This window comes from Mesoplodon densirostris, chromosome 13 (assembly GCF_025265405.1).
Source record: "Mesoplodon densirostris isolate mMesDen1 chromosome 13, mMesDen1 primary haplotype, whole genome shotgun sequence".
NCBI classification, from domain to species: Eukaryota; Metazoa; Chordata; class Mammalia; order Artiodactyla; family Ziphiidae; genus Mesoplodon; species Mesoplodon densirostris.
This window is the reverse complement of record NC_082673.1, coordinates 9,624,677-9,696,765: the sequence shown is the minus strand read 5'-3', so window position 1 is coordinate 9,696,765 and position 72,089 is coordinate 9,624,677. Positions and strand designations below refer to the sequence as shown.

At 39.5% G+C, this 72,089-nt stretch overlaps 1 protein-coding gene across 5 annotated transcripts; it reads right to left on the bottom strand.

Annotated features, from left to right (window-relative positions):
• Positions 1-15,618: 15,618 nt before the first annotated feature.
• On the bottom strand, positions 15,619-59,643 carry YTHDF3 (YTH N6-methyladenosine RNA binding protein F3). 5 transcript variants are annotated; one of them, XM_060115506.1, is made up of 6 exons: positions 59,334-59,643; positions 58,817-58,841; positions 58,632-58,686; positions 52,986-53,071; positions 42,928-44,523; positions 15,619-16,151 (listed from the first exon to the last, which is right to left on the bottom strand). In XM_060115506.1, the coding sequence occupies exons 5-6, from the start codon at positions 44,503-44,505 to the stop codon at positions 16,029-16,031; spliced, it is 1,701 nt and encodes a 566-aa protein (XP_059971489.1). In that variant the 5' UTR covers positions 44,506-44,523; positions 52,986-53,071; positions 58,632-58,686; positions 58,817-58,841; positions 59,334-59,643; the 3' UTR covers positions 15,619-16,028. The 5 variants fall into 5 exon arrangements, with proteins under 5 accessions (XP_059971489.1, XP_059971485.1, XP_059971487.1 ...); XM_060115502.1 differs by lacking the exon at positions 58,632-58,686 and adding an exon at positions 55,362-55,507; XM_060115505.1 differs by lacking the exons at positions 15,619-16,151; positions 58,632-58,686 and adding exons at positions 28,681-29,416; positions 55,362-55,507.
• Positions 59,644-72,089: the final 12,446 nt, after the last annotated feature.

Here is a 72,089-nt window from a genome sequence, read left to right as displayed (position 1 = left end):
GAATAGTCTCTGTAAAGGCCTCTTCATGTTCTTTTTTTTAGCATAATATAGAGTTTTTAACAGCTCATGGGGTTTTGAGTTCTATTGCCATAGATTCAAACTGTACCAGGTACTGCTACTTATTAGCTAAGTGACTTTTGGTAAATGACATAGTTGCTCTATACGCTCTGTACCTCATTTTCTCATCTGCAAAATGGGGACAATTGTATTTATCTTTCAGTTTTGTTGTGCGGATTCACTATGGATATTATAAGCAAGTAATTAATGGTAGCAATTACTAGCATTTCTGTCCTAAATGGCAACACAGACGAGACTCAAGGAGAAAGCAGACTTCTTGTTTGGACTCTAACCCTAAATTTTCAGTCAGTTTCTACCTAAAGTGCAAACCGATCGCCAGCTTTCTACCCTTCCCGTGTAAACACTTAGGAGGAGTTTCTTCGTAACTGCTCCTTGTACTGTGACTCTGGCCTCTTGAAAGGCAAATATTTCATGGTATTCTCAAATAGCCAAGACTATAAGGAATCCACACTCAAACATGGGGAAAACGGGAAACAGCCACTGAATTCAACCTACACTTTTAAACTACTTCCTTAAAGGGCAGAGTTCTCAGCTGAAGGTACTGCTCCCCATGACCAGCGTAGAGGGACGTTCTGATTCTGATAGTTCGCCACCTGTCTGAGCATCCTGAAGCAGAAGAGGGCACCATCTGGACATCCAGCTCTTACCCCTCTGCTATGCCCTCAAAGAGGTAATTTGCTGCCCCCTTCCCCCCACCAGGCCTCCCTGTTCTCCCAGAGCGAACATTGACTCATCAGATCTGGTTTCCGAAAGGACTTGACTCAGATGTTTAGCCTTAGGTTGTTATCTCTGTGTTAAGATGCTTTGGTAGCAGGAAAACAGCATGAGAGGTTTAATCGTATTGATGTAGCACAACCAGCAACTGCATAACCCCACCCAGGACCACCTGGCCAGGCTCAACCCTCCAGGCCCACACATCAACTTTCATTAAGTGTCATATGTATGCTTGTGTGGCTCATGGGCTGGGTGATAAAGATTGGTCAGAAATCGTTAAGTAAAGACATAATTTTTATTTTCAAGAAACATCGTGTCCACCCTGGAGAACCCAATAGTAATAAGGGAAATACTAAAAAAATGCCTTAATATAATGCAGAGAGTGCATGGTTCTTTGCAACAAGGAGAAGGAAGAGATCAGAGCACACCGACATGATTCTAATCTTTGAGTGTCTCTCACTCACAGTAAGCGTGATTATCAGACCTCAGCACCCTTCCATCCGCTATGTAGTTCATCCCGTAGTCTACCTGGCCCCCCAAAAAGTTAAATAGCTAAATCATTTAAAGAATCTTTTCTTGGGCTTCCCTGGTGACACAGTGGTTAAGAATCCGCCTGCCAATGCAAGGGACATGGGTTCGATCCCTGGTCTGGGAAGATCCCACATGCCTCGAAGCAACTAAGCCCGCGAGCCACAACTACTGAACCCGCGTGCCACAACTACTGAAGCTCGTGTGCCTAGAGCCCGTGCTCCTCAACAAGGGAAGCCACCACAGTGAGAAGCCCACACAGCACAACGAAGAGTAGCCCTCACTCGCTGCAACTAGAGAAAGCCCGTGCGCAGCAACAAAGACCCAACACAGCCCAAAAGAAATTAATTAATTAAGTAGGAAAAAATTTTAAAAAAAGAATCTTTCTTGATCAACAGTTACTATGTACATGGAGCCTCTGAAACAATCCAGCATCATATCCTTGTTCCAGAGGCGTGTAAACAGAAATTGCTTTATAAATTTCAGTTAATAAGCTTGAAAACAAACTAGAGAGGGATTAATGCACAATTCAGATTTGTCATAATCAACCCCTAGATGTGAGAGTCTAGACAGGCAATAATAAAGATTAACAATCTTATCAGGATGATGAGGCAGCGAATTATTGGAAAAGATATCTTTGATTTATTATAGTCATCAAAGGAATTATTTCAGAGCTGTAGAAAATGATGTAAGTCAAACTCCAGAAGAGACAGAGTCAATTGTTAACCACTAAAATGACTTGTTTCTCGGTATCTCAAAAATTACCTGAAAACACAACAAGGAAATTAATTTTGTCTATCTTGGAAAGAAGGATATGTAGCCAAGTTATCAGCACATATTTATAAGAGCCTGAGCTACATCAGACCACATCATGTCTTTTGACATAATTGAATGAGTACATAGGAGTACCAGAGTAATAATAATCTATTTACACCTTAACAAAGCACTCATGATGAAAATCCATGAAAGGTCTACAAATATATGGATAAAGGAACTAAAGATGACATAGTAATTAACAAATTGGTTTCTAGAAAAGCTCAGATAAATAACAGTACTGTTTCTTGTTACCTTTCTTCTTGAGTTCCAAATGGCCACACAAGGATTTTGGGTGCATCCCAACTTCATAAGCGAAAAGGTTTGTCTCAGAGCACCTACACTCTGAAAGCATGTGACATAGAAAAGAAAAGATGTCGCGGGGAAAGAGACGTGCACTGAGGGGGTAAATTGTGGAAAGCTCTGAACACAGCACAGAGAATTCAGGAAAGCCAGATTGTGAGGGAGACTCACTGTCCTAGTTGACTGTCACTTTGCCATATCCTGCAGGACACCACTAAGTCATATAAATACCCTGAGTTTGTTCCTACAGCCTATCATGCCACTCATTCTCAATGGTTGAGACCATATGCCCCACTTTGGTTACTATAAGCATTAGAATGTGAGTTCCATTAGGGCAGAGGTCTTGTATGTTTTATCAACCGCTCTATCCCTAGTGCTTAGAAAAGTGCTCAATACATAGCTGTTGAATGGATGGTAAATATGATCAATAAACTCACTGAAATAATCTGTCTGATGGGTCTAAGATAAATACTAACTCAGTAGCTTTTCTCTGCAGAAATAATAGCACTTACAAATACAAACTGAAAAAAATATTCCATTCACAGAAGTGACAAAAACTACAAAGCAATAACAATACAAGAACAGCAGAGATATGAAGAATAACAGTACAAATATTACTAAAGACATAAAACAAAATTGGAACAAACGCAAAGATATAGTTGCATAGGAAGCTAATAATAAAAATGTCAATTCTCCCAAAAGTAATAATGTAAATCAATGTAATTCTAAGTATCCCAAAAGAATCTTTTATTTCATTAGGATCATATTGAATTCCATATGGAAGAATAAATATCTGGAATAGCCAAGAAAACTATTTAAAAATCTAATGACAATGGGAGATGTACTGTAAAGCCACTGTAATAAAATCATTATGCTATTGACATGAAAATATATTAAAAATAATAAATCAGTGGAATAATATAGACAATCCAGAAATAGATCCCAGTGTATATGTCACAAAGGGATACATTAATTTCATGAGTAACGAACTGATTCATTTCAAAAGTGTAATGGCATAGCCAGTGCTCCATAAGGAGAATGTAAAAGTGGGTGGGCCTTTATTTACACTATATACAAAGTCATCTCCAGGTGTATACAAGAGTTATCTGTATAAATAAATAAGATAAATGAAAATGTTTGAAGAAAATGTAAGAGACTGCATATATAATCTAGGTATGGAGAAAATTTATTAACCAAGTGAGAAAAACTGAAATCTGAAAGAAAGAAACAGAAAAACTAGACAGGGAATGAGGAAGGGAGGAAAAGGAGATTTGACAATACAATTTTTTTCATTAGGGTGAAAGTGTCGTAAACAAAATCAATAGATGCACAGGCAAGCAGTGCTTTGTGGGGGGGGGAAGTCACAACTTTGAAGACTGACAAAGTGTTATCATCTGTAATGTGTGAAAAGTGCCTCCAAAACAACGTGCAATAACATGGGAAAAGATATAAAAATAGGCAGTTCGGGGCCTCCCTGGTGGCGCAGTGGTTGAGAGTCCGCCTGCCGATGCAGGGGATACGGGTTCGTGCCCCGGTCTGGGAGGATCCCATATGCCGCGGAGCGGCTGGGCCCGTGAGCCATGGCCGCTGAGCCTGCGCGTCCGGAGCCTGTGCTCCGCAATGGGAGAGGCCACAACGGTGAGAGGCCCGCATACCGCAAAAAAAAAAAAAAAAAAAAAAAAATAGGCAGTTCACAGAAAAGCAAATCTGAGTGACCAGCACACACACAAAACGATTTCAGATTCACTAGTAGTCAAGTAAATGCAAAAAAATAAAAACCTAAAATGTAACAATGAGATATCACATCCAGCAAAAATTAAAGTGCAATAAATGCCTACTACTGACAAGAATGTAGGGGGAAAGGAGACTCATACTACTAGGTGAAATGTCAATTTTATAGTCTTTCTGGAAAAAAAATCTGGCAACACCTAATAAAATTTAATAGACTTACCCCCTTTGATGGGAGCAATTCCACTGGTAATCTATCACATAAAAATAAAGGCACCTAAAAATATCCACAGCTATGTTTTTTGCAGTACTGTCGATATGGTCACAGACTACAAGCAAAGTGGCTGTCTATCAATCTGGGGGATGCTTGAATATATTAAGATAAACTGACATCATGAAATAATTTGCATCACTTAAAACAATGGTTAGGGGCCTCCCTGGTGGCGCAAGTGGTTGAGAGTCCGCCTGCCGATGCAGGGGATACGGGTTCGTGCCCCGGTCTGGGAGGATCCCATATGCCGCGGAGCGGCTGGGCCCGTGAGCCATGGCCACTGGGCCTGCACGTCTGGAGCCTGTGCTCCGCAACGGGAGAGGCCACGACAGTGAGAGGCCCGCATACCGCAAAAAAAAAAAAAAAACAATGGTTAGAATGATACTACATACTTGAAGTGAGTTCCTTGAAGTTTTCTTGAGTGAGAAAAAGAAAACACATAAAAGTAGGAATAATATAATGCCATTTTTAAAAAGAACTGAAAAATGGCCTTCTGTGTGTATACATGTGCGTACAGAAGTGTATCTATATGTAGCTTGTTTATAATTATAGAGCATGGAGTAAAACACATTCATAAGGGGTAAGGTCTGCCTGATTTAGGGAGGAGCAAAGGAGAGAAGCAAGAAGAGGCAAACAAAGGAGAAAAACATGTTACAGCCTCCCCAGATTATGATGTGATTCCATTTAAGCAGTTACATTAAATTATTTACATATATATATGTGTGTGCATACATATAAAGAAACATTACAGCCTCCCCAGATTATGATATGATTCCATTTAAGCAGTTACATTCAATTATATATATATGTATATATATGTGTGCATACATATAAAGAAAAACATTTAATTAAAAAAATTAAAAAGTGAGAAAGGGAAGGAGGAAGAGAGGAGAAGATGGGAGGGGTAGAGGAGGGGAGAAGGAGAGGGAGAGACGGGGAGACAGAAGAAATTGGCTTCGGTGACCAGCCTTTTCAGACTTACATCACATCAACTACTTCACTTACTAGTGACTTAAGACTCAACCTTGACTGCCTTCAACAATATCAGATATTTAAACAACTTAGTCCAAAATGGGAGTGCATTTTTAGTTTTTGTAATTTTTCTTTTCTTTATCCTTCCCTCCTCCACTTCTTCCTTTTTTAAAAACAAGAACAACCCATTGCCAATGTTGAACATCGCCTCCATGGCTCAGAATCTTACCTGACTACGTTGAAATCTTTTAAGCCAATGTGCCTACAGACTGATTTTCTAAGCTTTTTGTGGTATGTATGAAATCTCAGATAATCTATTGATGAGAGGCTTCTCCTAAAAGCAAAACTACCCAGCTCCAAGAAAAGCTCACTTCTGCAAAACAACAACAAAAGCTTCCATGTCTTCTGAGTTATAAAAGACAAGAGGCTATGTTTCCAACACAGAAGAAACAGTTTCTGAAACACCTTAATAAATCTCAGTAATTGTTAGCACACCATCAAGTCAAGCAGAAAACAAAGAAGGATATCAGTTTCTCAAAAGATCAAGGTCAATAAAATTGGTTCCAGCAACCATTCAACAATTTATAATGAGATCAAACTTGTCACCAAATATCTTGGGAAAGTAATTACAGTGGATGTACTTTGAGTCTATGGGTTAGCATAAGGCGTCACCCGAGGAATTAAGAATGATGAGAGTATTAAAGGTTTAGAGAACAATGGACGAGGAACACGAATACCAGGGAAGGAGGTTTTAACACAGACATCGAGTCTGCAGACGAAAATTAACTGGAATTCAGGTTCGTATCATTCAAATAATCTATGCCCATTAAAATTTTATATTCAGCCCTCATCTCATCATTCATTCAAGCTGCCTCCCTCATCTTTTCTCTGCTTTAGCAAGAGTTGAGGACTCGACTAATACTAACCCCAGCTTCTTTTTGTTGAGCCCCTCTTCTAATAGAATCACACTTCCTATCGTATCTCAGTTAAGCATACTTGCAAGTTTGTGAAATAGGTAGTTATTTCACCATGTTAAGATGAGGAGACGGACGCTTGGAGAGGTACAGAGAATATGATCAAGGTCAAACAGCTAGTAAGTGCCACAGCAGGGATTCACAGCCATGGCCAGCTTCAAAACCCGTGCTTTTTCTGCTCCACTGTCATGTGTCTCTTGTTAAGTAAATGTTGTCCTGGAGACAGCCTAACACAGAGAACCCACCATATTCACAGCCATACTCTAGCTTGGAGTCACTGACTCGGTATTATTCGTACAAGGTCATTGTGGCTGTTAACATCTGTGGGATGGATCTGAAGACGTAACTGCCCACCCCCATCAGTTCGTCTTCCTTAGACACTCATCTAGTAGGAAGACACTTGGTCCATCTGCCCCAGTCAGTGAATGGCACCCCACCCTTTCCCTACCAGCCACTGTCAATATCTCAGACTCCCAGGACTTATAGGCAAGTGACCTCAGGGAATTAGTCATGACCCAACTCCATATTATCTTTTCTTGGGGAAAAAAATATACATTTCCTCCTCCTAAGCTCAGAAAATTTCATGGGAAGAAGAATATTAAGGCTAATGGGTAATTAAAATAAGGTTATAGAATCTTATCCCAGAGAACATCGTGGACTGTGGAGTGCTCAGAGATTCTATGAGCTAGAGGTCTCCAGGCCAACATGCTCACTTTGCAGCTGAGGAAACAGGGCTCAAAGAGGTGACATTACAAAAGCTCCTCAGTGGTGCAGCCCTGCCTACCTTTCCAACCCTAGCCCACGCCCCTCTGCCATCCGTCACGTGCCAGTTAGAGCAAAGCAGCTAAGTGCAATGGACAGATTGCATGTTTCTCTTCCTCCATTTCCTCGTTTTCAAAACAGGGATAGTTCACCTTTTGGTCCTTCAACACATCCTTACTGAGATTCAACAATACTAAGAACTTTCTAGCCAACCTCACAGGGTTTATATGAGGATTACTTCATTAGAATTGATTAACGGGGCTTAAATTCCATGTACAATGTACAATTCTTAGCCTGGTGAGTGCTATATATATAGTAACTTCTCTGTAAGTTATTAGTGTTATTATTTCCTTATCTCACCACTACATCTTTGTACATGCTGCCCTGTCTGCTTGAAATGCCCTTCCCCAGCTTATTCAAAATATCAAAATATCACCTCCTCTGTAAAGCCTTTCTTTTTTACCAGAACAGTAACTGGTTTCCTTCTCCTCCTCTGGGCTCTCTTTGTGCACACATCAATTATAGAAATATTATAATACTTTGTCCCGTATCTGTCTTCCCCCATCTCCACTAGACACTGAGTTCCTTGAAGGCAAATGGGGATGGTGTCTTATTCATAGCAGAAGCACCAACATTTAGTGCAATAGCAAGGACAAAATCGCTTCTCTGTACACGGATGCTGAAGAAGTGAATGGACTGCCTGAACTTTTAGAGTCAGTTGGTCATAGAACCGGAGATCCTGGTCCCCGATCCTGCCGCTTGTGCTTGTCTCTCTACCATGCTGCTTCTCTGCATCACTGGGGAAAGGGGCCACAATATGCTGGTATCAAGGTACCACAGAGCAGCCAGTGCTTCTCAACAGGCCTATGTCAGTCTGGGTCCAATCAGGAGACAGAATCTACACAGCAATTTAAGCAGGGGAAGTTTAACATGAAATTTAACATAACTACACTATGACTTAAGAAAACTATATAAGACAGAGTACCCGAGGGAAGACAAACATAGGAGGCGGTCCCCTCCCCAAGGCTGGGGTCCAGATCTCAGTGGAGAAGGAAGAGTTTCAGGCCACTAGTTGGCAGACAGATTTGTGGGCCCACAATCACAGGGCAAACAGGAAGCAGCCTGTGTGACACAAGCAAGCTGTGGCTGGTGGGCATGCCCACGGGTGTGCAAGGGGAGAGGGGCACCAGTGCAGGTAAGAGGTCTGGAGTGCCTAACGTTTACATCAGGAGAGCTACAGGAGACAAACCAGAGACAGAGGGAGCAGGCACGCAGAGGGAGGTGGGGTGCCAGTGTGGGCAGAGGGCCTAGAGTGCAGTGTCTGTGATCATCAGTCCAGGCCAGGGATGCAGGATCGTCAGAGGACCATGCGTTCTGGGCTCATGGCTGGGGCACAGCACCAGTGGCGTTCTCACAGCCACACTGCTGACGGACAGGGTGGCACCAGAACCAACACAAAAGCCCATTCCTCCTGCAAACTCCTTCCGCTGCCCTCTATGAGAAAGCTTAATATGCTCGCTATAAAGGAAAAATGTTTAAAGTTGGCCTGTCCATTATGACAGAGTAGATATTGAAAGATGAATTTGGAGCTGACGGGCAATAAATTGATGACTGGCACAAAGCCTAAATGGAAAGTTCAGAGTGCAATAACTGCTTATGCTAACTTTTGGAAGTCCATGAAATTGCCAGTCAAAAGTGAACAACAGGTTGGAGCTGAGGAATAATGAGATAATACAGATAAAGGTGTAGCACAAAATATACCTTCAACTAATATTTTTACCTCATTCCCTTAATATTATTATAAAAGTTTGCTATATGAGTGATCTATTGCTGTGTATCAAATTATGCAGAAATTAGCAGCTTAAAACAACATGTACGCATTTGCTCATAGTTTCTGTGCATCAGGAATCTGGGCCCAGCCTGATATGGTCCTCTGTGTCAGAATCTCTCACAAGGCTTCAATCAAGGTGTCACCTTGGGCTGCGGTCTCATCTGAAGGCTCAACTGGGGAAGGTTTGCTTCCAAGCTCACTGCGATGGTTGTTGGCAGGACTTGTTCCTCAACAACTGTTGGACTGAGGGCCTCCGCTTTTTAAAGGTGATGGGCTTGAGGCTACCCTCAGCTGCTCCCCACATGGGTCTCTCCAGCTTGTTTCATCAAAGCAAGCCCATGAGAGGAGCCAAAGAGAGTGCAAGCAAGACAGAAGTCACAGTCTATTATAACCTCATTTTGGAAGTGATGCTCCTCACCTTTGCCATTTTCTGCTCATTAGGAGCAAGTATCAAGTCCAGCTCACACCTAAAGGGAGGCGCTCCCACAAGGACAGGAATACCAGGAGGTGGGGTAATTGCAAGCTCTGTCAGAAGTTGTCTGCCACATTGCCTTGTGCTTTTCACCTCGCACTGTTTTTCCTTAAGAATGTAAAATTAATACATGAAATTATATTGTTTAAAATCCCTATTAGAAATCTAACTATGTTCCTCTGATGGGATAACATATTTAAAAGATCTTTGGTAATGCAGGAAATGAACACAAAGTTTTTTAAAAAATGCTTTACGATTGAGGCGCTGGCTACCAATCACAAAATCTTCCTCAATTTAGACAAGTTCAGCCATTTGAAACCAATTTTGAAATGTTTCAAGATTAATCCCTAAATTAATACATTGTGCAGTCATACACACTTGTAAGTTCTTTCTCAAAAGTTTAATTAGACATTCTAATTTTATATTTATTGTATTCATAGCTACCCCAAATAATTGACTACAAAGCACAATTATCATAGTGAAAGAGTATTTGTTAAGCATTCAGTTTTGTCCACCAGTGTCCATATACACATGTAAGGGTCTTACGTTCTAACAGTTTACATTCTAGAGGATTTGACCCTGATGTGACTAAACATAGCTATGGCAGCGGTAACAGAATCTTATATTGCACTTTCTTAGCTATTCACAGCACTCTTGCAGGACCAAGACATCCTGCACTGATAGGACTTCCTCTGAAATGGGAAAGTTAAATGATCAATATATAAACAAGTAAGTGCTAAAAAGGAAATGTAATAACTGACAGAGGTTAGCTTATATAGAGTGGTCAAGAAAGCCCTTTTTGAGAAGGTGATCTTTAACCAAAGATGTAAAGAATGAGAATGAATTAGACTTCCAAAGAGCTGGAGAAAAGTGTTCCTGGCAGAAAAAATGTAAGTACAAAGACCCTCTGTAGCAAAGGGTATCTGCTTGGAAGCAGATTCTTTCCTAGCTGACCCTCCAGATGAGAGCCCAGCCCTGACCCACACCTTGACTGCTGTTTCATGAGAGAGCCTAGAGCAGAAGATGCAGCTAAGCCATGCCAGGCAGCTGATACAAAGAAACTATGACTAATAAATATGTATTATTTTAAGCTACCAAGTTTGTAGTAATTTGTTACCCAGAAATAGATAACTAATGTAGGGCCTGTCTGCATAATGCCATCATTGCAGTGACATTCAGTCCCCTGAAGGGAGAGAGATTTACTTCATGTCTCAGGTCACCTACTGGTGGCAAATAACTTGAGAATTCACATACTCCTCTTGTGGTACCATAAATGTCTACTGAAGCCCCAACCAGGTAAAGGCAATTGATCTTGATCTCCTTAGGCCAAAGGCATTTAAAGAAAGGAATCAGCAATATCCTAGATGACATTTCAGGTGCCACCAGTTTTGATATACAACGTCTGGGATAGCCAGGGCTATAACAACTGAATTCAGTGGCAATAATCCACCTGAAGTGTCCAGCCTCCATTAGCCTTTTCAATGGCCACACTGAACTGTTACAAAGAATTACATCTCTCAATACCTCTGTTGCCTTAAAGTCCTTAATCATGGCTTTGAGTATGTTTATTTCTAGATAGTACTTCTATATCACTTTTGTTGCATAACATGGATGGAACTGGAAGCCTAGTTAGTGCCTTCATCCCACTATCATCCTTTTACAAGCAATTCCTCTCCATTGGGAAAACCCTCTTATGCTTTATAAGCAATGAGAGCAACAATGGTGCCTCACAGGGGTGAGACAGCCCCATCCAGTTAATGACAGTGTTATTAAAAGACAGTCACTTCCTTTCCACATTTCACTCCTATTGTCAAATCCAGCCAATTGAATGAGTGGCACTCACCCCACAAAAGAACCTGAGAAGATAGACAAAAGAGCCATCAAAGTTTGTACCCCCAGCCCTTCCATTCTATCCCATTGTACCCTCAATGGAGTATAAGGTCTTCAGTTCCTTCTAGGGTCAGAGAGTTCCTAATACGGTCAGTTCCTTCTTGGTCTCACCCTTAGCCTACCTTTTCCTTATAGGCTGTTAAAGCAGGACACAGGAATGCAAGGTCAGGCAGCTCCCTGATCAGTTCTCTCCAGTAGCTGGAGGTCAAGTACCATGGAAGAATCTGGCTCTAAAGAGGCACTTTCTGTTTCAGTTAGGTGGACAGATGCCTCCTGGAACCCACTTCCCCCAGTTGCTATATGGGCCAAATTTCTCCAAAGCTCACCCCCTCCACCTCTCCTTGGGAAGCTCCTGTTAATCCATCACCATATTGCCTTATGGCTGGGTTCCTTTGAAGGGGGGTTGGTTTTAGTCCCATTCTTGGGTTTTGATTCAGATTACGGAGCCAGTGCTTCGTTTGGAGGGTGGGAAGGTCAGTCGTTGTCCTGGGCAGAGATCACAGCCTCCAGCATGGGGACTCCAATACCAGCAGCAAAACCAGTGGAGTTCTCCACACTGAGGGGCCGAGTTTGAGAACTCATCAACCATTCTGTAGGAACGGGGCTCGTTAGTCAAGGTGCCTTTTTTGTCCATTGTGCAGCTACTCGGGGAAACCTGTAGGTCTCGTGCTTTGAAGAGCTTACTCCATGGCATTTCCAGGGATTTATCAGCCTGGAGGAGGTCTCCCTGTGTTGGCCATGATGTAGTCACTGAAACAGAAATCCAAAGCCTTTCTGTGGAGCATGATTCTGTTCCAACTAAATCATTTGCATAATGGCTCAAGGCATTGGCCACGTGAGACAGCCTAGTTACTGCCAGTCATCCTCTTACAACAGAACCTTCCCTTTTCTCTTGTCAGACACACTGGCTGAGTTTCTAAGAGTTTCCTGCTAAGAAATATCTCCTTTAACTTCTCTCAAAAACTCAATAATTTCTTTCTTAGTTCCTCTTTCGCCACTGATACCTTTTCACTTACAGCTAAAAGAAACCCACTGGAACTTTTTATTCCGCCTGGCAATCCCCTTACCCAAAATGCGTTGTAAGTATGACTCTGCCACTTACCAGCTGTGTGATATGGGGCAAAGGTATTTCATCTCTTGTAGTTTGAATTTCCTCACCACAGTAATAAGGATATTGATGGCATCCTTGCAAAGATGTTGAGAGAGCTATAGTGAATGTATGCATTCAGCTCTAACCACAAGTTCATTAGGTGTATTTTCTATTTTCCATATTTTTCTTTTGGTCACACGGCTTGCAGGATCTTAGTCCCCCGACCAGGGATCAAACCTGGGCCCCCCTGCAGTGGAAGTGCAGAGTCCTAACCACTGGACTGCCAGGGAAGTCCCCTATTTTCCATACTTTTGCAGATGAAGAATGCGGCCTGCTAGATCAGTAAACAAAGGATGTTGCGGCCATCAAGCCATCAGCCATTGCAGCTCCCCTGACTGTGCACCCTGAAGGGATTCAGGATGGGTAGAAAGAGGATACTGGCCCTAGATGGCTAAGATGCAGATCAAAGGAATGATTTCAGCGAGCCCAGGCTCTTGCATCTTCCCGTACAGAGAAAAGCGCTAACTCATTAACTTGAGATGCCTGGGTTTCTTTAATAAACAGTCATCTTTTTTTTTTTTTTTTTTTTGCGGTACGCAGGCCTCTCACTGTTGCGGCCTCTCCCATTGCGGAGCACAGGCTCCGCGGCCATGGCTCACGGGCCCAGCCGCTCCGCGGCACGTAGGATCCTACCAGACCGGGGCACGAACCCGTGTCCCCTGCATCGGCAGGCGGACTCTCAACCACTGCGCCACCAGGGAAGCCCAACAGTCATCTTTTGATGTTCCGATTGCCTGGTTTTTTCTGCCCAAACTCCTTCATGTCCTGGCTCCTCCCTGACCTCTTTGGAGGAGTCTCTCAGAGCCATCTGAGAGGATGTCTTCCAGAAAGTCTGCTGAATAAAACATAATTTTCAACTTTTAGGTCGTACATTTTTTTTCAGTCGACACTATCAACTTTCTGCCAAGTTTTCAGCCACAGGTAACTTGGGTCACCTCTTCTCCAACCTCCAATGACAATTTTTCTCTCTGTCCTTCCAGGTCTCACTAACAATCCCCTTGAGTCCCTTCCAGATTCTACCCGTCCCAAAGCCAAATCCATAGGTCCTAAGTTTTTGTGATAGACTGTAATCAGGAGGAGAATGAGACTGAAATTATTTCGAGGTTTCCCTTGGACATTGGGATGGATTGGACTTTCTCTCCATGTAGTGTCATGTGGTCTCTCCAGGGTGGCCAGATTTTTTATATGGCAACTCAGGGCTCCCCAAAATGAAGCTTCCAGACCTTAATGCTTAGATCCACATAGGCAAGTGCCACTTGAGCTGCCTTCTGTTGGTGAAGCAGTCACAGGACAGGACAGATTCCAGGGAAGAGAAACTCTAACTCCCAATCAGGGGCATGACAAAGGAACTGTGGCCATTTTTTTTTCATCCCAAATAGACTTATTGAAGAGGTACTTTCGGAAGTATCCCCTCCCAGGTATATAACTTGGCATCTTGACTTGATTGGCAAAAGTTTTGGCCGTGGTGATCTGGGAGAATCATCTGACCTCTTTGCTGAGCTCCGGGCTCTTGCTAGAGCAATGCACTTCATTAAGAACAGATTTTGCTACTGCTATTTTATGCAGACACATTTTCACGGACTCATTTCCTGGGATAACAATCTTAGCTATCAAGAAAAAGAGACCTTTAATTTGTTCTTGGCATCGGGGGTGGGGAGGTCAGTTTAAAACAGATTAAAAACAGAAGATAACACAACACATCTCTTGTTGCTGATAAAAAGCAAAGTGTCAAAAGAAACAAAGCTGAAACCAAGCACACTTCCAGCTTGTTGCTGAAAGGAACTAAAGGAGACGGGCAGCACTGAATTTTTATAGGAGATATTTCTGACATGTATTTCACTCACCTGGATACATCACCTTATCACATTCATGCAGTACCATGTTCCAGAAACATCTTCTAAATAAGTGAACTCTGCCAGTAGCATTTCTATCTTTATGGAACAATCAAGTTGATCTGTGGTTCTTGCCACCTAAATGTTTCCCAAGAAGCAAAAGAAAATGTTTGATTATACCTCATTAAGCAAAATGACATAAAATTAGATGCTTGGGAAGATTATCAGACTTGGGCAAAAATCATGGATTCATTCATTCATTCAAACATTTGCATTGACAAGATGCTGCCGCAGGACAAATGCTACTTACAATTTCAAAAGAAGGCATCATAAAAAGCAGTATGGGCGAAGTGCCTTTAAAGACAGGTCACTCATAAGAGGGGGTGACACTGTTAAAATTGTGAAACCACCCACTATCCCTGATGCAGGCTGGTGCTGCCCTCAGGAGCAACTCAGCTTAACTGCTCTTCTCTGCTCCATGCCAGTCACACAAAACTCACACCATCGGTAGTAGAAACTACCTATATAGTTGAGTTGAGAATGCCAAATTTTCAGGCTGAGTTTCCTATAACTGTGCTCTTCCTAATATAGCGCCTGGATGTCACCACTGGATTCACCTTGGAGGTAAGCCACTAAAGGACCACGGGACACATGGCGGCAGGCTTTGGTATGAAGCCACAATCAAGACTGTCCATCCAAATAGCTAGCTGAGAGATAGCACAGCTTGAAGTGAATGAGACACAGCACAGGTAAAATTCGATACAGAAGTCTAGAGAATGATGTCATGCCACGGAAGAAAAACCTGTGTAAAAAGCATTACTACTTTTATTTGACAAAGTAGCAAGGCTATGAGAATGGAGAAAACAATCTCCATTCTCTAAAAATTCCCCGTTACCTGTTATCGGACACCTATATCTGCCTGTCATCAGATGAGCTTTCGCATAAATTCACTCTGCCCCTCACAACAATCTTGCAAAATGGCATCTATATTCCCACTTCTATGGTGAAGGAACTCAGGCTAAAGGAGGATAAATGTGTTGTCCAATATCACACGGCAGGTAAAGGTTGAGCCATGATTTTCCCCAGTTCTGCCTGACATCAGAACCCCTTCTGGTTCTAGTGTACGATCTACCCCAAGCAGAGAGGAGGACTCCAACTGGGTGACCGCAGAGGAACACCATCTAAAGCAGACCCAGGGGTACGTGAAAGGCTTCAGGGAGACACTGATGCTGTGATTCAATCTGGGAAGGTCAGGAGACTTACTTCATTTGTTTGTTTTTTAATTTTTATTTTATCTTGGAGTAGAGTTGATTAACAATGTTGTGTGAGTTTCAGGTGTACATCAAAGTGATTCAGTTATACATATTCATGTATCTATTCTTTTTCAAATTCTTCTCCCATTTAGGTTGTTACAGAATATTGAGTATAGTGCCCTGTGCTATACAGTAGGTCCTTGTTGGTTATCTATTTTAATGCTCTTTTTTTTTTTTACTAAATTTATTTATTTATTTTTGGCTGCATTGGGTCTTCGTTGCTGCATGCAGGCTTTCTCTAGTTGCGGCAAGCAGGGGGCTACTCTTCATTGCACTGTGCCGGCTTCTCGTTGCGGTGGCCTCTCTTGTTGTGGAGCATGGGCTCTAGGTGCGTGGGCTTCAGTAGTTGTAGCACGCGGGCTCAGTAGTTGTGGCTCATGACCTCTCGAGCGCAGGCTCAGTAGTTGTGGTGCACGGGCTTAGTTGCTCCACGGCATGTGGGATCTTCCCGGACCAGGGCTGGAACCCGTGTCCCCTGCATGGGCAGGCGGATTCTTAACCGCTGCATCACCAGGGAAGCCTGTTTTAAATATAGCGGTGTGTACATGTCAATCCCAAAATCCCAATCTGTCCCTCACCCCCCCTTCCCCTTTCATCTGCATTTAAATTATGTTCTTAATTACAAGTATAAGCTCTCGGTAGATAGTTCAAACCGAAGAAAGTTATAAGACAAAAAGCAAAGCCTCTCCTCCTTCCTTCTCCACACCCAGAAAGCCTAGCACCATGCTTCAGAAGTCGCCATTGTTATGAATGTCCTGTGTATATTTCAAAAAACTTCAGCTATAAAATCCTTTTAACATTGCTTAAATTATGTTTTAAAATTATATGTGAATCTTTTATTTCAATTAAAACTCATGGTACAAATCATATGTGCCATGAGTTTTTTTAATTTCAGAAAATTCATCACCATCTTCTCACATCAGCATTAACGGCTACCTAGTGTTTCATTGTTAGGAATTCCACCATTTACTCTTTAGACCAACAGACTTGCTTCCATTGTTTAATTTGCTATTACAAACAACACTGCAAGGAGTATCCCCACATCCCCACACCTTTTTTGGGACACTTATGCACAAAAGGAGAAATTCCTAGAGGAGGAATTCCAAGTTGTGTTGAAAAAATGAAGACGGTGGCTGAAGTGGGGAGGGTGGGCTAGGAGTGGGGAGAGCTCCGAAGCTGAGGGTCCAGTTAGGGGGCACAGGGCCAGCAGGTCGCAGGGCCATGGAGAGCAGGAGTAAATCATACACATGGGCATGACCTAAAGACGATTGTGGAGAAAGGCCTGAAACAAACTTTTCCCACCTCCCTCCCCGTCACCCATCCACACACTGCACATGCCACCCATGCATGCACACAGCGTGTCTCATCTAGGTCAACCGTGCCTCCTCATAAGGAGGGTGTTTCACAAATGCTGTAAATTTCAAGCCTTTCAGGTCTCATACCATACAAGCAATCCCTGTAAGACTTTGAGGCCCAACAGAAGTCTCCGGGAAGCCAGACAAAAACACAAGTTAGGACAGTGGCTTGTAGAACAGCTGATCCTGATGACCCAGATTTACACTAATGGAGTAGATTCATTTCTAAGATTACCACTGTAAAGTTACCATGACTTTTCTTATACCAATTACCTTTACAGGAGTTTGGGGAATGATCAAGAATGGAAGGGGGCCAGATGATAGAAAAAAACTCATTTTTTGCAATCCTCCAAAGTGCCTATGTATCCTCCAATATAATCAAACTTTTCCTGTCTGTTGACAATTGAGAAAATGTAAGTCAAAATATTATAGTTTAAAGAAAAACCTCAACCAGGGCAATGGAAAATGTAATCAAACCTCAATAGCTCCCTCTGCTGTCATTTTATGTAATTAAAAAAATTTTTTTTTATTTTGTAATTGCTCAATTACGAACCACATTAAGCTGGGCAGTACAGAAGTCAGTTGATAAAATCCTTACTACTTTATCTGAAATTGGAAGCATCACCCCTGTATCATGAATACGGATTCTCTTATGGTGGAACATTTTTCTATACGGTAGAGGTATTAGGGTAACTTAAAGACGTAGCTACATTTCTGAAGTGAAAAGTGATATATATGTTTCAATAACAAGGAAACATCAATCTCTAAAAATTAGACTCATTTTTTAAAACAAAACTTTTAACAATTCACTTGTCTAGACAGCGTTGGCCCTGTGAAAGCTGAAAAGCCCACCCATGGCTTTGAAAAGGGTGTGGAAGATCTACAGTTTGAATGCAGAGAAGGAGACAAGCACCAGGCCAATTAGGGGAAAAAACAGGTTCTTCTACTTGAGGAGCCAGCACGGCAGGAGAGAGGAGAGCAGGCAGCCAGTGCTGACGCACCCTGGAGGCTACAGGATGCCCCGCAACGCGCATTCTCACTGAAGGCCCCAAACGAGTCTGAGCAAGCATTTTTCTCACTTTACAAACAAGAAAACAGAGGCGTTTAATTGTTTGGTTGGTCAACAGCTATGGAGAAGGTGTGGGCACAGGTTTAGAAGCATTTGGCTTTGAAGTGGGAGCTAGAAACTCTGGGCTGGGAAGTCCTCCTTCTGTCATTCACTGGGACCCTGGGACCCTGGGAAAGTCGTAGCATCGCAGCCTGTCTCTTCCTCTATAAACTGAAAGATGTGAGTCAGTGGCCTCCCCGGTCCTTCCCAGAACTCTTAACCATCGCAGGGCCAGTCACACTCTATTCCCCCACTTTATCGGACCCAGACAAAATCCAGCGTAAATGACAATCAAAGGCAATTTTGGAAAAAAAGAAGGAAAGGAGGGAGGGAGGGAAGCTGGCGGATTTCAAAAGAGCAGCCAAGTAGAATACTTGAGATGGAATGGAGATATGCTCAGGCAGTCAACATGTCCCTTGGTAAGGAAAATGAGTCACACGGCTTTTTTTCAAACAATAATTAGCAGCAGCAACTTTTTCCTACTCTTTGCATCACCAGTTCATAGACTGACTTCTGGATCTCAAGCAACGAAGGCCACCATCGCAGATCAATAGCAAAGGCTCCATCCATCCCAATCCAGGAGCAGATGGGAGGCGTCAATGCCTCATTCAACCAGTAGCTACGGAGCAGCTTACATGCCAAAGCCCCTTCCCTCCGAATCTCACAGTTTACAAAGCCATACATAAGGGGCTTGCTTGGTGGCTCAGTGGTTTAGAATCCGCCTGTCAATGCAGGGGACACGGGTTCAAGCCCTAGTCCGGGAAGATCCCACATGCCGCGAAGCAACTAAGTCCGTGTGCCACAACTATTGAGCCCACGAGCCACAGCCACTGAAGCCCGCGCACCTAGAGCCCGTGCTCCGCAACAAGAGAAGCCACCGCAATGAGAAGCCCGCGCACCGCACGAAGAGTAGCCCCCGCTCGCCGCAACTAGAGAAAGCCCGCGCGCAGCAACGAAGACCCAACGCAGCCAAAACTAAATAAACTATTGCCTTAAAAAATTTTTTTTAATTTCAAAAACAAAAAAGCGATACACGAACACTTCTGGATGAGTGCTAGGAAGAGGGCAGAGGGTAAGAGAATGGAGTGGCAGAATAACTGATTCAGCTGTGGTGACCGGGGACGTCCTCTCTGAGGAGGTAAACCTAGCGGAGCCCCGTAGAAGAGAGCAAATATCTGATCCGGGCAGAGGACGGAAGAACTCGGAAGTGGGAATGAAACTGAAGTCTGTGGGAAGAACGCAAGCCAGTGTGGCTGGAGCACGGGGCCAGGGCAGAAAGAAGGAGCTGGGAGCTGAGGCCGGAGGGCAGTCCGGGCTGGTTAAGGACACGAGCAGGACGGCCGACCTGGACGGGAGAGAAACACAGCTGAGCAAAATGGGGCAGGGGAGCCCCTGCTCGCCTGCCGTTGTCCCTGCGTTTGTCACCACCGCCTCTGCTTGCAGCTTGGTAACTTAAAGCGGCGGTACGGAGAGAAGAGCAGAGGAAAAAGGAAGCGAGAGGATGCTGAGCGGGTCAGGACAGGCCAGGAGGACCAAGGATAAGAGCAAACGTTCCCCTGCAGATATCCCCACACAAACCCCTTACAAGTACAGATCAAAACTAATGTGAGCGTTGAACCACTCATGTTCTTATTTCTGTAGGCAATAAAGCAGCGGGTAGGGTAAGGAAATGATACGAAGTTACAGGAAAAAAGTTCAGCGTTAACTAAAAGCTATGAATCAATAGGTCCCTTGTAAAGAAGATGTTAACCGAGATGCGTGTTGGACTTTCTGTTAGTAGATCATGAAGGAAAAAGATTGGTGTGTGTCTGTAGGAAGGTGGGGGGCTGTGTACCCGTGAATGGTGGAGAGTTTCCCAACGGGACCCAAAAGATCTTAGGACAGCCATTCACACAGGGGACCACGAACACCATGCAGTCCACCAACAGTGTCCACAAAGCCGTGGTTCCCAGAGGGCGTCTGCAGTGACAAGTTTATACTCAGAATCATACCAGGACTTTTCACTCTCATTCTCTCCTGAGTGTTCAGTCCAGTTCTCCAGAGGATTACACACACAAGAAAGAGGAAACTCCAGCTGCTATTAAATAAAACAATAAGCGCTTCAAAAAATTTCAGTTTTAGTTTCCAGTATGGTAAATATCGATAAAACCCACATGAACAAAAGCTCTTTGGGTTACTCAATCATTTCAGGGTAACGGGGTCCTGAGACTAAAGAGTTTGGGACCTGCTGCCCAAGCTATTAATAAATTTGAGATTATTAATATTATATATTATTGTATTATAAACATGATGGAAATGTTACAAGTATGATATTGATTGGTGATAATTTTATTATTAATACATTAGGGGAGTTCCATTAAGACTAGATACCAGGACCATAGATCCAAGCATCAAAACCATCCAAGAACCACTGTGAGGCAGTAATGTGTCTAGCATTGGGCCTGTGCAACACTCCTGAATGATGTAAAAACAGATCTACATTGATGAAACATTGGAGGCTTTCCTTTAAAACAGTGAAAGTTGCGCTTTCATTGTGAATGGATGTTTCCTCACCAAACTAAACACAGGAACTGAAGGGGAAGAGGCTGTGTCTATATGTGAAAGAAACTCAGCATTAATGTCTTTTGTTATATCTGAACCTTTGTCAGAAAGCTGTTTAAAATGTCTTCTGTGAAATCTCTTTTTAATCTGGTTGAAAATAAATACAGATGCAAATAAGTAGTTTATTTCTACACACACACACACACACACACACTCACATACACACATATGCTACTAGTATTCATTCCTTTGGTTTTTCATTTGGTTTTAACACATGACCTTTCAACCATTGCCTGGAAAGCTGAAGAAATTTGAAAAATAAAAAGGAAGAACAAAAACAAAGAAACAAGCCAAGGCTACATAACTCTAAGACAGGTACTGAATATCTAACTTCCTCTTTCTCAGGCCTTTTTTTTTTCCCCTTATTAAAGGAGTAATGGCAGGGGTGGGAGGGGAGGACCATCCATTTACATAAGCTCTGTGCCTTTCCAAAAGAGGAATGGTTTGACTCAAGACTTGACATGGTTTCAGTTGGCTTTAAATTTAGATACAAGAAATTATTAGTGGGTACATTTCTTCTCTCCAACATTTCATACAGAAAACATTGCTCATAGTTTAGATATTTGAAATAAATATGTAAGTGCTGGCACATTATATTTTCCAAGTGGTATGAATACTTCTCTTTATTACATTTATTTGCAAAGATATCCTAGCAGCTTATTATTACACGTGGACACATGCAGTCATGTTAAGCTGTTTAATGCAGAAGGAAAAAAGTTTTGGGACTTTAAAAATAATTTAGGTTAAAACTTTAAAATAAAGTGTTAAATAATGAAAGAGATGTCAGTTAACAAGTAGATTCATAAGTGATACAAACAAACTTTGCACATTTTAATTTAAAACACAAATACTTCAGGAATTCCCTGGAGGTCCAGTGGTCAGAACTCTGCGCTTTCACTGCTGATGGCCCGGGGTTCGATCCCTGGTTGGGGAACTAGTATCCCACAAGGATTTGATTTAGGGCCAAGACTTCTCTGAATAAGAATCATGTCTTTCTTCTGTGAACCATACCTCACCTCTAAGGCACCATCTAACATTTCCCACTGGAGTGAGAACTGAAAATACACTTGCAAACTACACGCAAATTCTACATTTTAATGATTTTCCTGCCAAGTTTTTACTGTTTTCTGATCTATACCTAATTAGACAACTCACTTTTATCAGGTATTTCCGAAGAAGTCAATTTAGTTTTCATAGCAACTATCAATCACATTTTATCAGTTTATGTATTTAAATCTCGTAATAAAAGCAATAAGTACAACTGGAATAAACAAGCTTAGAAAGAACCACAGATGACACTGGTAAGCGTACATACATGGGCAAACTAGAAAACAGCTCTGAGATGCAAGTACTAACTGTGCTGTAAGCACTGGGTGATTTACAGAGGAAACAAAGTCAGTGACTGCAGCAAGCCCAAGCAGAACAAGCTTAATATACTGGAGCTTTAATATTAGCATGCAACCGTATTATGTTGAAGGTTTATTTGTAAACTTTTTACCTCGAAATATAATCTTGAATATATACTAGTTGGAACTACTGTCTGTCAAATACCTCTTCCTTGTAAAGTTGAAATATGGAGATAACACATCCATATAGTGTTTCCATTTTGAATTGTTACTAAATATTCATAGTGAGTTCTTATAACTTACTAATACACTTAAGTGGCATTAATATCAAGGGGCATTTGTAACAAGCAAAGCAAAAAAATTCTTGATCTAATTTTCATCTTTGGCTTAATTTTCTTCTATTTTTCATAGATTTTCTTGTTATTCTTCCTATTTGCTTTCCTTTTGGTCTAATTTGCCTTTGGTTTTGCCATCTGCTCAGCTCTAGTAGGATAAATTATGTCATTTGATTTTTTTAAAAATAAATTTTATTTTTGGCTGCATTGGGTCTTCGTTGCTGCGAGCGGGCTTTCTCTAGTTGCGGCGAGCGGGGGCTACTCTTGGTTGCGGTGCGTGGGCTTCTTATTGCGGTGGCTTCTCTTGTTGTGGAGCACGGGCTCTAGGCACAAGGGCTTCACAAGTGGTGGCACATGGGCTCAGTAATTGTGGTGCATGGACTTAATTGCTCCACGGCATGTGGGATCTTCCTGGACCAGGGCTCGAACCCGTGTCCCCTGCATTGGCAGGAGGATCCTTAACCACTGCACCACCAGGGAAGCCCCTCATCTGATTTTACGTACTTTGAAAAAGCATGGCTGACAGTCACTGAAAACCCCGGAAGTCAAAAGTTGCAAAAAACGAAGATAAATGATAATTTAACAAAGCTTTATTCAGGTAGTGCCTTTTCTCAGGATCTCAATCATATAATATGAACTGAAAGTAATCAACTTTCTACAACCTCTATATTGCATGTAAGCAGTAAAGATTACCGTAAGAAATATTCAATGGTAAACAATAAATTCTAAATTTTCCATAAGAAACAAAAGAGGAGAGCCAGTTAACAATCGGAAGGCTTGCCATAGGCTCAAGGTTTGTGCTCACCACTTCCTATTACTTCGTTTAATCCTTATAGGCGCCATTCTCATTCATCTTTTTTAACTGATGAAGAAATCTAGGCTTGGAGCCTAGTGGATCCAGATTCCATTACAGGTTTATCAGCCTCCAAAGTCCATGCTCCCGGCCAGAATATTATGCAGCAGCCTCAGAAGTATTTCAAAAGCATTCCATCAAAAAACAGAGGCACAGCTATTTAGATCACCTTTTAAAGGAATGCATCTTTCTAACCATAATATACTGTTTAACTCCTGTCTTTGGTTTTTCAATCCAGGCAAATTTGAATGACTATCTGTTCTTACCTATACTCGTTAAGATCAGGCTATCTGGCCATCATCTAAATTTTCTCTCCTGATAAACCTTCAATCCCTTTACTAAAATCTCCACACACAAATTAGAATCCATTCAGGGAGAGGGTATGAGTCTCTATTAGAATTCCTCCAAAATCCAACTAGTCCACTGAGAAATGAGGAAAGAGAGTGGGAAGGGAGGGAAGTTCTAAAGAGATAAAAGCAAAAAGGATGCACAAGCCTGCCAGGATGAGACTATGTTCTAGTAAAACAGATTCCTGTATCCCTCTTCACAAATACAAGGATAACGGAGAGCATAGTTGCCTACTCAAGTGTGTACTGTGACTTCCTTCCAAAGTACAGTGTGGAAAGGAGGGAAAAAGGGTGGCTTCATAATGGAGAAACGTGACACCACCAGAGCCAAGTGGTCAGTCAACATCAACAGGCATATGTTGGTGGTATGCATCCTTGACATGATGTGATGGAAACGGCAACTTTACCTATGTGGTCTTCCTCCCAAAAACTCACGACCCCATCTAATCATAAGATACAAGATAAATTCCAAAGGAGGAGTACTGTACAAAATATCTGACCACTACTCAATACTGTCAAGATCATCACAACCAAGTCTGAGAAACCATTGCAGCCAAGAGGAACCTCAGGAGACATGACAACTAAAAGTCACGTGAATCTATCCTTGACGGCGTCCTGAACCAGAATAAGGACAATTTGGTTAAAAAAAAAAAAAAATTCTGAAAAAAAAATAAGGGATCAATATTGGTCCATTAATTACAACATATGTACCAGACTAATGTGAGATGTTAAGAAGAGAGGAAGCTGGGTGCGAGGTATATGGGGACTCTCTGTACTTCCTTCCCGATCTTTCTCTACAACTGTTCTAAAAAAATAGTCTCTTTAGAAAAAAAAAAAGGATAATGTCAAACGGCAGTAGAATTAAAAAAACAAACAAACTTGGACTGGATTTTTTTGGGACACACATTCTCTTGATTCTTTTTACCAACACTGTGGAAAAGATGAAGATTTTGAACCACTAGACTTCAAAACTCACTAAAGGGAAGTAATGGTTATATTTTATCAGAGTCAATGAATAAAATACAATTGGAGGTATTCAGTACTTACATTCTGAAATAAACAAAGAATGACTATCACAAATTTCACTGGTTTCCAAACTTATTTTTAAAAGAACATTCATTATTGCTAGAATAAGCCTACAAAGCTATATACATCATAAAATTATAAAAATTCAGAACTGCAGAGAACCTAAGATGCATTCTATGCCAATCTCCTGAATTTACCAAGTGCGCTAACAACAAGGGAAGTGATCTGTTCAGTGTCAATCCACCAGTTAGAAGTAACTATGTAAGTCTGGTCTTTCCAACTCCCAATTCTAAGATCTTCCCCTATACAGTAATTCCATTCTGGTTACAGATGTGTCAGAAATAGCCAATGATGTTTTCAAATGACATTCAGATATTTAAACCTCTAAGTGTGTTCTATGTAAGGGGTATTCTTTGAAGCGGCCCGGGGTGGCAGGCCTGTGTTTCGGCCCCCAGTGTTTCCAACTCTGCACTCACATCTTCCTTGTACACTGACTTTTATAAAGACAGTTTTCAGTTACATTTAGTTCCAATGTTATACAAGTAACTCAAAATGTGGAGTAGAAAAGTTCTGAATTTAGTGCACAATTTATAAACAAAGTGTATTTAAACTGCCACTGCTACCTGTGGGTGATCTACAGGCGAGTTCTGCCCGTCACTGTCATTGCACCAAGAGAAATGAGGACAGAATACACATCAAGATTCCACAATGGCAAGTACAAGTGACCCTTGAAAAACACAGGGGTTTAGGGGTGCTGATCCTCCACGACATACAACTTAAAGTCGGCCCTACTCACACACGGTCCCTCCACATCCGAGGTTCCTCTGCATCCACGGAGTCAGTCAACCTCAGACTGTGCAGTACTGTGGTATTTACTACTGGAAAAAGTCTGTGTACAAGTGGACCCATGTAGTTCAAACCTGTGTTCACGGATCAACTGTTCTGTGATTAGAAAGCAAATGACCTTGAATTGCTCAGTTAACTTCTAACTGCAAGAATATTTTAGTTCCTAGACTACAATTACTAAATCTAATGTCACTAAGCAAGATAAAGCAAAGCCAGTAAGAATTAGGGTCCCAACTAAAAATGAGTAGCCTCAAATATAAGTACACTGAAGAGATGCAAACCCTCTTTAGGAGATGATGCTGCAATGTGGGACATCTGGGGTGCCTGTAAAACTGTGCCCTGATCGCAGGCTAACAGTGTTGTATGCAGCACAAAACTAAAACTCTTTGGTTTCCCCCACCTGAACGAGTGCCTTAGAGAGCCCAGCAATGATTATCAACGCACCATTCAGAGTCACCCCGATCCCATCTCCACAAGCTCTATCCAGCCCAAAGGATAACGTACACACTATTAAAAAGCATTCCTTGGTACCAAGAATGGGGGATTACGGTTATGAGACAGCTGGTGCCAAGACTTCCTCCTATTAAATAAGCCTCTTTCTCTTTTGCTGTAAGTTTAGCGTTAAGAGCATGTAATTCAATGAGCTCACTGGAGTGGATAAAGATTAGGATAAACTGTGATCCTTCCTCTCTCTAACTTACCCACTTAATTTCAAATGGCCAACTAAATCGAATGACATAATCTATTTGTACTTGAAAGGTATGTCAATCAGGAAATTCATAACAGAGTTGACAAGAATGGTACGTTTTCTGGAAGGCAATCTGTATTTATAAAGATAAAATGGAAAGAACACAGATATGAGTGAACAATTTTTATTGAAACCCTCAAAGATTAAAGAGGACCAAATGGTGAGTTTGGGTACCATAACAGAAAATCTCACCTAACTGTACCATCATTCACAGGAATGAACAAACCCAAACACGACAAAATTTAAATTCTCAGGTAATTGCTACAAGTGAATGTAAATGAACTAATCATTTTATCATAACCTTTCTTTAATCATATGAAAAAGAAGGGAATTTACATGGCATAACAAAAGATATGCAAAACTTAATGAAACACAATTCTCTTAAAGTTCTCAAACTTATTTTTATAGGATGCAGAATGCACTTGAAATGATTAAATGACTTAAGCTGATTCTTTTTTTTATTGCAAACTGTTTTAACATCAGCTTAACCCCCATGCATGGTATTCAAAAAGAACACAGCTTTTGAATTAGAAAGATCACTTAAGTTAAAACGAGGATTGAACTTAGGAAAAGGCTGGGGTTTCTTCTGAAAGGAATCTTCAAGTACCAATATGTATAAAGAAAGAATACTAATTTTGGTTACATTTTCCCCCTTACTGTTAAATATACAAACTATATAATACCTTTCAAAATAAAACACCCACATAAGATAACTTTAATTAAGAAACATTCAAACCAGATCTTGGAAAAACATTAAGCAAGAAATTTACTGGGCCGATAATGTCTTAGTTTGTGATCACTCAAAACACTGGATCGGTCTCCTGCTCTAAGAGCCCAGTTTCTCTCCCTCTTGGTCCCTACAGTTAAGAAACCTTCCATTAGTTGTGCTACTGAGACCTCTGATCATCTCACTTAGAGGAAAAACACTTTGCTGTACACTGACAGGCCAAGGAGGGAGAGGGAGTAGGCGCTCTGAAGAAAATTTACATGAGGAAAAAAAGAAATTTACCAATTGGAAAGTTTTGTTTTGCCTTGTTTTTTCCCCAAAGGAATGCTGCACCCATTTCACTTAATATTAGAAGTCCAGGGTAAAGGCACTGGGATGTAGTCCTCACCGTGAGCAGACTGCTGAGTTACACCTGACATTTCTGAGTCTGCTACCGCAATCAGCCTGCTTGCTGAGTGTTTCCGTGACACCTCTTACACAGAAACCTAATGTAAATTAAACAAGTTTCAATCCGTGTAGAATGTAACTAGTTTTATAAAAATATTCAGAGTTGCTAATAAAGCACCAAGAAGAAGAGAACCTCAGAGAGAAGACTCAGATCCTTTCCACAAGGTCACCCCTGGACAGTTTTCTCTAACAGGACCTCCCGAGTGACTGGTCCCCTCTGACATGTCCTACCTATATGATCCTAGGGATGTAGAACGTTGCTGTGGTGACTATACCCAAATGCCAATTTTCATTACAAATAGTTACGAGACATGTTACAAGATTTCATGGCTTACTCTTAAAAAAGGTAAAATAGGTGCAATTTTCCTTTAAGAAAGTCTTTATTTTGTAATATACTATTAACATTCTGATGTTCCCTTCAGTAAACACTGATAACTATCCTGGGACTACCAAAGCACTGTGAAGTAGCTACAATTTAGCTACAAATACTGTATTGGTTTTCACTTGAATACAGTATTTGTACATTTTAAGAAAACATTGTACAAAGAAAAAATCACACAAATGAAAGCCTCAAAGAAATATCTGTCACTAAATTTCTGAATTGAAGTGACCGAAGACCATAGTAAATGAAAACATTTCTAAACATGATGTAAACATAAGTGGAGTAATGCAAAACATCAAGGTACTCAAATCTACTGTATTGCTATTTTCATCCTTAACAAATCTTTCTACATAGCTTTCTCCTTTTGGAATAGTAATATAAGGGGCAGTACATTATTTCATAACCATGTGCCATCAAATCAGTTAATACAGATGTTTGACACATAATTATACAAAATCAATTTGTTTCAAGATACAAAATTAATGTTGATATGTAATTAATGAAAAAAATAAGATGTTAAAAAGATAACTATAAGAATACCCAGATATATGCTGAAATTCCCATTTATATAGATCTGATCAATAAAACATCAACACATTCACTTAGATACTGATTTAATCCATGGATCAAGGCCATATTTTCAAATATTTTAAGGATGCCAGGACACTGCAAAAGCTGGAGAAAGGAGTTGAGGAACAATATATGCTTGCTAAACAAGAACTATGTTTATTTAGCTAGTGAATACCTAGAGTAATAAATTTTTTACTTCATGATAGCAATCAGGCTCGCAAACACCCAGAAATAGGAATTAAGGGTTTTAAATGTAGTTATAAAGGTCATAAAAAGTCTGATTAGACTGAGGTACATTACTCAAAATTTTGAAATTCATTAAGTGGTAGCAAACAAAATAATTCCTCAGACAAATGCACATTTTTCAGTCTACATATTATTGGGGGAAGGAGGGAGGGAGAAGAATGTGCATTAACTGGTGAAATCCACCAAGCTGCATATCAATATTCTGTTACACCAAACAGTTTGAAGACAAGGGAAATGTTCTAATATAATCTCAGATTATGTTTCATTTGGCTAAAATAGAGCATAAGGTTGCTTTGCCATATTAAAAGTTTACTACAATAATTTTCACATAAACATTTAGACTTGAACTCCAGGACTAAATATGGCATGATTATTTTGCTTTTAATCTGTCAAATAGCTAAAAATTGACAATTTAAAAACTACAACAAAGAAAAAGTTGAAGCAGTGTGACTCTTACATCATTGAACCACTTCTAATGGTTAACTGTTAGTATTTAACAAATTCAAAGAGTTAATGAATCCTTGCATTCATTCAGTCTTCTGTGCCTTAGCTAGGATGCATAATTACAAAAGACAGCAGATACTGGTAAAAGCTTCAGGACAGAAAGTGCTTGACGAAGTTACAGTTCTCAAGTGTGTTTGGTGAGAGTATAAGGGCAGATGCGCTGATGAAAACCATTACAAGAAGAGTCAGTTCTGTGTTAGAGTTCAAAGATGTCACCTTAAGCAGAAAAAAGCTTTAATAACGTCTTCTTTGACTTATTAGGCATTTCCAGAGTCTACATCATTAGTGTTGTATAATTCTAACAGGACATCTTCATATGGTTATTGTTTGTTTCTATTTCTCTCCTGAAAGAAAAGCACAAAGACCTTTAACAAAACACCATCATTATTTAATGATTTAAACTATATGCATTTATAATGTAAACCATCTCCATAAGAAGTTCTTCAAATACTAATTTTCAAGTAATTAGCTAAAGACGATTTACTACACACACCTATATACACCTATACACACCTTAGTGGGATTACCACAAACTATTTTAAAATAAAGAAGTCCAAACACAAAGACCTAGTTCAGGAGATTATAGGTCCTCTCCACAGCTCTGTTTTCCCACAGAATTTTGTTTAGGTGAGACGATTACAATAATGTCTTTCAAGCCCTTTCAATGAGTTTTTGATGGTGAGGTATCAAATAGACCAGAAGTCCTCTGAAGAAATTTGAAAACTATTGGCCGAGGTAAGGTTAGGAGGAAAGGAAAAGAGTTGCATTAAACTGTATTAAATTAAGCTTTCAGTATTAACTTAAAACAACAACAACAACAACAAAAACTGAATCACAAGCTTCCTCCATATCCTACTCTCAGATTCAGCATAATTTTTCACATGAAGAAATATTAATAATACTTATTATTATAATTTCTTTTAAGAAAGCAGAAACCCCTTGAACAGAAGTTAAGCTGAGTGATGTTTTCATGATGTTTATTAACCAAATTATCCACATGTAATACTTTTCCTTGATAAAAAGGATGACTAGCACTCTGCATGCCTATCGAGTGAATGCATTACATAGTTTGTTTGTGCCATCTGTTTTAATGTGTCCTTCACTGGTTCTCATACTTCAGCAAGCAACAGAATCACCTGGATGGCTGTGGAAACACTCACTATTGGGCCCCAAAGGTCTGAAGCTGAACTTGTGAGCCTGCAGTTCTAACAAGTTCAAGGTGATCCTAACACTGCTGGTCCAAGGACCACACTGAAAGCCACTTGTGTCTAACACATTATAAGACTCTCTATTTGTGGTTTCACTACTCCCACTTTTCCATAAGTAACACATGCTCCATAATAAATATGTATATACTTTGCCAATGGTCAAATTAATGTCCCATCCCCTGTGACACCATCAGAAAATTGTATTTTAAATTCCAAAGAGGGCACTCCCTTGGTGGGGCAGTGGTTAAGAACCCGCCTGCTAATGCAGGGGACATGGGTTCAAGCCCTGGTCCAGGAAGATCCAACTAAGGGGCAACTAAGCCCCTGCGCCACAACTACTGAGCTTGCACTCTAGAGCCCTCGAGCCACAACTACGGAAGCCTGCACGCCTAGAGCCCGTGCTCCACAACAAGAGAAGCCACTGCAATGAGAAGCCCGCGCACCATAATGAAGAGTATCCCCCGCTCGCTGCAACTAGAGAAAGCCCGGGCGCAGCAACAAAGACCCAATGCAGCAATCAATCAATCAATCAATTTATAAAAATAAATTCCAAAGAGAACTTTAAGTTCTTTGTTACTAAAGTCCTTTCTTTTTCATCTTTATATATTCCTAGAACTAGAATAACAGTATTTAATACAGAAAGCTAACAAATAAATGCCCTACTATACGATAACTACAAATGAATTATTTCATACACCCATAAGCATCAGTGAGATATTCCTAAAGAAAAAAACAAAAATGAAAACAGACACAGAGCCAGCTAATTAATCATGTTTCAAAAGGATAAACAAAAACAAAAATCCAACAACATAAACAAAGGAAAAAAAAGACAAAAAAAGAATTTGGAACCAGGAAGCTGTAGTATAATTTTACAAAGGCCCTAAAGCTTTTAAAAGACCAGCCTAAACATAAAGGGAATTTATTTCTCAGCTGAAGGAAACAGATTTGTATGAGAAATGTTGAAGCCTGCTTTAATTAGCTGGATATAAAGCACGGTATTACAGATGAAGCAAAAAGTGGTAACAGCTCACTGCTTATTCCTCCCCATGAAATGACTGATCAAAACTAGAGAAATTCATCAACTCCATGAAAAGCCCCAAAACTACAGAAAAAAAGGGCAATACTACTTAAGGATAAGCTAGACAAAGAGAGGTTTAACCTGAGAGAGATGATTAGGTACATGAATGAGGACCATGTTTTATTTAAACAGAAGTTAGAGATGCTGTTTCAGTTTGAACTGTAATCAACTATGGCACCTTTAACTGAATCGATAAAATATATAGATTAAATCTATGTACATAATGCATAACTTCTAACTCAGTGGACAGGAAAAGAGGAAAATTTTAAAAACTCCTTGCCTGTGGTAGGACAGGAAAGGAGGGAGAGGGGAGCTTGAAAGATCTAAGTGAATTAGAAAGCACAAAATATAAAATGGCAGAAATACACATTTATATCATTTATACATTTTTATCAAGCAATCAAAAAATGGAGGTTCATTAACGAAAACACAAAAGAGCTCAAAATTAAAAAAAGAAAAATCTAGTTTCACATGATTTACAGGAAATTAACCCTAAACACAAGGACACAGAAAGCTTAAAAACAAGCCAAATGAAGACTTAGTCAACTATATTAATATCAGATAAAGTGGATTCGAAGGCAAAAACCACTGAGGCAAAAACCGCTACATACTGAGTAAGAAACATTTTTTACAAACAGCTGTAACAGTATTAAACTAAAAATACAACTTTACATATATTAAAAGTTTTCAGAATTACAAAGAAAACCTGACAGGTTCCTAATTATAGCAGGAGAATTTAACACATTTCTCTTAGTAATTGATAAAGCAGACAAGTTAGTGAAAATAATGATTGAATATACAGAATACAGAAAACTGAGCCAAATAATTACAGGGTACACAATGAACAACCACAGAAAGAAACTATATGCCAGACCAGAAAACCAATCTAAATACCAAAGAGTCAGTATCATACATATCACATTTTCTGACATCAATTTTAACAGCAAAACAGGTAACAAACAAAATCTTACCACATTTGGAAAATCTAAAACACATTTCTAAAAGTCTCCCAAAAAATCATAATAAAAATTCAAAAATTTTTACAGCAGTACAATATAAATATACTAGATCTAATAAGCCCTGAAAAATAAAATTAGAAATTTACATGTATAGAATTTAAAAAAACCTTTTTTTAAAGCTGAAAAATAATGAGCTCATCATCCAACTCAGTATGTTAGCAAATAAGTAGCATTGAGTCCCCCAAAGTAAAATGAATGAAATAAGACAGCAGGAGAAAATAATGAAACAGAAAACAAAGATAAAGAGAGCCTAAGAGAACAAAAATAAAAACTGGTGTCTGGGGGGTAAAAGAAGCTGACAAAAGAAAAATCTCTGGAAAGACTGATTTAAAAAAAAGAAATGAAGCATAAATAATATCGTGAAGACTCACACAGCTAAAAATAATTAAGATACTATTAATGCCAATGTGAAAAAAAGCTTAAAACAAAACAGCTTCCTAAAAATAAAATTTATCAAAACAAATTCAAGAATACAAAGAAAACTTGAAGGCTTATAATAACTAAAGAACTTCAACTAACAATTAAAAATCTACCCCAAAGAAAAACTCCCAGGCTCATGTGGTTTCACAAGAATTCTGTACTTATACCAACTGTTCCAGAGACTAGAAAAAGGAGTATTTCCTGATGTATCTTGAGGTTGGCAACACTTGGATACTACCTTCAGAAAAGCAGGAGAAAACTGAGTCCAGTCTCACTTGTCACAGAAGGACCTCTTAAGGGCTGTTCTGATGGTAACGGAGCGCAGAGAGGAGCCAAAGTAGAAGCCGGAAGGCCAGTAAGGAGGCCAGCACAACCATCATCCAGTACAATAATAATAATGGAGGATGGAGAGCTAGTGGAAAGTGTGTAGATTCTGGATCTATTCTGAAAGCAGAGCCAACAAGACTTACTGATAGACTGGTTAGCTATGGAGTGTGAAAGAGAAATATTGCGAATTAACCCAGTATTATTGGCCTAAACTGGAAGGGCGGACAGTGGTGCCCTCTACAAAGAGGGAGAAGGAAGACTCTAACATGCTTGATCTTTCTGCACGACCACACTATAATAAAGAACTACTTGAAAATGATTCCAGGGCCCACATTTGCATCTGATGCTTTACTGTGTGTCAAGTGTTTAAGAAAAGAATAGATGCAGTCTAATAATATAAAAACTATTCATCTGTACCAAAGATCAAATAACCTCAAAGTGTACTATAAAATGGAAGAGTTAGGAAGAAGGTCAAATAGTGAAAACGGTAGAGGACAGTCATAAACGTGTTAGTTTAGGTGGTCCAAATGAGAGTAAAAACAGGGTTCTAAGACTGAAGACTAATTCATGCTTTGAGCTGTGATTTAGTTTCGGAAAAATAACATCACTCATCACACTAAATTTTTTGTTTATGTGCAGTTTTATTTTGGGTTTAGAGTTTTCACTTAATTTTATGTTTAAGTAATACAAGTAATAAAATTACAAGAAAAAAAGCATAAAGATCAAAAAGAAATAAAACGGTCTCTATTTGCAGATGATATGATCTGTTAGGCAGAAAATCCTAAGGATGTTCTATTAGAACTACTAGAACTAATAAGTGAATTTAGCAAGGTCACACAATATAGGACATTCCTATTGATATAAAATTGTAGCAAACAACTGGGAAGACTGAAAATACAAATTACATTCACAATAGCAGTAAAAATTATATAAAATACTTAGAAACAAATTCAGTAAGAGCCATGTGGTTTTCAACAGTGAAAACTACAAAATTTTACTGAGAGAAATTATGTCTGTCTCTCCAAGACCTCTGAGTTGTACAAAGAAAGGGTTATTGGGGCTTCCCTGGTGGTGCAGCGGTTAAGAATCCGCCTGCCAATGCGGGGGACATGGGTTCGAGCCCTGGTCCGGGAAGATTCCCACGTGCCACGGAGCAACTAAGCCCGTGCGCCCCAACTACTGAGCCTGAGCTCTAGAGCTGCGAACCACAACTACTGAGGCCTTGCGCCACAATTACTGAAGCCCGCGTGCCTAGAGCTCGTGCTCCACAACAAGAGAAGCCACCGCAATGAGAAGCCCACGCACCGCAACGAAGAGTAGCCCCCGCTCGTGGCAACTAGAGAAAGCCCGCACGCAGCAATGAAGACCCAACACAGCCAAAAATAAATAAATAAAATAAATAAATTTTAAAAAGAAGAGCTATTTATCTTAAGTGGCTTCCTGGTAACCTTTAATATTTATCTGTTGAATGAATAAAGGAACAGTTAAGAAAAGAATACGCAGGCTCTAAATATATGGTGATAAAGGTTGACTAGAACACAAGACATATGCTAGAATTCTCAGTGGGGGGTGGGAGGAGCGGGATGTCACTACTCTGGAACCTAGTAACAAGTTCTTAAAGCCAAGCAAAGGAATCAATATGCAACCGTATTTTGGAGTGAGATTTTGGATTCTTTATGATAAAATTAAAGTAATAAAATTATTATACTCCAGATTGTTGTTCACAAGTGGAACTGTCCACTTGTAGCTTTTTTACATCCTAGGTATATATATATATATATATATATATATATATATATATAAAACATATACTACACACACACACACACACACACACACACACACACACACACACAGTATATATCCTGCAGGGAATTGGTTCCAGGACCCCAGTGGATATCAAAATCCGAGGATGCTGAAGGCCCTTACAGCTGGCCCCCTGTATCCACAGGTTCCATATCTGCAGGTTCATATCTGTGGATATGGAGGGCTGACTGTAATCATGCATTTGTTGCTAAAGAAAAATAAATAACGGAAATACCATTCAATTTAAGGATGACTGTTCACACCATAATCAATGTGAAACAAATCTCTCCCAAAGATCTATGATTAACCCAATAATCCATCTCCTAAAAACTCATAAATTTCTTTATCAACATTGGAACTTAACATAGCCACTATTAACTCTCCTATGGGGTGCCAAGATAAATCTGAGGGCGAAAAAATCAATGTTATAAAATGCTAATTGAAGTACCTCTTTTCCCAATTCTGGCTTATAAAGAATTATTTACTAAGCTCAGAACAGAGTATTACTACAACAAAAACAGAATCATCTTGATTATTCAAATATCACTCAATGTCTTATCATAGAATTACTCACTTAAATACGTAATATAAGTTTATTCTGTCAAGTGTGATACATCCTGGGCCAAAAACTGTTTTCCAGAGAAATGTTCTTTAAATTTTACAGTGAAGATGAAAGGAAAAGCAAGATTTTATACACTGAATTTGTTTCTGTTCATCATAATCAACTCACAAATAGACAACTACAATTGTAGAAGAGTTTACTGAAAGGTCATCAGATAGAGACTTCAACCATCTTGATCCTAAGAACTGCAATCTGATTAATGGGAAAGCATTCAACTAAATGTTCCACTTGAGAAAAAAGAAGTATAGAACTGTCAGGAAAATGCTCACTGCTAACAACAGCAACTACTACTAAAATAACTACAACTGAAGTAATTTCTTGTATATTAGCACAAACTTGATTACTCTGAGACAGAACTAAACATCACCTCATCTCAGAATCAAAATTATTCCAATTGTGAAAAAAATTATATCAGGGACTAAACTTTACTCTTTGGAAAGGCTCAACGACACAAAATAGCACAAATGACTAAAATACACAGATGATTCTGGAAAATAAAACTATTTAATAAGGATTTTATTACAGTTATGCCTTAAGTTCATCTCAGAGTTACAGGTACCTGAAAACACTCATTGTTCCTATATGGAATTTAAAAAGCTATTAAACTAAAAATCTCACCTCAGACTGTTTACTGATCAATACGGATTTATAAGAATGAAAGAATACAGTAGAAGCTAAATGATGCACGTTCAGTACAACAAAGGTAAAATTTCAGTAAAAGGTTATCTAAATAGTCAAAAGTAGACTCTACGGCTATGTAGACTACTCGAATTTATACTGGACATAATATACTCAAGACATTAGCAGTTTTTTGTTTTCTTTATTTTCCAATCAAACTAGCTTTATTGTTAGAATACGTACAATTGCAAGTTAAAGTAAAAAAGTAAAGCTCCCCTATCCTCCTCTAGTCTGTTCTATTTCAACTTCCTCTGATAGGTTACCACTATGGACTTTAAGTGGCACGCTAATATATGCATTTCTTGACTTGTCAACTCAGACACCATCAATTCCCATTGTATATGATGAGCAATTTATCACAGTGAACGTTATATATTCTCCTCTTCCCCCTCCCTACAATAGAACTCACTCTATCTTTAGTTCTGGTGACTGTCCTTATGACGTCGCCCACTACGCGCCAAGCATTAGGTGCTAAGGATTCAGCAAAGAACAAAGCAAGTCCTGCTCTCACAGAGCATCTCCAAGGTCAGTGCTTCCCAACTGAGGGCTCCTGTCGTTTGTCTAAGACCACAATGCCATTTAGCAGACGGAGGCTTACAGCCCTGAGGTCCACTGTATACAATGAGAACCTTCTGACTCAAAATGCATATGGAGTCCCTACTGATGGTTCTAGTATAACCAGCTACCAGACGTTCTCCTTCTTGAATTCCTTTTTCATTCTGCTGAAATACCTCAAGTTTCTCATGAAGGATATGTAGCTAAGCTCTTGTACACCTGAACTCTTTATTTTGCACTCCTCCCTCACAGATATTATTCGACACTCATCTTTAAGAACGTAATTCTATGCCCCATTCCCCTATACTACAAAATATGATTTTATATGTGTCCAGAGTTGTAGATGACAGAATTCTGGTAACAGTCTGACTCTCCTTCCTGTGTAGCTTACCTACAGGCCTTTTGCTTGGAACACTTGTCTCTTTCTCGTATCTTTTTTATCTTTTACAACTTTAACTAATCCTGCTGGTTACTCAGTGAGCCCGTCATTCTGAAAACATGTATCTTTTGGCTCCGGAAATTTTTCCTTAGTCGCTCTTCCCGCCAGCTGTTTCCTCCTGTTCTCTTCTTAAAGCCTCCTTTAGACATAGTGGACCTCCTTCCCACCACCTCTTTCACGCCTTATATTTTCCATCTCTATTTTTCCACATTTGGAAATTTCTGATTTGAAATTCCACATGATTAACTGGACCTAAAACATTAACATTTTATTAATCCACTTGCTTAAAAAGAAACATTTTTAAAAACTGCTGACAATCCTGTTTCTCATTTCTAAGAACATTTTCTGGTTTCCTTTTCTTTTTACATGTGAATCCTAACAAATCAAATTCTGTTGTATAAATTACCTTCTGCTCTCTGAAATACCTATTTCTTTTAGAGGATTTGTCTTGGTTTTTTCATCAAGCTTGATTTTAATCAAATATATCAAAATTATGTGTTCAAATCTAAGATTGAGGAACTATACAAACACAGCAATAACTGGCATGGATTTTTCCTGCAGTTTTAAGTTTCACGACTACCCCTCAGTCTAAGATAGAGAGCCTGACTTTCCAAATTTTATACGAACAGACAGGATATGTCTGGTCAGCTCCTCCATAGGCTGCTGTACTGGCAAAGCAAGCGGGGGAATTCCTCCTCTGCTAAAATAACCAGAAAAGGGGCAAGAAAACAGTCAATAAAAAAGACCCAGCAATGACAAGATGGAATTGGCTTTTTAAAAACTTCTTTTCTGCTATCACAAATAGGCTGAAGAACTTAAAGAGAAAAATGAACACAGTAAGAAGAGAAATGAAAGAAAGCTACAGTAACCACAACTAAATGTAAAATTTTAAACTACAAAACTTCTATTAAAAAGTATACAAAAAAATTTTTCCACAATTGGGGAAGGCAAAGATTTGAAGTCAGGTTAGTATAAGCCTTCTAAAATAGTTCTTATTCAAAACTGTTTTGGTTATTCTAATCTTAGCCTGGATCTTACACTACAAAAAAAGTTTAAAAAAAAAAAGGCTTAAAGGACACTGGACCAACTGACAGAATATCATGCTTACATGAGAGAATATCCTTATTCTTAGGAAATATATATGATACTTTTTTGGGGTAAAGAGCCATGACGTATGAAATGTACTCTCGAATTGCTCAAAAAAACCATAAAGCAAGCATTTTTCCTGCTGATTGCATTTGAGTTGTTCCCTGTTATTTACTAGTATCAACTGAGCTCCTAAGAACATTCTTATATGTATTCTGGGGTATGCGCGAAGTTTCTCTTAGGTATAGATATATATCTTGGAGGACAACTGCTGAATTACAAGGTACTGAAACATTCAGCTTTGTAAGAAAATGCAGAACTACCCACCCACATGGCTATATCAATTCGATGCTCCCACCTGCAATTATATAAGACGTTTTGTTGTTATACAGTCTCTCCAATACTTGCTATTATCAAATTTCTTAATTTTTCCAAATGAGTGGATATAAAATATTTTCTCATTATAGTCTTGATCTGCATTTCCTGAATTATTATTAAGACTGAATATCTTTCTACACTTATTACCCATATTTATTTCCTCTCTCATGAAAGGATTATCCGTATCTTTTGCCCATCTTTGTAGTGGATTATTGTTTTCTTAAACTGATTCACAGGAGTTCTTTAAATGCTCTTGACAACTGTCTCTGGTCACTTATGTTCAAATTCCTCCCAGTTCCTAACATGTCTTTTTACTTTCTTTAAAGCATCTTTTGATGAACAGATTTTAATCTAGGCAAATTTTTATCAATCTTTTCTTTTATAAGTAGTGCCATTTTTTGTCTTGCTTAAGAACCCCTACTTTACCCAAGGTCTCTGAAGGATGTGCACCTGGGAAAATGTGACCTCGACATATCAGGAGCTTTGAGGAATTTCAGCTGAATACAAGACAGATGGGGTCACATTAAAACATAAATAATGACTTGCAACTCCTTTTACTTAAAAAAGAAAAAAGGCATAACCAGTGAAGGAAATCCTAGCAAAACACCACTAATTTGTCCTTTTTGATGGAGCCAAGGAGGACCTAGAATAGACAGGAGGCACATCCTTCATCACTGGGATGCCAAGAGTATTTGAAAGTAGTTTTGCTGGAAAGCCAAAGTGCAAACACAAGCGTACCTAAGAGGAAATCTACAAATGAATACCTACAATTTCTGCCTGGACAAGGACTTAACAGCTCCAGAAAGAAAAACGGCAAGAACACTTGATATCCCGAATGCCAAACAGTTAATAAGCAGGGGAAAAGGTTTCCTGACATGATGGTTTCAAACTCAAAGGAAAGTCAGATTTTACCGACTAGCATGTCCACTGCACTGGCTCTCCCTTCTTACTCTTCACAGGTTGATGAATCACTTAACTGGTAAAGTCAACATACATCATGGCTCTCCCATCTCCACATTTGCAATGGAAAGAGAATATGCAACTAACACCAAGCATTAAAGCACACACACAAAAACAAACCTATCTGGGGGCAAATACCTGATCCGGATGATTCTCTGCCTGGTTTAACGATGACAGGGAAAAAAAAAAAAAAAAAAAAAGCAAAGAGTCTTAAAATATTTTTTCAGAAAAAAAGGATACTAACAAAACTATAATGAGTTCAGATAGACACTGGGGAAAGATAAAATACAAAGGGGAAAGAAAAGATAGATTGGGGGGAATACTGTACCCTGATAGTGGTGGTTACACAAATCTACAAATGTGTTACAATTCATAGAACTGTACAGCCCAAAAAAGTGACTTTCACCGTATGATTAAAAAAAAAATTTTAAAGGATATATACACAAATATTTATAGGAGCTTTATTTACATTCTTCAAATCTGAAAGCAACCAGATGTCCTTCAAAGAATGAATGGTTAACAAACTGGTAAATCCATACAATGGAAAGACAGAATTAAAAGGAACAAAGAACTGATACACAAAGCAACATAAACTGCAAGGACATCGTGCTGAGTACAAGACTCCAGTGTTAAAAGATTACACATTGTAATTTCATTCATGTGAAATTATGGAAAATGCCTTATAGAGAGAGAGAACAGATCAGTGAATTACTTACTCGTGGAGGGGAGCACGTGACTAGAAAGAGGCAGCAAAAGGTAATTGACAACTTTACTGCATGTTAATTTAAAAAAAAAGAAATTAAAGAAGGTATGTAAGAGGAAGGAATTTAAAAATGATAATGACAGGAAGCAGAAATACGCTTTCAACAGTCATCTTTGTGCTCAATAAAATCAAGATGAGAATGGCCAAGAAGGGAAAAAAAAAAAAATCAAGGTGGACTCTGGAACAAGGGATTCAGGTTAAGAAAACAACAGGTGTGAAGGGAGAACTAGATGTGGTAATGTAAGCAAAGGAACACTGTCACTGAAAAATACAAAACCTCACAAATCACTGAACCAACACAAAGCAAATCAAATCAATGACATGGAAATTCAATTTTGAGAAACTCTCCAAACGCAAAGAAAAATAATGAAGGTAAGAACCAATGGCATTCAAGGACAAAGATTCAATATATTTTTTGACATTACTAGGAAAAAGAAAAAAACAAATTTGGCCTACAGATGAAGGAATAAGGAAAACTGTAAGGGACCCATACTGTGCACATTCCATATACATGTTCACATACCAAGAATAAATTTTGTGCACACAGACAGAAATAGTTATTTCCAAAGAAAATTTAGGCTGGCCCCAGACTTCTCCATAATATAAAACTATAAATAATAGACTATAAATAGAAAACTATAAAACAAAGCCTGAATAAAAAGACTGTGACCCAAGATTTCTATATCCAATAAAACTGTTGTTCACATATCATGGCCAAAGAAAGGCATTTTCGGGATTTAGAAGCGCTTAATAAATATATTACATCAAATTACTCTTCCTAAAAAAAAAAAAAAAAAAGATGATGGTAATAAAACAAGCTAGGCTCCAAATTAAAATGTCAAAGGTGGGTTCAGACACATTATAAAAAGACTGGCAGTAAGCCATGAAACAATTTAAATGTAAAAATTTTAAGTTTAAAAATATAAAGTTTAAATCATTGTTGTATATATGATTATAAAACATAAATAATTCCTGAGACAATTATATAATAAAAAAAATAAAACTAAGATAAATTTTCAGACTGGGTAGAGGAGAAGTGTGGGAAGACGTACAAGGTGACCTGTCCTGGTGATGGGAGAAAAGAAAAGAATCATTTCTCCTGATTCACTATTTGTAAAGGCACTTACAGTGGGACAATCTACTCAACTGCTGAGCTCATAAACTCAGAAGGTACTCTTGATCCTCCTTTTTCCCTCACTTCCCACATTTAACCTGGAGAAAACTCAATTATATTCAGCAATTCACTGGAAAGGTTGAGCAGGGCCTTTAAGAGTCATACGTGTATTATTCCAAAGCAAAGTTTCTAACAATTCAGTGCAGCAATCACTAGCACCAGAATCACCTGAGGTGCCTGTAACACTACCAGGTTCCTTATCAAATATATCAGATTTTCCTTGAGTGGGTCTCAAGAAGCTGCATTTTCAGGGAGCACCCTGATATTTATATGCCATAAGGTTTGGTAGGATCATTATTTCAACATTATTCAGCGATGAGGATTGTTATTTCAAACAGTTCCCTCTTCTGTACAGACTAAAAAGCCACAGGATACTCAGGCTCACACACACAGAAACGCATCACTGATGTTTTACATACAGATAAAGTTGAAGTTCGTGCTTTATCTTAATTTCTACATAGAAGTTTTCCATAGTAACCAACATAATTTACTGGAGAAGATTCTAACTTAAGCCCTGCTTCATTTGAAATTTAAATGTATTGTCTATGGAAAAATCTGCTAGTTGCCTATTCCATCCATTCTCTTTCCCTCCTAAAAATAGGACTCTGCAATTTACTTTTGTAGCTTGGAACAGAAAATATTCCTCAGCCTGTCCTGCTCTATGGGCTCTGTGATCAAATCCCGGCCAACCTGACGCAAGTATCAACAGTGTGTAACTTCAGGATACATCTCCCTTAAGAGTCTCACAGTGGGCAAACAGCAGAATTAGAAATCAAATTCTGCAGAGTTTTAAGTCCACTTCTCAATTCTAAGCTGCCTTCCTATAAAGTCAAACCCTTACTATATTTTGTACAAGTGCTTTAAGTGTACAAGTTATGAACATGCCTCGGGAATCTTGGGGGAAAATATCTATTTATCATAAATACAAAATGTGTAGCACTCAAACATTTATTTAAAAGCTGTTTGTCTCAAACTCCAAATACATTTTCCCGTAAAATTAAAGTCTAAGATTAGCGACTAGAATCCCTAGCCAGTTCTTAAGTCGGCTTAATTACAAATGCAGAACCCCTTTATCAGGGGTCTGATAAAGAATAAAGACCTTTATCACCGGAGGAGTATGAATAGGCAGGAAGCAGATTCTGATTAAGGGTTTTACCCTTGGAAAGGCATCCGAGGCCTTCACGGGGTTCTGCAGAGTTCTGTTTCTTAAGCTACGTGGTTGGTTGCCTTCAGAGTAAAGTTCTTAAACTCAGAATGTAATACTAAAAGGCATTAAAGATGTCCATCCATACACACCACCCCAATAAAAAGACCCTACACACAAAAATTACTGTACTCTTACCCTACGCATGGCTTCCTCCTCTTCTTGACGCTTTTCATAATGTGCAAAGTCATCGAAGATTGAGGTGGTGTGCTTGAAAGTAGCAATTATTTTAAGCACTTGCTTAGCTTTTTCTAGGGGTACCTCTTGGGTGTCCCTTGAATTGGTAACTGGTTTGTTGTCATTATTTTCTAAGCGAATATGCCGTAACTGGTTATTGGGAACATCTTTGACAAAGATCCATTTAACTTCAAATTTGCCCTTCCACTTATCCTGAGACCAGACACCGGCATACGCGTTATAGTCCACAACAGACTTCATCTCAGCCACTCCACAAAAATGTCCACTGCCATTCACGCTGAAGAGCAAATAGAGTGGGCCCTTCCCATTCAGGGAACGGTAAGCGGCATCCAAACGCTTATTACCATGCTCCGTACTACACCAGATAGAGTACTTAATGGAACGGTGTATGTCATCCTCAGAATAGCTTTTAATGATAAACACCCGTCCGTTCTTCAGGTTCCAGTCAAAGTCTTTGGGATTGTAGTTGTTTATGGCCTTTAGCTTTTCCAGCACTGGATGCACTTCTACACTTGAAGGTGAAGCACTGGCAGGAACAACACCTAAACCAAAGTTTTCCCCTCCCCCTCCACTGTTCTGGTGGAAGCCCGCCCCCCTGTTCCGAGGAGCGAGCCAGCGATTCTGCAGCGGCTGCGGCTGCGGCTGCGGCGGCGCTTGGTGAGGCTGGGCCTGTGGCTGCGCTCCCGGCTGCGGCTGTGGCTGCGGCTGCGGCGGGGGCAGCTGGCCTTGCACCAATGGTGGCGGCTGAATTAACGGCTGAGGCTGCTGGACTAGAGTCTGAGGAGGCAGGACTGGTTGGGCTGCTGGAGCCTTTACCACTGACCCCTTTTCATCCCAAGTTCCAATATTCATGTTGTGTTTTATAGGAGGTGGTGGCACGGCGGAGCCCCCAATCCCCACGCTGCCCTTGGGTTTGAGTTTCGGTTGAGGTTTGGCAGGCTTTCTGGCAATGGCAGCCCAGGAGGTTGGCTTAGGCGCTGCGCTGCTAACGGGGGGCACGCTATTGGCTGCAATGCTAGTCATACCACTGCTGCTCAAAGCTGTTCCTACAGTTTTTGTCACTGCGGCTGTCAGGTCACCACCAATTTTCAGTCCAGTCATGCCTTGCTCAATACTGCTAATGCCAGGCACCTTACTCAAAGTATCATTGCCAAATCCAGCCTGTCCATCAGTAATAGCTCTCCCAAGAGAACTAGGTGGATAGCCGTAACTGCTACTATAAGCAGAACTCTGTGTTGATTGTCCCTGAGATCCACTTGTCCCCCATGTAGAGAAATCAGCATTACCAGGAAAAAAGTTAAATCCATGTTGACCAAGAAATGGAGGGGTATTTCCTAATGCCCCAGGCTGACTAAACACACCATCTGGTATATAATGATGTTCTCCATTACTCATTTGTCCATAGGTTGTCAGATATGGCATAGGTTGGTCTCCAGCTGTGGACCATGCTGCTTCCCCAAGAGAATATGGAAATCCAATGGATGGCGCATAGTAACTAGGCATGTATGGGTCTGACATTGGTGGATAGCTGTTATTCTGGAAAACAAAAGATCACAATCAGGACAGAAATAAGACTGGGGGGAGAGAAACATCTGAAAGAGTAAAATCAAATAGTTTTAAATAAATGGAAAACAGATGCACCTGTTCCAGATAAAGTTAAAATTTCAAATCCAGTTTTATCAAGGAAAAACTTTACTAATGACTCTTTTTATTTTATCTGTAATGAAAGTACAGGGTATTTTTTTGCGGGGGTAGGTGGGTGGGGGGATATGGTGGGGATTATTTTTGTTTAAGAGCCAGATCCTCTGCGCACGATTTAAAAATACTCTAATTTTTACAAAAAGCTGATTTATAAAGTTTGCAGAAACAATGATTGTTAGCTTTATTTTTAGCAACTGATGAACAAAAAATTTATGTGCAAGGATTAAAGAAACTTGGAAACTATGCCCAATAACAGAGGAACTACAGTGTATCTCGACGATGGAATCCAGTTCAGCAATTAAATTCTGTACTTTCATAAAGAAAAACTAGAGAAATGTTCACACTCTGAGAGGAAAAACAAAAAAAGATTCAAGATTATACTTAGAGCATGATCCATATTTGTTTGTTTTGTTTTGCCTTGCTCATTTTGAAAAAGAAGACAAAATCCTAATGGTTTCTTAATGGTTGGTTACAGGTGCCTATTTTCTAAATTTTACATAACAAATTTATCACCTTCCTGATCAGAATTTTAATTTAGAAATAGTAAGTTCCTATCATTTTTTCCAGAATTACTGTAATTAAATTGGCCTTTATTTTGAATAAAATTAATCATCCATTTAGTGATTTGCCAAAAATCAAAGCTTATTGAAGAAAAAACTCAGTCAAATTTGTTACTAGCCAATGTAAAAAATAAAATATTCTACAGATTTCTTTTGAAAGTTAGGTTTCTTATGCCAAAAATATGTCTGATACAGCCGGCCCTCCAATCCACAGGTTCTGCATCCATAGATTCAACCAACCATGGAGCGAAAATATTCAGGAAGAAAAAAATTTCCATGAAGTTCCAAAAAGCAAAACTTGAATATGCCACACGGGCAACTACTTACATAGCACTTACATTGTATTTGGTATTATACGTAATCTAGAGGTGATCTGAAGTATACAGGGGGATGTGCATGTTATATGCAAATACTACGCCATTTTATATACAGGACTTGAGCATCTGTGGATTTTGGTATCAGCGGGGGTCCTGAAACCAATCCCCTAGGGACACCAAGGGACAACTGTAATAGATTTAGGTGTGATTTTTAAAGCTTTGGACAGAGCTTCAGAATTTGTAAAATTAAGCAAGATGAAAAAACTAAGCTAATATCTAGTCAAGACAATTTGTATTCCCCTCCCAAGGGTCAATACCATTTTGAAGGCTGATTATTCATTTTATCTACATAGACATTCTAAGTTCCCTGGAGCAAAGTGGAGAATGCAATGGAGCAAAGTGCAAAATGGAGCAAACCCATTCCGGTTTTTTTGGGCTGTTACTCTCTTGGGATTATTCTGCCACTGCTTTCCCATTCAAGAAAGTATATAAATATGTGACAATTACATCATAGATACTACCTGGAATTCATTTTATTTTTTTAAAGGCCTATTATTGAAAACTAAAATGCTTTACTATTACTATTAAGTTACTTGTGACATACCTTACAACTATTAAAGCTGTCCACTGTCCATAAGAAAGCTAATTTCATATTTTGCCTTTTGAAATGACTCTCATATAATTAACTGAAAATGACCAGAGAATCAAATAAAGGCTGCATTTAAGTTAATAATTAAGACATAGATTTACTGAGTGTTTTCAGTAAAACTTGAACTTAAAAATAAAAAACAACTGTGTCAGCATTATTTAAAGAAAAAAAATGACTTTAAACACATTTGATATTAAGTATATTCCACTGTATTCAAAACTGGAAATATATGTGTCAACCATTTACTAATTTAGTTGAACATATTCTCTAACTATATCGGATAATTATTAACCATATTTGAAAATATATTCAAAGAATGCTCACAATATTAGTATGAAGGAAATGAAGCCTGAGGGAAGCTCAAAGTCACCAACAGTGGTTTTCAAAGAAAAAAAAAAAATTCTTGAAGAAATTAATAATGAGTAAGCTTCAGTAGCCATGGATATACACACACACACACACACCTGTTTATAATTAAATCACCAAATTATTTATTGAAAGTAAAAGTATTCACAGTACTTCATACTGAAGTCACTGTTGAGAAAGCCCAAAAATTTAGCCAATATTAATGAACATACACAATCAAGATATTTTAAATTTTTAAATTTTTTCAAGTTATTAAAGGTTTCCCTTTATTACTTTTTTAACCACTTACTGAATGCGTACATTGTGAAAAATACTGATATAAAATATTCATTCTAAAAGAAAACCTACAGTTAAAGACACATTGCACAGGGAAGTGAATATATTCCACATGAGGGAATAAGGAAGCTGAGTTGAATATGGAGGTAATCAGTTTCAGTTTCAAAGTTTTAATTTAGGATGTTGGCGTTGAAACCTGGACTTAGTTAAGTCTTTACCTGGATGTGGGAGTGGAAAAACAGACAAGGTGGAAAATTTTTAAGTTCATTCATCATGATAAAGTGTTGGCAACATTACACTCGTAACTTATGTTGAGTATTCTTACTTCACCCTCACAAATGCTGAATCTTGCACAACAGTTACACATCAGGTTCCTAATTTGTCTATATCCACCACATGATTCAGGGATCAGCAAACTAAAGAGCCAAAGAGCAAATATTTTAAGCTCTGCAAGCCAAATACGGTATCCGGTTGCAGTCGCATATTCATCTTCTTTTAAGAAACCTTCAGAAAGCTGCTAGCTCAAGGGTTTCCTCAAAGAAAACAAGTTTTGGTCCCTGGGGCACAGTCTGTCAACCCAGTTTTAATAGATTATCTAATATATACTGATTCCTATTTAAAAAAAAGCCCCCCCAAGCTATATTATTAGATTAAATGGGTAACAAAATTTCAGCAATGCTGCCACTTCTGGGGCTGGAGCAGGTCCACACCCTTTTGTTGTGGGGCCTCCTATTAAATATCTTTTCAATTATTTTTTAAATCATGGGTTTTACTACTTCACCCCTAAACTACTGATTTTGTCAAAACGGTAAGTTTTAATTACTTTAAAATGTGCTCCGTTAATCACAAGGCCTTGTCAAACAGACAGCTCAAGCTAATGAGCAGAGATGCACTGCTGTCCCTACCTGACTACAGAGCTATCCACAGTGCTTCTATGCTACCAACCTATAATCCTTGAGTACACTGGATAAATGGCCTGCTTTCTCCAGTTTATCAAACAATGCTATTTATTCCTCAGCTTTACAAAAGTAACTTAAGCAGTCTCTTTCCAAAAGGCAAGGGTTTTGGTTTGGGTTCTAGTAAGAACAAAGTTGTAGGAAACTACTAAAGTTTAAAAAAGTAAGATATGGTCAACACATTTGTATGAGCAGAGCTTCGAGTATAATTGGAAATATTTTTAAACGTTTTGCTAAATGTAAGATACGTTTTTAATTGCTAGCTAAGTGGAAGGAAGGGGAACACAATCTCCACCTACTGATGATGGAGAACAGAAACTCAAAACCTTCCTTCACTTTTTACGTCAAACCCGGTACAACGAGGTACAAGCAATTTAACCGTTTATGTCCAAATAATCACTTTAAAATAGTGTATTCATAATTCTCAAATTGGTAGTAGTGAAATTTTACTTTGCTGTTTAAAGATATATAACCTTTAACAAAGTGATATGAAATGTTGGGCATTTCCCTCTTACTCAAAAAACTAATTGAGAAGGGGAAAATAACAATAGGTACACATAAAAAACGATATATAATAATCAATGGATATAATTAAACATACTTGTAAAGTAACAGATCCACAAACCCTTTACCTAGAGCATAAACTTAGAAACGCAACCTGAAGGTGGATGTGAAGCCACGAGGTAACTAAATTCTAATCCCAACCCAGGACTTATCAGCTGTGTGAAGCCAATATCAAGTTACTTAAAACTTGAGTTTTCTCGAATATTAAAAAGAAATAATATACCTAGGACACACTAAATATTCAATCAACAGTCGTTATTCCCTACTTTTGCAGTTTCTATGTCAGTGATCATCAGATCATTTAATTTCTCTAACCCTGTTTCTTCGTCGGTAAAATGGGAAAATACCTGCTGCTCTAATCAATTACATACCTTTAAAAATCTAGTTGTTAACTGCAAAGTGCTATACTGAAGTATAGGAGTTAATCTTGTTTTAATTTGAAAACCAAAATATAGAAAAGATGAAAAATTCTTCCTTTGAATTTCAAAATCATTTGTAATTATCATTTCTTAGCCTTGTGAGTCAGGTCAATTGTTTTTCTATTATCTCAAAGAAAACTGGAACAACACTAAGAAAAAATTCATGATTACTGTTCTGACCTGAGGACACTTTAATACAACTCAATTATAACTGAGTCTTTCAGTTATAGTAACTTAATACCTATTTTTATTTCATAAATATCCAAACTTCCAAGAAAGAACATTGTACAATGTGGTAGAAATTCAATAAAAAATGGTTGAGGTATTATTCACCAAAAACAGCACGTCTGCATAGAAAAAAGGAAACTGTTTTCCATTAAGAACCTGAGGTACTTCAAACCCCAGAACTAACTACTAGATTAACAAAAAAGTTAAGTGAAGTGTAATATACTTTTAATGTTTATGTACATTTTCTTCTATTATTTTAAAAATATTATTGTACTTCTCAAAAAGTAAAATACATGCATATTTAATCACAGAGATGTCATAAGAAAAAATGTATCATACATTATACTCAATTAACATGAATATTTCATCAAGCATACTTCTTCATTCCCTAATTCTAGTAGTTAACCTAATCTACTTATTCAATAAATACTTAATGAATGCCTACTACATGCCAGATACAGTGCCAGTCAACCTAGAATCAACCTAGAATCCTTGAGTACACTGGATAACCTAGAAAATAAGATAAAGAACATGGAGAAAATTAGATAAAGAACATGGTCTCTGACCTGGAGCACTTCACGGGTCTAGCAGGGAAGACATATTTACCCTGCAATTTGATAGGTATTGTTACAGAAATAAGAACAAAGCAAAACAAAAACTCTAGTACAAAGAGGAGGGGGCAAGTAACTGGAAAATCAGAAGACTCATGAAGTGACAGACATGAGAGTCTGCGTGTGTACATCATACATATAAATGGAAAGCTTGAGATCATGGAAGAAAATATTTAGAAAATACTTATATTTTCAGAAAATAATAAGTCCTATTCCCTAAATAAGTTACATGGATAAAGTTGACCAAAGATGAGGCAGGGAGGGAAGTGGAGCCATTTTAAGGGCACTCATATAATGAATATATCCACTGTGGTGAAGCTTTGATAAGTCTTTAACGTGAGGACGGCAGCAGACTTGGACTGTAAGAGGACTGCTGAGCGGCAATATGGAATTACCAGTTCAGAAATCATTCCAACAGCAGAGCTAATGAAAACCTCACCTAAGGGCAGTAGTAACACGGACAGAAAAAATCTGTTACTGTCTTAGTTCTCTATACCTCTTCTCTGATAAGCATGGCTCGGAATTTATTTCCCCATATATACAAGCAGACCAATTCAAGCTTCATTTTTTTCAATTTATCATTCAAATTTATATGCACAAATTACACAGCATCTTGAACAGTACCAATTAAACCTGAATTTTTAATCAACTTAATCGTCAGATTATTCCGAGGAACTATATAGAGAACTAATTTTAAGTCCTGAAGGACATAGGTTTACTTTTTAAATTACTATGAAAATTATTCCCTGAGAAATTGAGCATGAGAAAATAGAATATGCTGCCACAGAAGTAAAAGGCCAACAACCTGTTTTAAAGCATCCCTGGGTTTGATGTGATTTAGATCTAAGCATATAAAACAAACATTAAAAACTTTTCTAGACTCAAGAATATCATTTTTATTATTTACAATATTAAAATCAGATGAAGGGATTTAATTTTAAAGACATCCTGTATATTAGTTGAAAAAAATTTTAATTAACCAATTATTTCAGCTAGGTCAGTACAAGAAACAAATACTTGCATAACTTTACATCTGAAAATAATTACTTTAGATATTTCATCAATAAATCCACTTTTCAATAGTGTACTTTAAAAGGTCAATTTGTAAAAACTTTTCTATTTTAGCTAAGTAACTACGATAAATTTAAATTCTGTACAGCTTACCTTTAAGATTTCAGATAATTTTCAATTCTGCTCTCCAATAAACCCAGTTTTCAATATTCTATAGTGTTAGTATTCTTTAAAAGGTAAATATGTATCCTGGTTAGACAATTATTTTTAGTTATTACAGAAAGATAATTGCTGAAAACCTATTCATCAGCACTGGCAAGGAGAGGGAGTTAAAATATAGCCGTACTGATATCAAACTTTAAGACTTCTCTTTAAAGAGCACATAACATTGATTCTAACATCAGTAAGTGATTTAATTAATATAAAGTATAAGACCTTCCATTTAAACATCACATTAAAACAAACCTTTTACAGATGTTTTTGCCCCAACACAAGGAAACTTTTATGATTCAATTTAAAAACTGGGTTCACTAAGGTAAATGCCCTTATAGTCTTAAAAAATAATGACTTTCCAATACTTTATGTGAAATCTTATGCAGAATTACAACATATAAAACACATGAAAAGCAAAGCACAGCTCTGGCTGCTGCACGGGTAGGATCCAGGTTACCCTCCCCAGGTCACCCCTAGGCAGACCTGAAGCATCTCTGTGGAATGTCAAAAAACCAATCTTCTAAGCCCCTGTGACAAATAAATTATGAAACATCTGTTACCAAATAAAATGAGAAGATTCTCACAGGTAGCAATTCTCAAACATTTATAATCCATTAAAATTTCTTGAAAATAGAGTTTGAACATGTCAGTCAGAGAATATTCATACCATACCCTTGTCTTAGAAATTCATTTTACATTAAAATACAAAAAGTATAAAATCAAGTAGCAAAAAATAATTATGTAAACCAAATAAATTTCCCAAACTTATCTGATCATGGAGATCTTTTTAGGAGAATATCTACTACACCTCATTACATCAGAATTCCTCAAAAAAGTTGGAAAACACTGCCATAGGATGTTAACTGAAATTACTGTATGGGACCAAATAGAACAGAATATATTTCTTTTAAAACTTGCACTACACTTCATAACAAATGATCTTGCCCTATTTTCCAGTGATATATTCTTTCACAACCTTTAGGTGGAAAGTAAATTTGTTATTGAGATCATAAAGGTAGATTACATAAGAAGGAAATGAACTTTTTCATTTTTTTAAAGTAGCCTAACTTTCATAGATTTTTATCACCCATTTTTATTCTTTATTATTTATTTATTCCCTCCCAACATATGCTAGGGATATAGATCAACAGATAGTAGCGGGTGGTTAAAGAGAAATAAATGTAGATCAGTTTGAACATAACCATGGCTCTCCAAAGTCCTAAAAATAACTGTACATTCCACAAATTGGGAACTACTCGTTTTTCAAGTTTTCTCTGCAACTGCAAAGTTCTGTAACAATATTTGGTTCCTTATTCTTTTATAAGTTAAAAAAACTAGGTTAAGATTTCAAGGTACATTTTTCATGTCTTTTTATAAGCAAAACAACAAAGCAGTTTCATTCCAGAATGTTCTCTCTAAAGAAACTGTTTAATAATGAAAGTTTTTTTTTAATTTATTTCTAGTAGTGACATTTTTATTAACAAACAGAAAGAGATGCAGAATTGGTATACAGAGACTAAGAAGTACCATTCTTTTTTGTCAATGTTTAAATCTAAATTATTCCTATATACAAAGTCACAAGATTATTTGTGAAAAATTCAAACACAGAAGAACCTAAAAAGCGACCAGTTATTTGATTTGATGAAATTCTCCATGCCTACAATATATAAGCAAGTGTGTTTATAATATCTTTAATTCTATTTCCTATGCTACCAGGTTACATACCAGGTTATATTAAAACTTTAATTATACTAACCAAAAATTTCAGGCACAAACTAGTCCTCTCCTACAAACTTCTAGCTAATTAAACCTTATAATCTGCTTTAGCTATGAAGATATGGCAGCAGCATTAAAAGATTAAACTCAACAGTCAAAAAAAACAATCTAACCACAATATATACAAATGTTCATCTTCATATCTCTGTATTTCATAATCTAGTTTCAGCCATCTCCTATTTCCAAAGAACTCTCTTGTGCCAAAAGCCTGCAGCTGCTATTCACTATTATGTAGGCACACTAGGTTAATTCATGTTAGGGTTCGCCTCATTCAACTAAAATACCTACTTTAAAAAATCAATTAATACTAACGTAAGTTTAATTTCCTAAATATGTGACTGTCACACTTACCTGATTTGTCTGGCTACTCAAGTATGGCTCAAAATCATCATCATTTACAGCATCTTTTTGATGAATCGAACCGTTTTGTACTGAAACTAAAAATATGTTTGTATTAGATGCATTGTAATTATCTTTATGAAACTCACAAAATAACCTAATATTTTCAATATTTTTCAAATCAAATAGGAAACTTATCCTGGGTTCTTTGTTCTTTTCATTTAAAACCCCCTTTAGGATTAACTTAATTTTGGATATAAATATTTATGTGCCACCAAAAACTTACAAATCTTGTATATATAAGCCCAAGATTACATAAATACAAAGTATATATATACTTCTCATTACTAAAAACATAACGTAAATATCCCAATTTCAACACTGTAGTAAGCAGTTAAATTAAAATGTTGGAAGGGTTTGCTAATGCTATATTTGAATCTAAAATAACCACTTTAAGCAGTGCTACTGACAAGATAGATTTCTGAACGTTCTCTACCTTTGTTAAATCACTTTACTACTCAGTCCAATAAAGGTAAATAAATAACCTTGTTTGGTAACCGACGTTAAAATAAATATCTTAAATGTCTCCAAAGAAAGTGGCTAAAATTTACTTGAAGCAATATCACAATAAATAAATATTATCATAAAAAAATCTAAATAAAAAGGGCCTTTACTCTAAACAAAAAACAATGAAGACTTTCACAAGAAAGTATAAATAAAACTAAGACACTAAAGATAACCATGATTACTCTTGCAACATACGAGAAAACCAGTCAAGTGTGATTTATAATGCCATATTTGTTCAGAGATCACTTCCATAAATGCTCTATATAAAGCTGTTGTTCTGCAAACTGTCTCGGTGCTTTTGAGCACAGACTCAAGGTAAAAAGATCCTGGGTTTGAATCCCAAGTCCAACATGGAGAAGCTGGGGGATCTCTAGTTAGTAACTTAGCCTGTCTAACTCTGACTACTTCTCTATTCAAGGAGGTTATTAATAGTACCTAGCTCATCTCATCTGAGTATTCAATGACAGTATTTAATAATCTTGGATATTATTATCACATAAAACATTACAAGATCCAAACAGGACTAAAAATTACTTTAGGACCACATAAACAAGCTTATGACTAATCGACTAATCTCTTGGAAACAAAAAAAAGCCCCTCAACACCTGAAGATTTGTTGCTTAAAAATACAGTATTTTTAAATACAATACTTAAATATAAAATATTATAAATTAAGGTTAGGAGCAATGGATTTACGTTGTGTGTTCTTCTATAATATCATAACATCTTTATTTTCCCTAATCATTCCAATGAGTTCAGAAACATAAATGAAATATACAAGTTGACAGAGTCATGGGAGCAAAAATAGGTAAAATCCCTTAGTTCTTTGCCACCCACTGGGTAGCAATGATCACTCAAAAAAATACTATTCTGTGAAGCCTTCAAAGTAGACCTCTCAAGATTCTACACTGCCCCTCAGAGACTACAAGAGAAACCTCAAGGTCACCGTGATCCTGGCTCCACTGAGGTGGCTTAACTGCATTTGATAAGGAATGCATCAATGCCAGAGTTGAGCTAAATGTGCTCCCCAGAATTTAAATATGTAACAGCCACTAGAAACAAAATTAAAGCGCAGGGTACCTCAGGTTATTTCAGGTGGGCTAATCATTTCAGCCCAAGAGATTCTAACATATCTGTTCTCCTCTACCACTCCTCTATCAAGGATAGTTATGCCTGGTCTATTACCTCCTGAAAAATAATTCTTCACTACGTGCCTGGACTGGTACATATCTGTCACTGTTACGTGCGTATTTGACAGTATCTGAAACAGCTACCCATTTCAAAATTACAACTATTATCTCTTGTATTCATTAGATTATCAGTTTAGTCCACACTGCTATAACAGTTAAAAAAGTACCTACTTAAAAGTTATCCAAATATATATTATACTGCTCTTACTCATCCGCTCTATTCTATCTTTTCTTCTAATTCTAAGAGGCTGAGACTAAGAAAATATTCTCCTACACTAAGTAAATACAGTCTATAGTCATTTATAATGATGCATTAAAATGTCTAAGTCCTAAAAGATTATTCAAGGACTATGTCAATCTAAGGAAAAAATGTTTTATTTTGTTTTAAGTATTTCACGCATACTGATAAGCAATTTGCATCAAATTAGAATCTGAATAAGCAGCTAGCCCTAGAGTTTCAGAAGCACACCTTTCTTAAAGAAATTCAATTGTCTTAAAGACTTCAGGTTTTGAACATTACTTAATGACAATCTAATGTCTTGGAGACTGAAAGCCATTAAATAGTAATGAAATCCAAGCTAGTCCCATAGTCTGTACAAGTTCTTCAGGGAAAAAAGAACGGATGACTTACATGATTCTTCGCCTGTTTCCCCTGCTCTATGAAGCAGAGTCAAATCAAGATAGAACATGGGCCTTAGGAGCCAGGTGATTCTTTGCTCTGGTCCTGACTACATCAAGTTAGGAAAGTCAACAGATCTGTGCATCATGTTTTCCCACCTACAAAAACAGCGACAATACCATATACCCTCTATCTCCTTATAGGAATGTTTTGAGGATTAATCAAATGAAGCCTAAAATAACAGTAAAGTGCTTTGCAGTCATTTCCCGAGGGGTTGGGGTAGGGTGGGGAGAGGATACAAAAGATATTGCCAAAATACAAGGCATTTTCCACTACTTTTCTGAAACGCTAAAAGATAGCCAAATTCAGCCTAATTCTTTTAAATTGCAGTACCAAACAATGACAATGTCCCTCTGTCGGGAGGGGCAGGTGAGGAGAAGAGGGAAAAGATAAATTCCTTTCCATATATTTGCCTATTCGTAAACTTAAGGGACAGGAGGAAGCAGGCAGCAAGGCCTGAGGCTACTAGAAGCATGGGATCTGACACTTTTATCTGTGGTGCCTGCAGGGAAAGGAATGGTACACTTGTATTCCAGCAAGCAAAAATTCCACTTGTTAAATAAATAAAAGTGACATGAAGTCAGTTTTAAATTATGGGCCAATAGGTACATAACTATCCTTAAATCTCTACTGTCCTTCAGTACTACCCTGGCCAAGGATAAAAGAGTTCTAATATTTAACATAGGGACAATCTATTAAAAAGAATTCAAACTTATAAACAAGTAAACCTAGAAGTATTACTTATACTACAAAAGCATTTTTGCCTTACAAAGAGATTGATATAGAATTCCTTTTAAATTTTTGCTCCTTTAGTGCATTTAAGGACATACAGAAAAATACTTAGTAGAAAATCAAAGACACTGAAGCCAGGTGTTGGGCTAATGCTGTCAACTGAAGACTATTAAGAAAGGAAATACACAGTCCCTGAAATCATTTTAAGTCCACTAAAAAGGATTATGCTTTCAGAATTCTGATAATTCCTCAGGGGCATGCATTTTTCATGAGGTTGATAAGTTCTGAATTCAAGTTTAATACTCATATTCTTAGGACACCGGGACTGTAGTTCAAGAAAAATAACTTTGCTTTCTGCTTCATAAAAGTAAACAGAAAAATTATAAAACAATTTTACTAGCTTGAAAACCAAGTCAACTAAGGCAGAGTAGTTTTTCTTAAACTCACATATAGCTACTTGTACCAGTTCACTGGAGCTGCTGCCTTTTCCTTGTAATTCTCAGAGGCATAAAAATACAAGTCATGTGTATGTGTATTTGTACACTTGTAGTATCTACCAATTTAAAGCAGCTTAAGTGATTACCAATACTTTTAGGCCAATAGAATTTCTCCCTCCTGCCAGGTCTTAGGCAATAGTCTTCCTGCACCTTAACAATAAATAGATGAGGCGAGGCAGCAATTATCATGGCTACTAGAGCAATGGACTATTTTAACTACAACCACCCTCATAACATACAATAGGATTTATGGCTAGAATTGTTACTTTTATTTTACAGAGAGAGGGGAAATTCTGACCAAAAGGTGCAATGTGTTCAAGCTCACTTGGCAAGTCAGCAGTATGAGAACACAGGTCTCCTAGGAATCCTAGTCCATTGTTCTATCCATGGATGAAATTATGAACTGAAGAGTAAGGGGGAAAGTAAGAAAAATTTCTTGGAATAAACAACTATCCAAATAAATACTTTGTATGTGTGTCTAAATACATCTAACAGAGGTGATACAAATGGATTAAAAAAAATTTTATTAACCAATAAATATTTGTAGTTGATACACAATTTTGTTTATAGAAAATTTATATCTGATATCAAAGATGTCATGAGGACATACCTAAGTGAAATAACTGTCATAAATCAAACGTACAGTAATACAGTAATGGCTTACAATGCTGCAGATGCTCTATTTTGTTTTGTCAAACAAGTACTTCATAGAACTTGCACTTACCTTAAAGCAGGTAACACAAAACACTTAGCATTTCAAATAGCCTTGCAAAGTGCCACCTCCCCACAGATCTAGGATAAAATAATTTATGCTAGGCAATAATGACCACAGATTGCACATATGTCCAAGTCTATATACTTCCTAATGGGCAGACTAACAAAAAAAGAAATTAATGGATCATTCTTCTTAGATTTACAAATAAATTTTTAAAAACTCACTTAAAATAAATCAACAGTATCAAATTCTGAGCTTTGTGCTTACACCACAGAAGATAATTCTAAAATTAAAATTAAATTCTAAAATTTAAAATTGCTGTTTATATACATCTTTAATCAAAATAAAGCAATGAATCTGTTACCTAATACGATGCCATATAACTAGTATGTAAAACTTCTCAAAAAAATTGTACTACAACTCAAAAGAAAATTAAGCTGTGCATACAGAACCCACTCCTTTCAAATGTGCAATAGCTAATAAAAACCTTAAGAACATAAGGAGCACCGATAAAAGACATTAAACTTTACATCTAAAAGGCTACTGTAGATCTTACTTGGTAGGCAATACTTCACTACAGAAATAAGAAACTGGAAGCATAATTCTATTTAGTCTGATTTCAAGCCCTATTGCAAAATGTAATAAATACATAGTTCACTGTAATGTTATTTAATTGGCACCATCCCAAGAAAGCAGTTATTGTTCTACACTTACTAATGTCACATGATTAATGTCATGTTTCAGTCAGCTGACTGTATGGCTCCATATTAATAAACACTAACCACACTAATTTTTTTTTAATGCTTGACTTTCAGCAGTACTTTTTCTTTCTTTTAGCTAAAGAGTAAATCATATAATCCTGGCAGGAACCTCACAAATTATTTCCTTCCCAATCCTTTCTAAAGTACCATATTGAGTCAAACCTTGCAAGACTACAGAGCAAGATGACATGCCTGTTCCGTTCTGATCCCTAACGGGCTACTGCCTCAATGGGACCGACTTCAACAGAACCAGTGACTAACCGTACAATTTCCACTACTGGAACACAGAATTCTATGTGGGCTGCGCGTTCCACGTAAACCAGACAAGGAAGAAAATGTCCACTTATCTACATACATTGGGAGAATCTGTGGCAGAAGTCACATAATACAGACTGTAAAATTAAAGAAATGTCACTACATTCATAACAATACCTCTTTAAGTGAAATACAAGCTAATAAAACTGTTCCTCGTATCACTTTGGTTTCTATAAAAAGTGGCTTCTAAGCAAGGACCTACCAAACTTTCGGACAGCATTTGGCTGCCTTAGCCGAGACGAACTGTTTCTCTAATCCTACATTTCAAAAAAACAAAAACAAAACAAAACAAAAACAAAATATCAAAACCAAAAAGGCCTTCACATAGTTTAAAAGTAACATCAAACCAACAATGAGAAATAAAGGTAAAAAAATATCCGAACTCACCTTTATTTCCTTGTCCTTTAGGTCTCTGTGTAGCAAGATGAAAGATGTGGTAATAAGGAAAAATAAAAAAAAAAAAAGGAAAAGAGGAAAAGCGTGTTAATCAGAGACGTTATCCGAGACAAGTTATTTTAAACTATCAGCGTAGGAGTGAAACCCACCACATCCTCCATCGCCACCGACCGCCCACCCATGCCGGGGCTTAGCCCTCCGACCCGCCACTCGGAAGCCGTCCCCAGCACTCGCCCGGGGTCAGCCCCACTTCTGCCGCCCTCAGGACGCGTCCGAAGGCCCCGGAGCGCAGTCCTGCCTCCACCCTCCGCGGCCCCCGCGGCCGCCCGCCTGGACCGCAGGCTCCGCGGCCCGGGCGCACGCCCCGGCTCGGGCGGCGGGACCGCAGCCAGTCGTGCCCGGGGCACTGTTACGGGCCCGGCGGCGATGGGGAGGAGCCGGAGCCCCACGCGAGGGTGGAGCTCTGGGTCTCGGGCCTTCGCCGAGCCTGCGGCCTCTGCTCCCTCACCTGATCCACGCTAGTGGCTGACATTCTTCACCGCAACCCGAGAGCTGCTGCTGCTACCGCCGCCGTCGCCGCCTGGGCCTCTCCCCGTGCACTCACAGCAGTTGGCTGCCGCCCTCAGCCGAGAGGCTCTTCCAGCCGCCGCCGCTCGCTAAGAAGCCAGAAAGCGGGCCTCGCACTCGGGAGTCGGTGGAAGGGGCCCGTCTCTTCCGCTTGCAGGCTCTCCTCCCCTCTCGCTCTCCGCTTCTCGGGCCCACAATGGCGGACAGACTCCCTAGTCTCACTTCCGCTCTGAGCCTCCCTGACCTTCCGCTCTCCACTCTGACGTCCGCGTTCACCTCGCTCTTCCTCCCCCACCCTCCCGCCACAGGCCTTGGCTCCGCCTCCGCACCCTCACGTGATCTGAGACGGGCCCGAGCGGCCGACCTCTCGGCGCATGCGCCGCGTACAGAGCGCGCTTGTGCGGCTGCGAGCGCCAGCTTTACGGGGCGATTCGGTACCTTTCTTCTTTCCCGCTTGGAGGCGGCAGGGCGCGCATCGGTCGGCGGCAGCAGAGGGGAGCCGGGCAGAAGCCGGAGTCTTGTCTCATTCTGGGAGGGAAGTGGGCGTGGGCGGCAGGCGGGGGCTGCCCGGGATTGTAGAGCCCGGCCGGCGGCGCCCTCCCGGCGGCGGAGTGAACGTTGTTGGGGTAGGAGCTCCGCGGCGGCAGCCGCGCCCACCCCTAGGTGATCGAGCCGCGGCGGCCAGGCCTCTACCGCGGCCGCCCGAGGCCGTCCAAGGCCACGTGGGCGGCGGGATGAGTCGGCGGCCCTCGGGACGGAGTTGCTGGGCGAACCGCACGTGCAGCGAAAGTGGCTGGGTTGCGGCTCCGGGCGCCGACACTTAAAAGCACATAGGAGGTGCCCCGGCAAGTGTTCGTTCTCTCCAAACCCCAGGAGCATGGTAGGAATAACTCACATTAACCGTCACCTCTGAAGTCAGACTTTACCCTCCCCTAACGTTGATTTTGATGAATGAATAAAGTTACCTTGGGAAAAGTAAGCACAGTTGCAGGACGTTTTTTCAGTCCTAAAAGGACAGAAGTTTAAAGGTTCAAGAGAAACTGGTAAAGTTACTTTTCTGCAAATTGGCAAAACCAAAGGAGCTGATTTGCAACATTTTGAATGGTTCGTTGAAACAACGTCTTTGCAATAAAGGCAAAGATTTCTTAGAGTCTATGTAAAGAAATAACTTAAATGGCCAAATCCTTACTTTACTTAAAAGCCATCGGATAAGTGATAGTTTATAAAATATAAAATTGCTAAGTTATAGGATTGACTTTGTGTTTAACAATGCAACAATATTTTAGAAGCAATGAATAGAAGTGAATCTTATCTCGAGAGTCCAGTGTTTCATATACATCACCAAGAGGCATTTTGCAGGTCTGCTTAGCTCCCCAGGCTCTCCCATTTTGCCACAAGTCCCAAGTGGGACTCTGCCTGATTCTCAGCTCAGGCTGAATGCTTTTGCAATTTCCCAGGACCGCCCTGCTCCACCCTACCCCACCCTTCCAGTTGCTGCTCTTAATCTCTACAGTCTGTCCATCCTCCCTCCTTACAGACCTTAGCCTGAAAGAGTTTGCTACTACAGTACCTGTTATGAGTGGGGAAACAAACGGAGGGTATACAAGAGGAAGCATGTGAAATCTTACAGGCTTTGCCTTCCAACCTTGACTATCTTAGTTAAAAAGCATGGCTTTGGGATCCAAACCAATCTGAGTTTGAATTACAGCTGGGCTAGATACATTAGTTGTATAACCTTGGGAAAGTCACTGAACCTTTCTAAGCCTTAGTTTCCCCATGAGTAAAATAAGGTCAGGGGCTTCCCTGGTGGCGCAGTGGTTGAGAGTCCGCCTGCCGATGCAGGGGACACGGGTTCGTGTCCCGGTCCGGGAAGATCCCACATGCCGCGGAGCGGCTGGGACCCTGAGCCATGGCCGCTGAGCCTGCGTGTCCGGAGCCTGTGCTCCGCAACGGGAGAGGCCACAACAGTGAGAGGCCCGCGTACCGCAAAAAAAAAAAAAAAAAAAAAGAAAGGTCAGATACGGATAATTCCTGGCAGAGCTTAAGCCTTCAAGAAGCAGTGGCTCTACAGGGCTAGTTTCTGGTTCCTTTGCTAAAGAATTCCCAGGATGGTGGTAATAGCTTACATTTATTCATCACTACATGTCAGGCACTGTAATAATCATTAAAATCCTCAGTGCATTGTTGGGCATTAAGTGCTGTTAACAAAAACTGACACACAATGAAGTTAAGAAAAGTGCCTCAAATAACACAGCTGATCACTGAGAGCCAGGATTTGAACACAGGCCGTTTGGCTCCAGAGCTTGTACTGTAGCCACCATATAATGCTGCCTAATGACATGTTCTGGTGAGTTTCTGTTCTCTTTCTGTCCCCCAACAAACTCCTTCCTTCCATATTATCCTAACTAGCCTGGAGATCTGAAGTCGCAGAATGCAGCACTACCTACCATGAGATGTGGCCCATTTAATATTAAATATGTTTTAAGTACCTGTGGGAACTACCTCAGATCCTCCCCACTGCCTCCAGAAGTGTGCAGACTCTAGCTGTAGAGTCTAGATTCTAGACAGTGCTTCACTCTTGCACAGGGCCGCAGGCATCTCAGCCTCCTGGTGAATACCCGCTCTGGTCACAGCTTGGAAAGGAAAGGCAGGCTGGATTTCAGCCCCCTTTCACCCCTCAGCCACCTTGCTGCCTTTATCCAGTGAGCTTCCACTCCGCACAGCGGTAATCGTGGGCCCTGCACTTCTGCATTGACTCTTTGTATCCGTTCCAGTTAGGTTCAGCTGCAGGTGATAGCAAGTCCAAGATAACGGGAACTTAAGACAGGTCAGTTTTTCTTTCATACAAAAGAGGTTTTGGAGGGGCTTCCCTGGTGGCGCAGTGGTTGAGAATCCGCCTGCCAATGCAGGGCACATGGGTTCGATCCCTGGTCTGGGAAGATCCCGCATGTCATGGAGCAACTAAGCTCGTGTGCCACAACTACTGAGCCTGTGCTCTAGAGCCCACGAACCACAACTACTGAGCCCGCATGCCGCAACTACCGAAGCCCACATGCCTAGAGCCCGTGCTCCACAACAAGAGAAGCCACTGCAATGAGAAGCCCGCGCACCACAACAAAGAGTAGCCCCCGCTCACCTCAACTAGAGAAAGCCTGTGTGCAGCAACGAAGACCCAACGCAGCCAAAAATAAAATTAAATAAATAAATTGAAAAAACATTGGTCTGGAGGTAGTCAGTCCAGGGCTTGGGTTGCTGTCACAGAGTCAGGTATTGGGCTTCTTACAGCCTGTTTCGCCACCATCCTCATGATAACACTTCCACCTGGGGTCCAAGATGACTGTTCAACTTCCAGCCATCATAGTCATTCCTACCAGCAGAAAGCAAGGTGAAGAAAGGCACCTTTCTCCCCTTTAAGGACATTTTGTAGAAATTGCATTTCCCACTTCTGCCTGTCTCCTAACTAGGACACAGTCTTAACGAAAATACCAACTTAAGCAAACTTGGAGGATATATTTTGATGTATTCTGGTTGGCCATGTGCTCGGTTAAAAATCAAAGTTTACTACTAAGGAAGAAGGTGACAGTGGATAGTGAGAGACAAATTATAATAAACTCTGTGCATAGTAATTACCCAGATTCACTTCCTCACCTAGCAGCATTTAAACTTCTCTTTGAATTTTTGCCAATATTTAAGACAATTTCTAAGGCTTTTTGTTATCATTAAGTAACATAGTATAAGTGAAACAAGCATGGAAAATTCAATGTGAGGGTTGATTGATGCATTTTTAGAAGGAAGGAATCCTTAAATATGCTTAAGGTAAAACTAATAGCTGAGCAGAACAGTGAATAAACCCCTCCTCCCACCAAAAAGGAAAGTAAACCTGCTTTGAAAGGGAAAAGTCAACAACTTTTTTTCATTCTTGTGTCTACTACAGAGAAATTTACAATGACAGGAAGAAACAGAAAACATCAAGTAGCCCTAAGGTTTCCGTAAACCGGTGTTTTCCAGAGCGTTTCCCTAGTAACAGCATCTCTGGGGAACTTAATACAAATGCACATTCTCAGGACCCACTGTATTTACCAAATCAGAAACTGGGTGGGGAACTTCTTTATTTTGAAATAATTGTAGATTAACAGAAATGTTGCAAAGATAGTACAGAGAATTCCTTTGTACCCTTCACCCAGCTTTCCCTAATGTTCACAAATTACTTAACCAGGTATATTTATCAAAACTAGGAAATTGAAATTGTTGCAGTACTATTACCTACAGACTATCCGAATTTCCAGTTTTTTCACTAACGTTCTTTTTCTTTGTCTCCCCCAGTTTTTGAGTTTCTTCGTCTTTTCTTGTCTCATGGCCTTGACACTTTGGAAGAGTACTGGGCAGATATTTTTAGAACGAACCTCAAATTGAGTTTTTCTGATGTTTCCTTCCTCACAACTAGGTGGGGCTCATGGATTTAGGGGAACAATACCAAAGGTGAGATGCCTTTCCTATCACATCATAACAGGGGGCATGTGACATCAATATGACTTACCACCGATCATGTTAATCTTGGTCATTTGGCTAAAGTGATGTCTGCCAGGTTTTCCATGGCAAAATTACTATTTTCCACTTTCTATACTATAGTCTTGGGAGGTGAGTCAGGAAATCCAGCCCACAGGCAAGGAGAAAGGAATTAAGGCTCCACCTCCTGGAGTATTTAGAATTCTTGTGCAAAGAAGGTTTGTCCTTTCTTCCATATTTATTTATATCACTATGGACTCATGGATATTTATTCTTTGGGTTATAATCCAGTACTGTCGTAATTTATTTAGTTGCTCAGATTGTTCCAAGCTTTGTCCACTGGGAGATCAGATTGATTTTTGCCATACCCCTGTTCTTTCCCCCCCCCACCAAGCACTTCACTTTGGAGCACAACAACTAGTTGATTCATTCTAATGTTTACTGCAGGGAAATTTACAATGACAAGGAAAAGGCAACAGAAAACATCAAGTAGCCATAAGATCTCCCTAAAGCATCTCAAAGTATGGTCCTGGGATAACAGCATCATTGCTACCTGGGGGTTTGTTAGAAATGCAAATTCTCCAGGGCTCCACCCCATAGTTACAAAATCAGAAACTCTGGGCTTGGGTCCCAACAAGCTATATTTTATCAAGCTCAACAGGTGATTCTGAGGCACACTAAAGTTTTAGAACCACTGCACCTAAGTTTCCCCAAAGATCCAGGTCAAAAACCTACCCAAAGAACCCATAAATTCTGTTACTAGCCTTGGTGAAAGAGTTTCTGGAAAACTTATGGTTATTTGCATTAAAAACAAAGCAGACAAGACATGGACAGATATTTCACCAAAGAGGATATACAGATGGCAAATGAGCATGTGAAAAGATGTTCAATGTCTTTTGCCATTAGAGAAATGCAAATAAAAATCACAGTGACATATGACTACACACCTATCAGAATGACTAAAATGAAGTGACCAAATGCTTGCAAGGTTGTAGAGAAACTGCATCACCCTTACACCGCCGGTGGGACTTATGGAAAACAGTTTGTTTCCTATAAAAGTAAGCATGCAACCACCAATGATAGTTGGATTCTTGAGCACTTACCCCAAAGAAACAAAAACTTGTGGTTGGCTACATAATGGCTTTGCCATGAGGCCCACATCCTAACGCGTAGAATTTGTGAGTATGGTACCTTATATGGCAAAAGGGTCTTCTCAGTTGTGATTAAGTTAATGATCTTGACATGGAGAGATTATTTTGGATGGTGCAAGTGGGCCCAATATAATCAGAAGGGCCTTTATAAGAGGGAGGCAGAAGGGTCAGAGTCAGAAGATCTTGTGATGTTTTAAGCAACACTTGGAATGCCGCCACGAGCCAAGGAACGCCAGCCAACTCTGGAAAGAAAAGGCAGGGATCCGATTCGCCCCTAGAATGTCCAGAAGGGACTCAGACTTTTTTTTTTTTTTTTTTTTTGGCCATACCCCATGGCATGAGGAACTTCCCTGACCAGGGATCAAACCCTTGCCCCCTGCATTGGAAGCTCCGAGTCTTAACCACTAGACCGCCAGGGAAGCCTGGAACTTAGGCTTCTGATCTCCACAACTGCAAGATAGTAAATTTGAGGTTTTTAAGTTAAGTGTGTGGTAATTTATTACAGCCACAATAGGAAACGAATGCGCTTTTGTGGCACAAAAACCTGTATGCATATTTTTATAACAGCTTTATTCATAATAGCCCAAAACTGGAAACAACCTAGGTGTCCTTCAGTGGGTGAATGGTTAAACATTCTGTGCTATGTCCACACCTGGAATACTAGTCGGTAATAAAAGGGAAGGAACTGCTGACGGAAGAAACAACTTGAGTCTTACGCTGAGTGAAAAAAGCCAGTCCTGAAAGTTTACATACTATGTGATTCCATTTATATAACATTCTTGAAATGACAAAATTATAGAAGAAGGACAGATTAGTGGTTCCCAGGGGGTTAAGGAAGATTTGGGGGCAAAAGAGAAGTGGGTATGGTTGTAAAAAGGCAACGGGAGGGATCCTCCTGGTGATGGAAAGTTCTATCCTGACTGTATGGACATCATTCTCCTGGTTGTGACATTGCTCTGTAGCTCTGCAAGATGTTCCCATTGTGGGGAACTGGGTAGAGAGTATACTGTGTCTTCTGGATGATTTCTTACAGCGTATATGAGTGTACAATTATCTCAAGATAAAAATGAAGCAGACAGGAAAAAATGACATGCCTCTTATTAAATGAGATGATGTACAAAGGATTATTACAATTTATCTTATTTTTGAAGACTAAAGATATGGAAAACTGGCTTAATGTTAAATGAAGAGGGAGGAGCTAATCAATATGGTTCCAATCTTTCTGTTTATGTGTAAAAAGACTGAGAAGAAATCAATCAAAATGTTAACTCTATCAATTTATGTGGTTAGTTCCTTCTTTGTAACTTTGTTTTCCAGATTTTTTACTCTTACAGTTTTAAAGAGTTAACAAGAATTTACCTATAAGATAGTTATGGATGAAATGGTATATGTCTGGGATTTGTGTCCAAATAATCCAGCTAGAGAGAGAGGAGGAGGAAACGAGACTGGCTGTTGTTGAGTCTGGGTCCTAGGTACCTGGGGGTCTGTTTACTATTCTCCCTCTTTCAGTTTTCTGTAATAAAATTTTAAAAGAAGAGTTACCTTATTTTTGTTGTTGTTGTTCATTAAAAACAAGCAAATGTACAGTCGATTCTCTTTATTCTTGGTAGTTAGGTTCTATGAAACTGAATTAGCAAACAATGAGCCGTGGCTCCCAGGGAATCACAGGATTAGGTTCCTGCAAGCCTCTAATCATGACATTTTTGTCAGCCAATCAGAACATAACCTTGTTTTATTTTTATTTAGTTATTTATTTTTTAAAAATATATTTCTCCTTGGCTGCGTTGGGTCTTGGTTGCTGCGCGCGGGCTTTCTCTGGTTGCAGCGAGCAGGCACTACTCTTCGTTGCTGTGCGCGGGCTTTCTCTGGTTGTGGCGAGCAGGGGCTACTCTTTCTTGCAGTGCGCGGGTTTCTCATTGCTGTGGCTTCTCTTGTTGCGGAGAACGGGCTCTGAGCGCGCAGGCTCAGTAGTTGTGGCTCGTGGGCTCTAGAGCATAGGCTCGGTAGTTGCAGTGCACAGGCTTATTAGTTGCTCCGCAGCATGTGTGGGATCTTCCTGGACCAGGGCTCGAACTCGTGTCCCCTGCATTGGCTGGTGGATTCTTAACCACTGCGCCACCAGGCTAGTCCCTAACCTTGTCTTATTTATGTTCCATATATACTGTTGATTCATTAACATTGAACTCAGGGCCAACAGCACTGAACTCATGCCTGAACAGAGTTATCTAATGCGCGTATTTTCTCCTTAGGGCACATCACAGCCTTCTTGCACTTAGGGACACTAGATAGCATTCAGCGCTACAGGTAGGGGCCATTTTAAACAGCAAGATCAGCAACAAAAAGCACAAAAATGTGATAATCGGCACTTAGTAGACTACAAAAATGATGTACGTATACAGTATGCGAGCTGAAACCAGAAGAGAGTGTGTAGCCGTGTCAGACCTCAGCGGGGAGCGTGTTCCTCCCTTAGCAAATCAGATGCCCCCAATCTGCCCATGTGTATGCCCACCATCTCAAAACTGCTGGAATATTGATCTGAGGGTTACAAATAATTTTTTTAATTTAATTTATTTATTTATACAGCAGGTTCTTATTAGTCATCCATTTTATACACATCAGTGTACACATGTCAATCCCAATCGCCCGATTGATCCCACCCCCCGCCGCTTTCCCCCCACAGATACATTTTAAGTAGGCATATCTGCAAATACAGAATTCAGGAATAATAAGCGTCAACGAGTTAAAGTGACAAGTATAATGATTGACACAATATAAGTGATAATTAAGTGTTCCTTTCTCTTTTTGTAGGTACAGACGAAGATGCTGAATTATTCAATAAAATTTGATATGAGTACTGTGGTTCTCATGTAAGTGAGTTATGTTAGTGAGTTAAATATATTAGAAAGTAATGTGCAGATGAAACAAATGTCATCTGTAGTTGGTTATAAGTGGTGGTGGGGTTATAGAAACTTGGACATAACCTCCCAGCCCGTGAGAAAATGAGATTTAAACGTTTGAAAATTACAACATTTGGGGGAGTTCCCTGGTGGTCTAGTGGTTAGGATTCGGCCCTTTCACTGCCGTGGTCTGGGTTCAATCCCTTGTCAGGGAACTGAGATCTCACAAGCCATGAAGTGCGGCCAAAATAAATAAAGTTACAACATTTTTGTCAATACTAAATCCACCATAAGCTGGAAGACTCACTACATGCTATTAAATGAGATTTGTGCTTCCCTGAATTTCACAAATGCGTCAAGTAAAATACTTTAAAAGGAAAACTATTCACTTTAATGTGAAAATGCTGAAGAATTCCAGTTTTATTCTGTTTTTTCCAAAGTGATTTTTTTAAATCAGGAACTTCAAATGGAAAATATTGATGTTTCTGATAAATCTAGCATAATGAAATTAGATTTAGGTTGTAAAAGAGTACAAAAAGACAATGCTTGTAAATGTCATTCAAAAGTCAGAAAAATCACTGGATCTTTAAAATGCTAAATCTGTTCATTAGGTCTTGTTTACTAAAACTAAGTGTATAAAGCTGAAGCTTTACACTAAAAGACCTCTTTTTTGGTAAAAATAATGTTTCCCATTAATCAACAAATACTGAATGTCTTCTGTAATTGATGCACTTTCTGAGGCATTTTGGGGGATGCACATCAGACATTGCCCTTATCCTCTAAAGAACTTTCCTAGTTATGAAGATAAAACCTGCCCTTATCACCTCAGTTGGATAGTGGTTTACAATTTTCAAGAATGTTTTTGCATCTGTTCTTAAACGAGCACGTCTCAGTCCTCTGAGGCAGGTCAGTTAGGATGTAATCCATTCATAAGAGAAGAAAGCTAGACTTAGGTTGTAACAGTACGTGAAAACGATAGAACTGGAAGTAGAACATAGACCTTTCAGATGGTTAGGCCAGTCTTCTAATCAAGTTTGAGGCAATTTTTTTAGGAAAGTCTCTGCTTTTTCCAAAAGAGTAAAACTCATGTGCCAAGTGCCATAGGAGTTTTACAAGATCAACAGAGGTTGCAGAGTGGATGGCATTTACACGGGCAGTGAAGAAAAGTCTAGGTAACGGGAAAGCAGTGAGCAGAGCGTGGAAGCCGGAACTCGGCGGTGGCATCAGGTGATGGGGGAAGAGGGGCGAGAATCCTGGATGTGCCGACTTGTGAAAAAGGGCTGATTCCCAGGCCACCTTAGGACTCTGCTGGAAAACTCCACTTACTCTCACCCTCTCCCTTCCCCACTCCCAATAGTGCAACGGGACTAGACCAGAGAGTGCTGTCCCGGGGTCCCTGGATCATGGCTGGTGAGAGATGAGTTACCGCGGGCTTCAGCCCAGGGTGGATGTGGAAATAAGTAACTGCCTTCCCCGCCAACTCCAAACCCGAGGGAGTGCCCTTCTCCATCGTAGGTGTGGTGGCCACTGTCTCAGGCGGCAGGCGGGACAGTCCTTAGGGAAGAAGAGGATCAGGTGCCTCAGGCCCAGAATGCGGACGCCAGAGGGCCAGTGCGGAAACCGGCTCTTCCTGCCGCTGCAAGGGTGGCCCTCTGTCAGTAAAGGGAGCGGTGATACGTGGGTGATGGCAGTGGTCCACACGTGTGAATAGAGAGTTACAGACTCGATGGCTGCAGATGGGATGGTTTCCTTAAGTACCCACAGCACAGGCAGTTGGGGGTCACAGCTCCTAATTCCGTAGGGGGTGCTCAGTATGGTGACCCCTCCAGTTCTTACAGGCAGGGCGCACTTGTTGGAACCGTCATTTCATTTGTGCAGGATTCTCTGCGTACAATGCCCTGTTTGTTTGGGCTGCTGTAACAAAGTACCACAGACTGGTAGCCTATACGTGTGTACAGGAGCGAAATATATTTCTCACAGTTCTGGAGGCTGGAAGTCCTCCAACTGCCGACACAATTGCATTCCAGCTAGGGCCCTCTTTCCGGTGCATGGCCTGCAGCTTCGCCGTGTCTCCACGTGGCAATAGGGGCAGGGATCTATGTGGGGTCTCTTTTTTTTGTTTTTTGGGGGTTTTTTTTGCCTCTCACTGCTGTGGCCTCTCCCACTGCGGAGCACAGGCTACGGACGCGCAGGCTCTGTGGCCATGGCTCACGGGCCCAGTCGCTCCACGGCACGTGGGATCCTCCCGGACCGGGGCACGAACCCATGTCCCCTGCATCGGCAGGCGGACTCTCAACCACTGCGCCACCAGGGAAGCCCTATGTGGGGTCTCTTTTATCATAACACTAGTCTCCTCTCAAAGGCCCACACTTCCTACTACCATCACATCAGGCATTAGGAATTCAACATACGAACTTCGGGGGGACCCAAACATTCAGACCACAGCATGCCCTTCACCTGTTAACATTTTTTTATTCTTAAGTCCCCGCCGTTACTTTTCCCCATAACATCTCCAGTCCCACCTGTCAAGATTAATTGTCCCCTCCTCCAACCCCCAGAGTACTTTTTAAACAATAAATTATCATTATCAGCCTGACTCATAAGTACAATTAATTGAGTGCCCGTTACCTGGCTGATGTGTGCTGGGTCATTTACATGTGTTATATAACTTAGCCCTCACTGCAGTATATCTCCATGTGGCACATGAGACAGCTGGCAATGGAAATTGTAAGTCACTTGCTTAAAGTAATTGGGCTAGTCATATATTGGTTTGTAAGGTGCCAATAAACACCGTCACGCTGGTTAGTAATGGTGCAACAAGAACTCGGGTGACGAGGACTCTGGAGTAGAGACTGCCGAGGAAGGCTTCCTAAGGTCAGCTAGGCGTATACAAGTAGTTAAGAGGGCAGGCTCTGGGGAAGGCCCACCTGAGTGTGCATCTCGGCTTTTGCATTTACTAGCTCTGTGGCCTGTGGCTAATTCCTCACTGGCTCTTCTGTGCTTGCCTCTTAGGGTTCTTGGAAAAATTAAATGAGAGATAATTCTATGGAGTGCTTGGCACGGTCCTTGGCAGATAGTAAACATTCAATAAACATCAAGCAGTTATCATTATCATCATCATCATTATTATTAAATATTAAAAGGTACCAAGATGTGTGGCAAGAGCTCCAGAATTTTACTAAGAACATCTGGATTCATGTCCCAAGTCTGCCTCTTTAGAAAGCCTGTCTTAAACAAGTATTTAACATTCTCCATTCTAATTTCTTAATTTTCAAAATGAGAAAAACATATTAGGGTTCTTTTGAGAGCTAAGTGAGAAATCACACCCAAGAGTACTTGGTGAAACTATCAAGTGCTTCACAAATATGTTGTATCAGTAGTATTTATTATGAACTAATCTTTAAATGTTTTGCAGCATTTTATACACTGCTTGCACACTTAGGTTTAAAAACGTTACTAAATCCAAAAGTATGTGGCTAATGATGAAAAATATGAGATATTTACTAGTATCTTTGTTCTTCGCACTTTATGAGATGCTGATGGGCAGTTGTTAGTTCACTGTATACACAATAGTGTCTCTGCTGTTTAAAGTACTTAGAACATTCTTATTGTAGGTTGAATTATGTCCCCTGAAAGATAAGTCCTAACGGCTAGTACCTCAGAATTTGGAAGTCGGGCCATTGCCGATATAATTAGTTAGAAAGAGGTCGGAGTAGAGTGGGCCCACACTCCAGTACAACTGATGTCTCTTATGAGAGGAGACCTGGGGAGGAGGCCCCGCGATGCAGAGGCAGAAGTGATGCAGCTTCAACCCGAGGCCAGGTAAGGATTGCCAGCAGACGGCCAGAAACTAGGGAGAGGCAGGAGGGATCCTCCCTTATGGGTTTCAGAAGGAGCACAGCCCCACGGACACCTCGTTTTTGGACTTCCAGCCTCCGGAACTGTGAGACAAAAGAATTCTGTTGTTTTGAGCCGCCCAGATTGTGGTACTTTGTTACAGCAGGCCTAGGAAGCCAATATAATACCTTATGAATCACTTTCAAGAATGTTCGATAATCTTAATTTTTAAAAAATTAGAGAGTTACTTTGGAGAGTTAAAGAACCATAAAGTGGAAAAGAATAAAATACGATCTTAGACCAATA

Excerpts from the sequence above, each read along its gene's own strand:
- YTHDF3 (XM_060115502.1), bottom strand. The coding sequence starts at position 55,419 with ATGTTCTATCTTGATTTGACTCTGCTTCATAGAGCAGGGGAAACAGGC. Across the intron at positions 53,072-55,361 it reads GGAAACAGGCGAAGAATCAT|TTTCAGTACAAAACGGTTCG; the intron begins GTAAGTCATCCG and ends ACATATTTTTAG. Across the intron at positions 44,524-52,985 it reads TGAGTAGCCAGACAAATCAG|AATAACAGCTATCCACCAAT; the intron begins GTAAGTGTGACA and ends TTTGTTTTCCAG.